The sequence below is a fragment of the Castanea sativa genome, chromosome 9, assembly GCF_040712315.1.
Source record: "Castanea sativa cultivar Marrone di Chiusa Pesio chromosome 9, ASM4071231v1".
Classification (NCBI taxonomy): domain Eukaryota; kingdom Viridiplantae; phylum Streptophyta; class Magnoliopsida; order Fagales; family Fagaceae; genus Castanea; species Castanea sativa.
In genome coordinates this window covers 13571909-13643997 of record NC_134021.1, presented here as the reverse complement: position 1 = coordinate 13643997, position 72089 = coordinate 13571909, and the positions used below count along the sequence as shown (strand labels likewise).

The 72089-nt window shown below is 34.2% G+C and overlaps 4 protein-coding genes across 5 annotated transcripts; 2 read left to right on the top strand and 2 right to left on the bottom strand.

The window, feature by feature from the left end:
* The first annotated feature begins 14399 nt into the window (after nucleotides 1–14399).
* On the top strand, nucleotides 14400–21202 carry LOC142611060 (putative anion transporter 3, chloroplastic). Its single transcript, XM_075783084.1, has 8 exons — nucleotides 14400–15165; nucleotides 18149–18375; nucleotides 18765–19110; nucleotides 19209–19253; nucleotides 19397–19543; nucleotides 20050–20187; nucleotides 20322–20355; nucleotides 20645–21202. The coding sequence occupies exons 1-8, from the start codon at nucleotides 14695–14697 to the stop codon at nucleotides 20812–20814; spliced, it is 1578 nt and encodes a 525-aa protein (XP_075639199.1). The 5' UTR covers nucleotides 14400–14694; the 3' UTR covers nucleotides 20815–21202.
* A 10553-nt stretch (nucleotides 21203–31755) lies between these two features.
* Nucleotides 31756–33483, top strand: LOC142609778 (uncharacterized). Its single transcript, XM_075781496.1, has 2 exons — nucleotides 31756–32241; nucleotides 33149–33483. Exon 1 carries the CDS (start codon nucleotides 31901–31903, stop codon nucleotides 32237–32239), a length of 339 nt encoding a protein of 112 aa, XP_075637611.1. The 5' UTR covers nucleotides 31756–31900; the 3' UTR covers nucleotides 32240–32241; nucleotides 33149–33483.
* A 3029-nt stretch (nucleotides 33484–36512) lies between these two features.
* Nucleotides 36513–47514, bottom strand: LOC142610365 (protein DEFECTIVE IN EXINE FORMATION 1). Its single transcript, XM_075782167.1, has 13 exons — nucleotides 47187–47514; nucleotides 46959–47069; nucleotides 44903–44985; nucleotides 44530–44647; nucleotides 44289–44443; nucleotides 43436–44118; nucleotides 43253–43323; nucleotides 40765–41021; nucleotides 40169–40350; nucleotides 37705–37988; nucleotides 37497–37614; nucleotides 37222–37404; nucleotides 36513–37110 (listed from the first exon to the last, which is right to left on the bottom strand). The coding sequence occupies exons 1-13, from the start codon at nucleotides 47333–47335 to the stop codon at nucleotides 36793–36795; spliced, it is 2712 nt and encodes a 903-aa protein (XP_075638282.1). The 5' UTR covers nucleotides 47336–47514; the 3' UTR covers nucleotides 36513–36792.
* Nucleotides 47515–52455: 4941 nt separating this feature from the next.
* On the bottom strand, nucleotides 52456–69375 carry LOC142610201 (uncharacterized). Of its 2 annotated transcripts, XM_075781952.1 has the most exons (19): nucleotides 69171–69375; nucleotides 68997–69049; nucleotides 68381–68559; nucleotides 65686–65824; nucleotides 63640–63794; nucleotides 63190–63273; nucleotides 62984–63046; nucleotides 62195–62326; nucleotides 61883–62089; nucleotides 60930–61049; nucleotides 60442–60491; nucleotides 57771–57933; nucleotides 57506–57643; nucleotides 56177–56299; nucleotides 55963–56061; nucleotides 55050–55139; nucleotides 54862–54943; nucleotides 53052–53182; nucleotides 52456–52958 (listed from the first exon to the last, which is right to left on the bottom strand). In XM_075781952.1, exons 3-19 carry the CDS (start codon nucleotides 68507–68509, stop codon nucleotides 52815–52817), a joined length of 2049 nt encoding a protein of 682 aa, XP_075638067.1. In that variant the 5' UTR covers nucleotides 68510–68559; nucleotides 68997–69049; nucleotides 69171–69375; the 3' UTR covers nucleotides 52456–52814. The 2 variants fall into 2 exon arrangements, with proteins under 2 accessions (XP_075638067.1, XP_075638066.1); XM_075781951.1 differs by having other exon boundaries at nucleotides 68997–69375.
* Nucleotides 69376–72089: the final 2714 nt, after the last annotated feature.

Genomic DNA, 72089 nt, shown 5'->3' with positions numbered 1-72089 from the left:
TTCCTATTAAACATAATTTTCAGAATCTCTAGTTCATAGGATGTTGAGCATCCTCATACGTGACTCATGATTTACTGGTATTAAACATTTTTAAGTTTTAATTATAATTATAAACTTTATATTTTCCAATATTTCAAAAAAAATATAAAAAGGTCTAGTTTTGGTGGTGTTAACAATCGCTAAAAATATATATAATTTTTGTACTACCAATTTTTTTTTTTTCTTTCATTGAATCACTTTGGTGGGTTTCACAAGAATCCTTTATATGTCAAATTTACAATAAATTATCCACTATCTCAAAACAACACATATAGCCAATAAAAAATATATCACTCTTGCCCTTTAGTAAGTACTTTAGTACAAAATTTATTCCCATTAAATCCTATCCACTAGTTCAAAATATTAGTTGAATAAATTCTTTGCCAAACTTTTAATTATTTTCCACAATTGATTAATATCTACATAGGGTAGCTTCTAACTACTAAGAACCTTTTTTTAGGAACTATAAGTTTCATATCTTCACAATAAATGACTCAATATTTTATAAAATTTGGTATCATTATAACCGCAATTGTATAATATAAATATCTACTCATTCTTATTTTATTCTAGGCACAAAGCACAAATACAAGTGTCTATTTTATGTAAGAACATCATTGTACGTATCTTTTAGGAATGCCAACTTGATATAGAATCATTGTTCTCACTTAACAATAGGATTGCCCTTTTTATCATAAATTAAGTTACATTTTTCTCACACTTAGGCCAAAAAAATAAATATTTATCTCAATTCTCATGAGAATTCACATAATTAAAATTTGTCATCATCTTTTTTTTCATGAGTCCTAAAAATTATTTCTCAAATCACACACACGCTTGTGCGCCACACACACACATATTCAATTTCATTTCTTAATTTTCAATATCTCCACCAACGGAGAAAAATTTTACATGAAAATGTGCCAAATTATCAATTTCCAACCTAAAAAATTTAAAGGCACTTGGGATTTTTTCGAAATAGTAAATTTCATAAAATAGAAGCACTTTTATTTTTTTGGTGGGTTTATACTTTATATAAAAAACAAATTCCATAAGAATTTTTTAAAAATATATTCACATAAACCATCAAATATAATTTTGTATAAGGCACAAGAATATTTCTCAAACTCATGTGTACGAGGCAGAAGAAAATTTCTCAATCTCTAAGTACCTCTCAATTATTTTATTTAATAGTTCAATCTCAAATCTCATATTTGAGTTTCCTTTTCCGGTTTAGATCATGCTTTTGTCAAATGCTACAATTAATTGAACTCTTAGCGTAATATAGTTTTTTTTATTTTTGGTTGCTAAACAGTGTAATATAGTTTATGGACATTGAAGTCTTAAAGGGTTACATCATCTATGTCGGTAGCTCGGAGCCTAATCATAATCATATTCCACACCTACCACTTCCAACTATCCTTGCAGTGACATCGATTTTGAATCTTTACCAATCGATAAATCTTTTTCAACATGGAAGACGGCTCTGTTTATGAATTAATTTCTACGGAGTTCGGTCTTATCCAACTTTTTTGAATGGCTGAACTTTCATATGATTCTGCTAAAGATGTGGTCAACCTGAGGCCTAAAGAGTCTAGTTAGTTAATTAATTACTATGTAAAATCATTGTCAACCATATATTTATTACTGCTTCAGTTCCATTTTGTTTGTCCTATTTGAAAAGTCAAACTTTTTAAGGGAACATCATTTATTGTCTTGTCTACCTTTTAAGAATGTATAAGTTTCCAAAACTATCATTAAATAAATTTATCAAAAATAGGGGTAAAATAGTTTTTTTTTTCAAATAATTTTGAAAATAAAATAGGGGTATAATAGGAACATTAGTAAATTAATGACTTTTACTTTTAGAAATAAGACAATATTTTGGGACATTCCAAAATAGAATAGAGGACAAACAAAGTAGGATGGAAGGTGTAGTTTTTATTTATTTATAAAATTCAATTAAACACAAATATTCAAAGTTGCATGCACACGAATTAAGTAAGCTTTCAAGTTCAAATGAAACAGAGAAATAAATGAATTTTGATCGAGTACTCATTTGAGAAAATGTTCCAATTAATTTGATAACATTTTAATAGAAAAATATGTATATATTTTTTTGGTAAAAAGAGGAGTATATTACTAGAACTAAATAGCCAGAACAGGCTCAATACAAAGTCTATTTAAGTACAAGCCATCAAAATCAGCTTTCAGCAGGTCTATAATGTCCATAGGCGGACTGCTAAAAACACAAAAATCCTCTATTTGATTGGAACCCAGTCTTGCTAAGGCATCAACACATCGATTCGCTTCTCGGAAGCAGTGTTTAATTCGAGTCTGAGGGAATTGAGTGATAAGGTACCTGAAGTCATCCACCAATGCCGAAATAACATTATTAGCATTCTTGGAGTTATTTAGCAAGTCAACTATAGCTTTGGCGTCAATCTCGATCTCAACAGTAGGTAAATGAAAATTAAAATTTAAAACATTGTAGTAAACCATCTCTAAGGCCCCATAGTTTTGCTGCAAAGCTTGTTGTGACTTCAATCTTCCTAGCATACCCGTAGACCCAATCTCCGTCTCCATTTTTGATGAGGCCATCACTACCAACTAGGCCTGGGTTGCCCGTTGAGGACCCATCCAAATTGAGTCTGAACCACCCCGCCTCTAGTTTTTCCCACCTGATTCTCTTCACCACTTGGTTAGTAGTTGCTCTAGGAACCTTTACACAGTGCTTGTACTCCATGGCTTCTCTAAATATTTCATGGCCCAAGTTTTGTTGTTTAGGCTTCTTGTGAAAAACAACTTGGTTCCTATGCTTCCATATGCGCCATATTGCAAAAAGGAGTGAAGTTCTCCATGGGGGGTGGTCTTTTTGTTTCTTCCATTCAGCCCTTCCATTAGTAGTGACCCAGTGATGCAAATTCCCACTAAAAAAGGAGGTGTTGACCTCCTCTACTTTCAGCTGAGCCCAAATTTTTTTAACTATTCTACATTCCCTTAGCGCATGGATTATGGATTCCAATTGAGAAAGGCAAAGAGGGCATGTTGGATCCACCTGAACCCCTCTCCTTGTGAGGCACTCCTTTACGCAATACTATTATGCAAGCACATCCACACAAAAGTTTGAATACGGGGGAGGATATTGGTTTTCCAAACCCATTGGCCAGTAAAAGAAGACTCCCCTTCCCCACCTCCAATGGCAAGTTTATATGCACTTTTGAGCTCAAAACCTCCATGAGTGGACATACCCCTTGTTAATCTGTCTTGACCTCGGGCTACAAGGGAAACTGGGGTGGATTTTAGCTTAGTGCTGACACTATCTGGCATAGAAATGCAGATTTTAGACCAATCCCATCCATTTACTATAACCACCTCCTTGACTTTAAGCTTCTCTTCTTCTAAAGGCAAAAGTCCTTGAACCATACTTCTAAGAGGCCCATCACTGCACCAATTGTCAAACCAGAAGCTCAACTCATTATTCCTGCACACAATCCATCTTGTCCCTTTCCGAAAGATATCTTCACCTTTTTGAATTGCTGTCCATACTCTGGAACAAGGCAACTTTGCAGGATTTCTGGCATTCAGTCTTTGTCTATTACAACATTTGCTTCTTAAGACCTTACTCCATAGCAAATCCTTCTCAGTATGAAATCGCCAATTGAGCTTAGCAAGAAGAGAAAGGTTTCTGCCCTTTGCAGTGTGTAGGCCAAGCCCACCTTCACTTTTAGGCGTGTGACCTTTTGCCAACCCACCCAATGCATCTTCTTCACCGACTCAGATGAACCCCACAAAAAATTCCTATATACTCTATCAATGTTATCGAGGAGTTTACCCGGGAGAGCATTGCATTGCATAATATACGCTGGTATGGTCGAAGAAGATGCCTAGACAAGAATTGTTCTACCAACAAAGGATAGTAGATTGGCCTTCCAACCTGCTAGTTTTTGCTTGACTCTTTCAAGGACAAAGTTGAAGTCCTGGTTGCTTGATCCTTGATGCCTAATAGGAAAACCCAGATATTTATCAAGGTTAAGAGTTGAAGAAAACCCCAATATGTCACAAAGAGCCTCTCGAGTGTCGCTATCCACATTAGGAGAGAAAAATACTCTAGATTTGGCTTCGCTAACTGATTGGCCCGACCTGATATAAAACTCATCCAAAGCCTCCCTAATAGCTAAACAGTTGTTGTCATCTGCCCTTGCGAATAGTACAAGGTCATCTGCAAAATATAGGTGTGAAAAAGCAATTCCGCTTCTAGAGGCTTTGATAGGGATCCATTCCTTATCTCTACACTTCTCCTTTATTAAATGGCCCAAAACTTCCATGCACAGAATAAAGAGATAGGAAGACAATGGGTCCCCTTACCGAATTCCTCGAGATGGCCATAACAGATCAAGGTTGCTCCCATTAAATAACACAGAAGTGGTGGTGGAAGACACACAATTCATAATGAGATCAATCAAGTCCCTATGGATGTTTGCTTTCAATAGAGTTTCTTGGATAAAGCTCCATTCAAGCTTATCGTAGGCCTTTTCGAGATCAACTTTAATTGCCATGTAGCCCACTCTTCCTTTCTTTTTGCTAATAGTGTGGATGATCTCTTGCACTATGATTGCATTGTCAATCCCTTTTCTTTCAGGCACAAAAGTTGACTGAACAGGAGAAACAAGCTTGTCTATCATTGGTCTAAGTTTGTCCACTATAATTTTTGTGATCATTTTATACATTGTATTACAGAGATTGATAGGGCGATAATTCCCAATGGTTTCAAGGCCATGAATTTTTGGGATAAGTGCCACATTTGTTTTGTTGAGGAATTCAGGATTTTTTTTTTTTTTTTTTGTCTCAAAGCATTTTTTTATCTCCTCCACAATTGAGCCTCCAACTATCATTCAAAAACGCTGAAAAAATCCGGCATAGAGATCGTCCGGCCCCGGGGCCTTAAAAGCCTTAATAGACCAGAGGGCCGATTTGATTTCTCCCACGAATACCGAATCATACAAACTATCTTTCTCCATATCAGAAAGGGCTGCTTGCCAAGGGGAGATGGGACCCGGTTGAAGTTTTGCTTCAAGGTGGCTAGTGGTGTACAACTTGGCAAACCCCTCTCAAATGAAGCTCATTATCTGAGCCTTCTCATGAATCCATTCACCAACACTATTCTTCAAACAATGGATCTGATTCCTCCTTCTTCTGACAATGGTGGACACATGAAAGAAAGACGTGTTTCTATCACCAAGAACCATCCAATTCACTCTAGATTTCAGGGCCCATAGTTCCTGTTCTTGATTCAAAACCTCATTTAACTCTCTTTGGAGACCTTTTTCTAATTCCACGAGTGAGTCTGAAGGCTTTTCAGCTAAAGCTTTCTGGAGACCGTCTGATCTGGCCATGACACGTCTCTTCTTCGCAAAAATATTGCCAAAATGTTCTCGGTTCCAAGCAGTAGCATCTTTGGTAAATTTTTCCACTGTTGCATCAAGTCGGTTTGACTGACCCTAAGCATCCCTTACTCTATTAGGAAAGGACAGGTCATTGAGCCAGAAGCTTTGGAATTTAAAAGACCTGTTCAGCCTAATGCTAGCCCTGGCTCGAAATCCAGTAAGATTGGGCAGTGATCCAAATGAACGCATGTTAGATGAGACACCCTTGCATTAGCTAGGATACAAGGTGCACCACCCAGGGTTCACAAAAAATTTGTCCAATCTTTCTTGGGAAAGGTTCTGAAATCCCCGACGATTAGACTAGGTGAATCTTGGTCCTGAGAAACCCCAAGTCCACCATATTACACGCATCCAAGCAATCCTTAAAAAGAATGGACCGATTAGCATTCACTACCCTGCCCCCATATTTCTCATCATCTGCCAAAATTTCGTTAAAATCTCCTGCAATAATTCATGGACTACTTTGCAAACTAGCCACATTATAATTCTCTGTAGCATTTGGTAGGTTGATTTTCGTGGGGTGATGAGTTGGTTGCATTTTTTTTTTTTTGTTGAAAATTTGTATTGTGTCAGGTTCGAGTTCACACTTGACAATGTGTTCAACCAAAGAAACTTGACCCAATAAATATTATTAATATTTTTAAAGATGTATACAACTATACATTTTTTAGATTTATTGGTTTGATTTATTTTACTTTTTATGAGTTAGTTTAAATTTGAGGTGAATAGATAAAAAAAACCACTAATTTTATACAACACGACATAAGTAATTTAGGATGGGACACAAACCTTTGAATAGTAAGATTTGGATATAAAGATTTAGATTTGACTGATTAAAATCCAATTACCTTATTAATTTAGATAGTTTTAAAAAATCAAAGATTTGGATTTGACTAAATCTACCAAGAAAATGATACCTAAAATTAAGGCATTTCAAATCTATTCGATTTAAAATCTAATCCAAATCGAAATTCAAGTTTCCAAATGCAACTTAAAAAAAAAAAACAAAAAATGAGAAAGTCTCGGATAATTTTTGGGACCAGTGTTTTGGGATGTGCATTCGGTGAAACTTGGCTGATTCACGCATGCAACGACATGTTATTAGGCAGTGAAGTGCAATGTATTAATATTTCCATACAAATTTGAATTTTTCTTCTATTAGTACGTTTTTATTAGCAAGCATGAGGACGGTGTACAAGAAATCTAATTAATGCATACTCAGATAAGCACTAGCAAATGAGTGAATGATGACCTTTGGTTTGGCTTTATTAATACGAGTATCCGACACACTTGTTCAAAATTGCATCACTTGGTCACGGCTCCTCAAACTTACTATCTTTTTTTCTTTTTCTTCTTTCTGTGTCCTCAGACTTATCTATCATTCAGTCTGTTTTCCCATCCACATCTATCTATTTATATCCAAGTCCATAAATATATACACTTGCAAGTGAGAGTTGAGAGCAAACTTTTCTTTTCCTACACAATTTATATATTATTAGTTGTGGGCTCCTGACTTACACGGTTTTACCTTCTTTTTTTTTCTTTTTTTTAAGTATTATTATTGTGCGAAGAGGCTAGTTATTTACGTATTATTATTAATGAAGTAAGTTAAGTTTTATCAATTAAATTTAAAATATATAGTTCTACTATACCTAATTTTAACCCTTATTATTATGGTTATTATTGTGATGCGAAGAAACTCATATGTTATCTAAAAATATAAAGTGGAAGCAACAAATTGTAAACAATTAAATCAAAATTTCAATAACAAGTAGAGGATAATTTTTTTTAAAGAAAAATGAAGCATCTAATTGATATTTCCATGTAAATTCGGGAGATGGGCTAAAAAATAATACAATCAAAAAGTGACCAACAAAAAGTAGTCCAGAAAAGCTAAAAATGTAAATAATTTGCAACATGGCATGTCATTCCCATCTTATTTAGTGCGCACCGTAATGCTTGTGAACTAGTAGATGTACGTACGTGTTCTAAAATATAGCCTAGAGTCCATGTAAAGGCACTTGAAATGGACTTATGGACCACTTACTTTGATATCCCATCACTTCCCATGCGTATAACAAGTAATATTGTTATATGATTTTATATATTATGCACACATCAATATTCTTTCTTTTAATTTCTTTATAATTTATGTTTTTAAGCAATCTCTTTCGATTAGGTCTAGACCTGACCATCATATTTTATAGGATTAGAGAGATAGCGAGAGCCAATTGAAAGTTTCGAAGACTAAAAACATTAAAGTTTACATTAAAAGTTTTGAAGACCAAAAACATTAACGTAGGGACACGATTTTTAGACCAAGTCCAAAATATAAGGGATCTTGGCCCAGTGAACCCAGTACAATAAATTTGTAGAGAGTGAGTCAAAGAGCTAGGCTTTAGTGCATGGATAACAGTTAATATGGTTTTGGATGATGAGCCAACAAGAATTAAACCCGGTTTGTGCAAGAAAGTTTGTCCTCGGCACAGTCTGAGGAGCTCTGTTCTAATATATATTGGATGACAATGGTTACAGGAGTTGTTGAGATTGCTACAGTGCTTTCTCTTCTCCTTTTTTCATCCCCTTTTCATGAAGGGCCTCTTCCATTATATAGTTCCTTTTGAATGATCTTAATCCTACACTTGTTGATCCTTTGAGCCACCACTTGAGTGCTTGTCCCATCAGACACCCTTTCTGACCTTCTGTGAGTTGTGGTTGCCGAGGTAGCACTGTTCAGGGGTCTTTTCCACATAAATGCGGTCAGAAAGTTAGCTGCAGGGCATTCAATGCGATGTAGCAGCTTTTCCTTAGATATTTTTGAGTCCTTATCCCTCTTGTATGTTCATGATGCTCGTCCCTATCATTAGAACTTCTTGGAAGGTCACTTTGACCATTAGGATCTATATCTGATCTGCGTTTGGCTTATCTGAGGAGATATTCCTCCTCGGACTCAGACTACTCACGATCTCGGCCAAAGCCCCATGCTCTCAGCCGAAACCCAAGACCCCACAATAGCCCCTTAAAACTCCGGTTTTTTCTTCTCATCCGAGGAAAAAAGTTAGGTTTTGAAGTCTTAAGAGTTAATTATGCTTTGATCCTTTGATTTACACCTAGGGGAGTGTTGTTTCACGCGCCCCATATTTGTACTGTAAATTGCTCCTTTCAGAGCTACCAATCTAAGGTTTGGTTATAATCTTGGGAATGTCTTGACACTTAGTGAGAAACAAATAGATATCATGGAATTATAATTCCCCAAAGTATGTGGTCCGAGGAGCCATGCATAGCTAAGGTTCCGTTTGAACACTTTGAAAGTTGTCATGGAGTGTTAACTTTTCCACATTATCTGGTCCGAGGACCAAGACATAATTGAGTTATAGTTTAAACACTTGAAGAGAGATGTGATGGAGTGTTAACTTTCCCATATCATCTGGTCCGAGGACCGAGGCATGATTGAGTTATAGTTTAAACACTTGAAGAGAGATGTCATGGAGTGTTAACTTTCCCACATCATCTCGTCCGAGGATTGATGCATGATTGAGTTATAGTTTAAACACTTGAAGAGAGATGTCATGGAGTGTTAACTTTTCCACATCATCTGGTACGAGGACCGAGGCATGATTGAGTTATAGTTTAAACACTTGAAGAGAGATGTCATTGAGTGTTAACTTTCCCACATCATCTCGTCAAAGGACCGATGCATGATTGAGTTATAGTTTAAACACTTGAAGAGAGATGTCATGGAGTGTTAACTTTCCCACATCATCTGGTCCGAGAACCGAGGTATGATTGAGCTATAGTTTAAACACTTGAAGAGAGATGTCATGGAGTGTTAACTTTCCCACATCATCTGGTCCGAGACCGAGGCATGATTGAGTTATAGTTTAAATACTTGAAGAGAGATGTCATGGAGTGTTAACTTTCCCACATCATCTCGTCCGAAGACCGATGCATGATTGAGTTATAGTTTAAACACTTGAAGAGAGATGTCATGGAGTGTTAACTTTCCCACATCATCTCGTCCGAGGACCGAGGCATGATTAAGTTATAGTTTAAACACTTGAAGAGAGATGTCATGGAGTGTTAACTTTCCCACATCATCTAGTCCGAGGACCGAGGCATGATACTTTGAGAGTTGTTATGGAGTGTTAACTTCCCCAAAGCAGGAGGTCCGAGGACCCGCATAGTTAAGGTTCTGTTTAACCACTTCTAAAAATGACAGTGTGTGTTAATTTTCCCAAAGCAGGAGGTCTGAGGACCCGACATAGTTAAGGTTTTGTTTAACCACTTCCAAAGATATGTCAATTTCCCCAAAGCAGTAGGTCTGAGGACCCGGCATAGCTAAGGTTCTATTTAACCACTTCTAAAGATGCCAGTATATGTTAATTTCCCCAAAGCAAGAGGTCTGAGGACCCGACATAGCTAAGGTTCTATTTAACCACTTCTACAAATGCTAGTGTGTGTTAATTTCTCCAAAGCAGGAGGTCCGAGGACCCGGCATAGCTAAGGTTCTGTTTAACCACTTCTAAAGATGTTAGTGTGTGTTAATTTCCCCAAAGCAGGAGGTCTGAGGACCCGACATAGCTAAGGTTTTATTTAACCACTTTCAAAGATGTGTTAATTTCCCCAAAGCAGGAGGTTTGAGGACCCGACATAGTTAAGGTTCTGTTTAACCACTTCTAAAGATGCAGTGTGCGTTAATTTCTCCAAAGCAGGAGGTCTGAGGACCCGGCATAGCTAAGGTTTTGTTTAACCACTTCTAAAGATGCCAGTGTGTGTTAATTTCCTCAAAGCAGGAGGTTCGAGGACCCGGCATAGCTAAGGTTTTGTTTAACCACTTCCAGAGATGTGTTAATTTTCCCAAAGCAGGAGGTTTGAGGACCCGACATAGCTAAGGTTCTGTTTAATCACTTCAATAGATTAGAAGATATCAATATATACCTTCAAGAACTAGCCCCGCCGCAGAGCCCCTTTGAATTGCTCATGTGTTGCTGCCACTTCCTCTAATGGAGGTTCAGCGAACTCGGCCACCGGATTCGCGAGGACCTGCCCCTTGACAGAGGTACGAGGCATGTACTTGATGTCATAAGCCCCTAGAACTGTGCCCCATTCAACAATCCTCCCCGTATAATTAGCATTTCGTAGTATAGACCTGAGCGAAAGCTAAGTTAGGACAACAACTGTGTGTGCCTCATGTAGTGACTTGCTCACATAGTAAACTGGCCACCATAATGGCTTTCCCCAGGGACTCTTGCTGATGGGGGCTTTATCCTACCATATTTAACCGTTGCACTCACTATCACACAAGCTCTTCCCACAGACGGCGCCAATTGTAAGGACATGATTTTCAGACCAAGCTCAAAATATAAAGGATCTTGGCCCAGTGAACCCAGTACAATAAATTTGTAGAGAGTGAGTCAAAGAGCTAGATTTTAGTACATGGATAACAGTTAATATGGTTTTGGATGATGAGCCAACAAGAATTAAACTTGGTTTGTGCAAGAAAGTTTGTCCTCAGCACAATTCGAGGAGCTCTGTTCTAATATATATTGGATGACAATGGTTACAGGAGTTGTTGAGATTGCTACAGTGTTTTCTCTTCCCCTTTTTTCATCCCATTTTCATGAAGGGCCTCTTCCATTATATAGTTCATTTTGGATGATCTTAATCCTACACTTGTTGATCCTTTGAGCCACCACTTGAGTGCTTGTCCCATCAGACACCCTTTCTGACCTTCTGTGAGTTGTGGTTGCCGAGGTAGCACTGTTCAGGGGTCTTTTCCACATAAATGCGGTCAGAAAGTTAGCTGCAGGATATTCAATGCGGTGTAGCAGCTTTTCCTTAGATATTTTTGAGTCCTTATCCCTCTTGTATGTTCATGATGCTCGTCCCTATTATTAGAACTTCCTGGAAGGTCACTTTGATCATTAGGATCTATATCTGATCTGCATTTAGCTTATCCGAGGAGATATTCCTCCTCGGATTCGGACTACTCACGATCTCGGCCAAAGCCCCATGCTCTCGGCCGAAGCCCAAGACCCCACAATTAAAGTTTACAAATTATCTACAAAGAGATAAATATATGTTCAACATATACCATAGATAACATTATGCCTTCAAGAGCTTGGCTTTGAAGAAAAACCTCATAAAGTTCTTTGGTTCACCACCCATGTTATAGTTTGCATAATAAACCTATCTACCATTGTATAAAAATTATTAAAATGCAAATAAAATAAAAATAATGCAAAAAATACTGTGAAGATAAAGATTTCAGCTCTACAAAAAACAAATCCTATTAACATACGAAGCACATATCTTATATTTATAACCATAATGATCAGTTCACCACTTAGGTCGTGCTCTCATGTAGAAGGTTTCAAGTTTCATGGCATAGTGATTAGCTACTAATATAAATAGGTTTAAAGGATAATGATTAGTTTGTGAAAAATGTAACTGAAAGTATCTCCAAGTATATATGGGACAGGGCGGGCTCAACAATTTTGAGGGACTAAAGTGAAAATTTTAAGTGGGGTTTTTATTTATATTTAAATATTAACTAAATAATATTTATTAAATTTTTTATTTTTTATTCAAAAAATATTTTTCTTGCATTTTGAGATGTAAAATTACTAATTAAGGTTTTGTTTTTAAGTTCTTCTACCATTTCTTTTTTAATTAATAATATGGTTAATTTACTTAATTTAAGTATACCTTAAATAAGATCTTATTAACTGATATGATAAAGTAAAAGAGATCATTTATGGGAGAAAATAGGAAATTAGCAATAATTTTCAAACAATATAATTACTAGTTACTGTTTACAAACTATATTTTTTACTAGCATCTCGAGTCTAAAAGACTCGATTTTTGGCCTAAAAATCGAGTCTTAGATGGTCGATTTTCACATCTGATGTGGCATTTTTTTTTCCACATGGAGCCTACTTGGAAATCGAGTCTCTAAGACTCGATTTACCGGCCAAAAAATTTTAAGCCTAAGTCTCTTAACATCCATTCCCAGAAATACACAACAACCACCAAAACTCACATCCTACGTCAAAATCCATCAACCACCATAGGAAGATCGTGACTGAGCAAAACCCACCACACAAAAAAAAAAAAAAAAAAAACCCAACGCGAGCAAGCCCAGATCCATGGCTGCCTGGGTCGCACGTGACCTGGGAGCGGCGGCCTGGGTTAGCTGGGTCGACGGCGATGGGTCTGTGGTGGTTGGGCTTGTATAGATTAGCCTGGAGGAGGAAGAAAGGAGCAGATGAAGAGGTAGTAAGGAAGAAAGAAGCAGATGGAGAGGTAATGAGGAGAGAGATGTGAAACGCAGAAAAAATAAGGAGGAGGAAAATGAGAGAGATGTGAAACGCAAAAAAAATAAGGAGGAGAAAAATGAGAAAGGTTTAGGATATAAATCGAGTCTTAGAGACTCGATTTCCAAGTAGTCGCCACGTGGAAAAAATGCCATATCAGACAGAATCAGACCATAAAAATTGACCATCAAAGACTCGATTTAGAGGCCCAAAATCGAGTCTTTTAGACTCGAGATGCTAGTAAAAAATATATTTTGTAAACCGTAACTACTAATTATATTGTTTGAAAATTATTGCTAATTTCCTATTTTCTCCCCATTTATGCTATAGTGGGTGGGTTAGTGTCTTAGGGAAGTTAGTTTTAGTGTGTGGGGTTATGGATCATGTGGCTATATGTACTAGTATGCTATGAGCAGTGTGTTGCTACTATCGGCTATATATGCGTGTGGTGTTTTGCATTGTATTGTGGGGCCTTTTGTTTTTGTTTTTTTTTCCCTTTTTAATTTTTTGTATTTTAGGATGCAATAGGGCATTTTTATTGCATTCAATTGACTAATAAAATGACTTAAATTTTTTAATTAAAAAAAAATATATATATATATATACACACTTTTAATACAAGTGCGGGGCCTTCTTTTATTTGGGGGCATTACGCAATTGCATCACTTGCTTCTATGCTTCAGCCGATCTTGGTAAGGCAAAAGACATGCCACTTATTCTTTTTCCTCAAAAAAAAATAAGCCACTTATTTTTATAGTTATTGTATTTAATATTATGCAATATTGTATAGTCATCGGGTAACTAATTGGTAACAATCCAAGGGTCTACTCTCAAGTGTATGGGACTATGAGTAATTCATTATTATGTAGAAACAATATATATATATATATATATATTATTAACTAATAATTGCTTTTTTTTTGGGGGGAGAAGGGAGAAAAAAACATTTTCCATTCTTATCTTTAAAACCAACCAATTCCATTTTATATATTTAGAAATGATCAAATTCCCCTAATAAGTCACTTTCTCAATTAAATCCAATGGGACGAGAAATTAAAATGCCAAAAAATAAATTATTCTACCCTATGAGATGAGTCTTTCTCTTCTTACATGAGTGTGGACCCCCTAAATGTAAATCTACTCTAAGAAGAGGGAGGTTTCCTTAAGAATGAATATTCTTGAACATAAAGATCAATTTGAGAAAAATAGTAAGTACGAGGATTAAATTACCAAAAATAAAAATAAAAATTTGAAGGATAAAAACGACAATTCAACCAAAGTTAAATTAGTTTAGATTTTGACTAGATAATTCTATCTCGGTAGGTTGGATTAATTGGCAATTTACTAAATTAGAAACATTAAACATGGAAAAAAAAAGTTTGAAAATGGCAATGTGACTGGCAGTTCGGGTAACCGGTATGCCGGGTTTGATGGGAAGCACGTGATGTTGGATTGTACAAGACAACATGTCGACTGTCGAGGTTGGTGAACACAAAGGCATAAAGCTACGACTACACGTGTTGCCACGTAGGTGTATTCTACTCCCATGAGCACAACTAACCCTAAGCCGCACCATGCAAATTTCACTCAGTGACCAAAATACCCTTTTGTCATAACACAAGTTTTGAATTAAAAAGACCAAATTGCACTAAAACCCTTCCTTTTCTCACCTACCCCAAAACCAACTTTTTTATTTCATTTCCCCTTAAACTTTTCTTTAATTCCACTTCTATAACCCAAACCCCTAGTAGAACTCACCTATAAGAATTGTCCAATTTTATAATGCATCATTTAAAGAAATCCTTTTGACAGTTTCTCCATCAATGTCTATTTGTTTGATAGGTCTTTAACAACATTCTCTTTCTCTCTCTTTGTTCCAAAAAGCCTCTCTAATGGCTGCCCAAACTTCAGCCAAAAGCCTGCTACATTTGTCATCATCTTCTTCATCATCATCGTGTCCTTGTTTTGGGACTTCAAAACAATCAAATTTGATAAAGTTGAGGAAAACCCAGGTGGGGTTTGAACCAAGAGGACTCACCCAACACACAAAGCCAATAAAGGTCGAGAGTTTATCATTGAGTCACAAGAGTGGAATAAGAGTGGTGGTGGTGGAAGAGAGAAAGAAGAGATGGGAGGTGAAGTGTACGGCGGAGGGAATAGAGAGAGGGGTGTTGATGGGGAGGAGAGGAAGAGATGAAGCGGTGGCTGCTGCCAAAGTATTGGTGCCAGAGAGGTTTAAGGTGGTGGCTTTGATGGCTTGTGTTATGTGCCTTTGTAATGCTGACCGAGTCGTCATGTCTGTCGCTGTCGTCCCGCTAGCTACAAAATTTGGGTGGACCAATTCTTTCTTGGGTATTGTGCAGGTACCATGCTAATCTTAAAACTCTCATCAGCATGTGTGTATGTTGTTTTGTTTGGACTCTGTAACCCAACAAATTTCACAAACACAATAATTGAGTTTAGATTATATTATTGGAGTCCTTCTAATTGCCGCATAAAATATACCAACTATCACTCCTCCACTAACCACAATTTTTCACCTTTTCACTGATCATAACTTGTCACATGTACAAATTATAGCATCTATTGTGCCACATGACACAAGACTTATTCATATTATTGTCCCTTGTTTAGGTCTATTTATGACATAATTTTTGTAAGTATCACTGACAACAATCTAAAATCTAACACATTGTAAAAAAATTTATCTATAGACTTCGTCTCTCTTGTAAGGTTATGTTTGGTTAGGAAATGGGGAAGAAAAGAAAAGAAGGGAAAAAAAAAGGAAAGGAAAGGAAATAAAATCCTTTGTTCGGTTGGAATGAATTAGGGTGAAGGAAAGAAAATGGTCCACCGAATTTTTCCTCCCAAATTGGAAGAAAGAAAGGAGTGAGGAGAGAGTTTTGATGGGAAGAGCCACTAATAAACTATATTTGTACATATCACTGACAACAATATGACACATCATTACTTGTAAAAAAATTTATCTATAAACTTTCTCTCTCTTGTAAGGTTATGTTTGGTTAGGTAATAGGGAAGAAAAGAAAAGAAGGGAAGAGAAGGGAAAGGAAATAAAATCCTTTGTTTGGTTAGAATGGATTAGGTTGAAGGAAAGAAAATGGTTCGCCAAATTTTTCCTCCCAAATTGGAAGAAAGAAAAACGAGAGAAGAGAGTTTTGATTGTAGGACCACTAATAAACTATATTTACCTCCATTTCTCTCTTACCAACCAAACAAGTTAATGATAATTTTTTTCTCCCTTTCTCTTCCCTTTCCTCTTCTCGTCTCTTCATCACTTTACTTTCTTTCTTTTGTGGGCTTTAGCGTTTTTATTTTCTCAAACTTATTTTTCTACCCAATAGGGCCAATACTACTACTTCTTTATTTTATTTTATTTATCTACCATCATTTTTATCTGAACCTTCTATTGATATCATTGATTATCAGTGGTTGGTATCCTGAATCATAATGTGATATGACTTTATTATGTACTAACTATCGCATGTCTTGTTAATGGTGAAAAAATTGTTTAAAATGTTAATAATTTGAAAAATAAATAAATTGGACGACCCACAAAAGTTGAGACAATAGAAGTAGGTGAAGAACTCTCTCTACTTTTACAAGTGAGATTTTTATTTTCGTTTCTTGACTCTTACAGTCGTGCTTTTTGACATGGAAAATCAAAAGGAGAAAAAAACAAAAATCTTGGTAGTTGAGATGTGGCGTTTGTTGGTTCGCCGCCACCTTACCAAAAATTGAACAATGATTGTAGCAAGGAACTTAGTGTAAGTTTGGATACCAACGGTTTTTTTTGTCTCGTGGATTATTTATGAGACTCGCAAGTAAGAAATTTAGCAAAATTTTAAAATTGAGTCACGTGATACTATTTACATATTTAAAAAATATTTTGTTACAATATTTTTAATTTTCAACAATAAACGGTATCTAAACAAACATTTAGATACTTTAGCGATAATTGAAAACGAAGTTTCCTGGTCCTTTCAGCTCAAACAAACAAACAAGAATATTTTTCAATAATTTTTTTTTATTAATAAAATATTCACCATAAACAATGTTCACACTATCAACCAATTGTTTAGGTAATATATTAGAGAAATATGATGTCTACAACAAATTATAAGTAACAAATTGTTACAAACTATTATTGATAGGTAAAAAAATGATTTCAGTAAATTAATGGTAGGTTTAAATTAAAACTAATAACAATTTATAACCTATAATTTATTATGAAAGTATTGTAGAAGTAGTACTACTTCTACTATTTTTATTATGCTATTTTTATTATGTGTTAGTTACGACAAATTGCCTTAATAATTATGAGAAGGATTGCAATAACTTTTTCATATCACTAAACTCTTCTGTATTATTTAATAAATGGTTACCAACCATTCTTCTTTGGAAGAAATTAGAGGGCCCGTTGGCTTTTTGTAGGAGGGGACAGTTTATTTTCCTTTGGTAGTGAATAGTGAGCTGAAAGATGATAATAAACCCATACACACAAGGGAAAGGTTACATGCTTACATATTAGAACTTTGTGACATTATCTGTGAAAGGACTATTCACCTATAATCTGTGAAAGGACTATTCACCTATAATACGTAGCCCAAACCAAAACTGTTTTGGGTTCAAGCCGTTCTATAGAAATTTTGATTGGGGTACAATTTGAAATAACAAAGAAAATGATTTTTTTTTTCCATGTGATGTTCACGCCACCTCTTATTATAGAGTGAAATCTACTATAGAACTCACCTTGCAAGAGAGGGTGTTTCGTAGAAGCAACCATTCATAATATATAAATTTGGCAACACAATAAGAAAATTTTTATGTAATTGTGTACTGTTTCTAAGAATCATATATGTGTATTATCTATGAGGTGCTTATTTGGATGCTTGTAAATCCAAGGTATCTTGAATACTTTACAAATAAATTTAAATAGTTTAGGCACTAAACGAGGTAGTACTTATAGTACTTGTGTGCAATGCAAAATTTAAAACAGTGTAGAAAAGGTACCTAGACCTGAGCTGTAGTTGTTGATGTCTGAGAGTCTAAAATCTGGATTTGAAACGATTAGAAAAGTAGAATAAACCAATGTTTTTTTGTTTTTTTATTTTTTGTGATTGGGGAGACATCGGTTTGTAAGATTTATGTATAGTAAAATTTGTAATATCCCTAACATCACTCTAAATTGCAAACTTATTTTCTAGTGCTTGTTTTCTACATCCTGTTTCCTTCTCTCTTTTTTGGTTTCTGTTTGTGTTTTTCTTTCCTGACCATGTTGTTAGATTGACATCCTGACTAATTTGATGTGAATGTTACATTTTGAAGTCATCCTTTTTATGGGGATATATATTTTCATCTGTGGTTGGAGGAGCCTTAATAGACAAGTATGGGGGAAAGAGAGTGTTGGCAACTGGTGTGGCCTTGTGGTCATTGGCCACCCTGCTCACCCCGTGGGCTGCCAACCACTCCACAACCAGCCTCTTGGCCATTCGTGCCTTCTTTGGATTGGCTGAAGGCGTAGCTCTACCTGCCATGGGCATCATTTTGTCAAGGTAATGCCTTTCGAATCCGGACAAGTAATGGTAGAGATCTTAAAAATGAACTGAGCTAATCACAAATTTGTCAGGCTTAATCTATGTTCAGCTTGAGTATATTGTAGAGATAAGTGAGTTGAATTAATTGACAAGCTTGAAAGTTACGTACAGTGGTCATCAAAATAATTTTCTAATTGATGTTGAACAATGTGTTCAAGTTACTATTATTATTGTTTCTCCTATTGATGGGTTTATTAACTTAAACATGCATATCTATAAACTTCTTTGCATAGCCAGTTGATAGGCTAGGTTCAAGAATTGGTTTAGCCATCTTAATTAAAAGTTGATTCAACTTATTCTTTCTTATAAAAACTATAATTGAACTCCAGCTATTCCAATGTGTCTAGGTGGTTTCCAAACCATGAACGAGCAAGTGCAGTGGGTATCTCCATGGCTGGATTTCATCTTGGCAATGTAGCAGGCTTACTACTAACTCCAATTATGTTGTCATCAATTGGACTTACTGGTCCTTTCATTCTCTTTGCATCACTTGGTCTGCTCTGGTTGTCAATGTGGACACAAGTCACAAATGATCCACAAGAAAGCCAATTTATTAGTAAATCAGAGCTGCGACTAATCCAGGATGGAAAAACTGACTCTTCAGTAAGCGATGGCAAGTTCCCCCCTATTCGGCTCTTATTATCAAAATTACCAACATGGGCTATCATATTGGCTAATATAACCAACAATTGGGTGAGTCTTCTTCTTTTTAAATTAACTGAAAATACTTATTCACTTGGTTAAATTCTTATGAATTTGCATGAAGAATCTAAAAGCGCTTGTCATTACAGGGATACTTTGTTCTTCTCTCATGGATGCCTGTTTATTTCAAGACTGTAAGTACTCATTTCTTCAATTTCTACAACTTGTCTTGCTATTGAATACATGAAAGATGTCAAATTGTTTTCCTGTGTTGATAATGCATTATAAATTATTGTTGGTGCTTAATAATATTCTTTGTTTTCCCTCATGAATTTAGGTATTTAATGTGAACCTGAAGCAAGCAGCATGGTTTAGTGCCATTCCATGGGGAACAATGGCTCTTTCTGGCTATGTTGCAGGTGCAACATCAGATTATTTAATCAAGGCAGGCATCAATTTGACATTAGTACGCAAGATAATGCAGGTACCTCATCTGTTTCTGTCTTGTAGTAGCACATTGTAATTCTAATACTTGGGAATCTTCTGTAAAATGATATTTTGATTTTAATCTGCTAATAGAATTAAGGGTTTATCATTATGGATGAGGCAAAGAACATAAAGTAGAAGAAAAGATCATGAGAAAGTGGAAAATCTCCAATTAAAAAGTAAATTTTGAACTTTAGCATTTGATTATATTGTACATTTGAGGCTTTGGAAACATCCCCAATGATCTAGATTTGTTATAAAAGGAGATGCAGAAAGCACAAATATATTGCATCTCAAATGGGTTATAAGAAGTGCCATTCTTTGTTTATTCCATTGTTCAGTTTTTATCTCAGCTTTTTTTTTTTTTTTTTGATAATCAGTTTTTAACTCAGCTTACTTGAACTTTTATGTGATCAAGATATGTTTACAAGTCCTTCTAAATATAGAAGTCTACATGATATTCTCTGATCTATCACTATGCTGATGTATGATTTTGAACAACAGTCTATTGGTTTCATTGGACCTGGGGTGTCATTGCTTTGCTTGAATTTTGTTAATACACCCGTACATGCGTCGGTCTTCATCACAATAGCCTTGAGCTTGAGCTCTTTTAGCCAAGCTGGCTTTCTCCTCAACATACAAGTAAGTTTCATTTTATCAGTCATAATAAACGGTAAAACTTAAATGTTGATAATTCTCCGGATAATCCAGTATAGCAATTGAATATCAGTAATTTTACCTCAAATTTAATAAACTTCCGTGGTTTCCTTGAACAGGATATAGCTCCTCAATATGCTGGACTACTTCATGGTATGTTCTTGCCTATGTTTCTTATTCAGTTAGTAGAAAAGAGTGAGGTTAGAGATACTACAAATTTTACTATATAAGTCTTACAAACTGATGTGTAGTGAGTCACAAAAGATTGTTGAAGTGACACCAATTGTATTCACTGTCATGTTAGTTTGTAAGTATTTTGCGGTAAAAATTGGTAATAATTTTAGCATTTTTATTAGAAAATGATATTTGTAATTTTGTGTTACTTTTTTTCCCCAAAAAATTAAAATTTGTTTCTAAAGGCAATAATTTTCTCCATTAACAGGGATTTCAAATTCTTTTGGGACATTAGCAGCAATAGTCAGCACAATTGGAACTGGTTTTTTTGTACAGTGGTTGGGATCATTCCAGGCATTCTTGACTGTCACAGCTGGACTCTATTTCATGTCAACTATATTCTGGAACCTGTTTGCTACTGGAGAGCGAGTATTCTAGCTCTAGAATGAAATTTCACACAATTTAGCATCCTACCATTTTCTACTAATACTGGGAAGTTCTATTGGGAAATTTAGGATGAAAATTTGTGCATGAATGGTTTGAAAATGATGAGTATTTTTTAATTTTTTTTGGGTTTGGCACATATTAAGTGGGGAGGGAGAATTTGAATCGTGAATATCTTTGTTAGACGCATCAGGAAATGTCATCTAACCTAAAGGTCATTGGCTAGAAGTGATGAGTAATTTGATGGTCTCTCTGCAAGAAAACATCAAGTTACATGCCATTTTTTTTTTTTTTTGGCTTTCGCTCCATTTGTAGATGTTGGATTCAGTTGCAGTACAGAAAGAAAATTGAAACAATGTGAGAAAATAGTATATTATGTACCCGTTTGGATCCCACGTCCAGCCTCCACGTTCTACGTTTTTGTCTTTTTTTTTTTACCAGCGCCTCTTACACTGTTCATGGGACATGTACATTAAGGCAAAATTACAGTGTTTTCAGCCGTGAACAGTAATCCAGAAGTGAACAGTAATTCAAAAATTATTTTTTTATTATTTTCAGCAATAAATTTTTAGCAAAATAAACGGTATTCAAACGGACACTATAGTTATCAACATTGACGCTCAATTGTTTATTTATTTATTTTGTGTAGTTCAAAAAAGAATTGACATGGTTTCGATGTTAATTAAGCAACAAATGACCTGCCATATGATATCTGTACTACGCATCTTACATTGAGCTCAGCTATCAAACTTATGCGTCGGTCACAAATTATAAAAAAATTATAAAGAGATAATTTATATATTCATTTATGACATACATGAAACTCACTAATTTCATTTATTATCATACTCGTTTGTAATATTGATGTAGTAAAATTTGTAGTACTTTAGCATTTCGTTTGTAAAAACACATTATTATTATTATTATTATTATTATTATTATTAAGAGTAGTGTTATGGCTAATACAAAAATTTGACTACTTTGAGTTTACAAATTGACTTGTCATAAATCATAAATAAACAATTCAAATATTCATTTATGAGGTGTTAAAGCCCATCAATTACATTTATTATCACATCAGTTTGTAAATTTAATGAAGTAAAATTTGTATTATCTTTAGCATTTTTCAACCATTAATTAGGCAACTTGTTAAGTATAAACAGAAAAACCACTGGTCAAAAAGACTTAAAACATAAAGAAAAATGTAAGAGCTACAGTAAAAAGGTTTGTGGCTATAGTGACTAGAATTTCTCTACATAGAAATTAGGTCTATAAACTAGCTGAGTTTTGTCGAGTAGTTTATATTCAAGTTTAGCTCATTAGGAAAAGTAAAAAACTCAAGTTTGGCTCAAGCTCATGACAAACTTAAGAATAATATTTGAAATTGAGCTTGTGGGAAAATCAAAATGCTTGAGTTTGGATTGGCTTGACTTGATTAATTAGTCAAACCAAGCTCAAACTCGAGCTCAGAAGAAACTTTTGAGCTTGAGATCTAAAAAAATTACATTATCAAATGTTTAAATCTCTAAAATTAAGGAAAAAGAATTGTGTACTCATTTTATCGTGCATTTAGTCCAACTTATAATTAGAAATTATTCAAATTAAATTTTTACATAATTAAATTCATTCATTCATCATTCCTGTCTAAAGTTTTAACAATTATTCAAAATACAAATTTTACATTCACATTATATGGTGAAGAACCAGAAAAATATTTGTTTGTAACTACTATGAATAAGAAAATACAAATATGTTTCGTAACTTTACTTTAGATAATTGATAGGGAAGGATCATATGTGGCCAACTTAATTAATTAATTTATTTTTAAATGTAACAATAGTCTAAAGTATTTCTTGATTAGTTTAGAGAGAAGAAAAAAATTAAGATAATTGGCAGTGGCCCCATGTTGGCCATGTCATCATTAAGATATGTGTAATGAGTATATTTAACTAACACATATAAACTTATAAATGAGTTTATACTTGAATTGTTTTGTATCAAACCTAATAGCTCATGAGCTTTCGTGAACAAATTTTCTTACTTGGGCTCGGCTTGTTTATCAAACAAGCCTAAAACTAAGGCTCAAGTTGACTTATTTATAAACAAACAAATATGAACAAAATTTTTATCAAACCAAACCTGAGTTGCTTATGATCGATTTGGTTCATTTATAGTCTTAACAGAAACACATGTGGTTGAGGACTTAAGGGATACAATAAATGTACCTAATAAATGATTTTCAGTATTGCACCTACTTACACGCACATATATATTATAATTTAATTCTCACAACAAGTGGGGATAGAGAAATTTTAATCTTAATTCTTTTCATGAAAAAAGAAAAAAGAGGGAATATCTTTTAAGACTCTTTAACAAGTAAGCCATAGCTGTTAATGCAACTTCAGTCATTTTATTAGTCTATGGTAATGAGGTGGCAACTAGGACATTACCAGAAAGATTTAGGCGATTTATTTTTTGGGTTTAAATGTACTCTTGTGATTTAGGAGATGACAAACAGCCGAATGTGATTAGTTGCTTCATTGATTCTTTACTAGTTAAGGCAGCACGTGCAAGGCATGTGTTTACTGTGAAAAAAAAATACTGTAATAATTAAGGTCAATTCTAGATTTTATTTGTATTATAAAACAAAGATATGAATCATTTGATTTTTAAAGTATATAAAGATTTACATTAATCAGAAGAGATTAATTTTAAGAATTTTGATAATTATGTCGTAAAAAATTGATCTCATTCATTTAAAATTTTTGATCAACTACAAAGTTAGGATAGCTATTTAACATATAAATATTTATTTAACTATAATAGATTTTTAGTACCTACTTGCTAAAGACAATATATCTATTCTCTACAAACTTCTAAAAATGATAACGAATATCATCATCTTCCAACAATAAACAACTGACTTTTGCTAAGAAATTTAAAATTAAAAATTAAAATAAAAAAGATAACAAAGGCTTGTGTCATTAAATATCATCATTCTAACTTTCCAAGAATTTTTATCATTTAAAACTCAAAATACGTAAATAAAATTTTTAGGATGTTTAAATTTAGCAAGAGTAATTTAGACATTACACAATAAAATATTTTAAGAATCATAAGTTTTCATTAGGGTTTAACTGAGAGAATAACAATATGACATATTTGCTCTTTTCCAAAATATTAAGGGAAAAATTACTTGATTTTAAAGTTTAAGAAAGAATTGTAAACTACCCCAAACATAAAGGATGAAAAATGTTTTTCCCTAAGTTTTTGTTTTTGTTTTTGTGTGCAAAACTATGTATTTTTACTTAAATAGTGTGTAAAGAAAAAAATATACAAAAAGTCAACCCAAGAAAATTGTATATGGAATAGTGAATTTTGGCTCAATAAAGTTGATTAAACCAACAATAAATTTCTAAAAACACAACAAAATGACACAACATTTTCATAATACCTTTATAATTTTGTTATATTTTATTTTAATTTGTAAAGAATTAATAGCTCAATAGTTATGAAAATATTGTGACAACATTAAGATGTCTTAACATTTTTCACACAAAAAAATGTTATGTTCATGACATTTTCACAACAAATTATAAGTAGTAGGTTACTACGAGTTGTTATTGGTGGGTAAAAAAGTAGTTTCATTGGTAAGTTTAAATTAGAACCAATAACAATTTATCATATTTGATTTGTTATGAAAGTGTTGTGAAAATTATTGTGGACAAACCAAATATAATATGGCAAATATACTACAACTTTATGCATTCACAAAATTAAAAAATAAAATAAAAAAGGCCAGCAAAACAATGAAAGTTAATCAAACCAAAACTACTGTAGTAAAATTACTGTAACTTTTCTCATTCACTATTTATTTATATATATATATATATATATATATATATATATAGAAATATACATTGCACTTACAATGCAAATTTATATTGTAAACACATAAAAATTGGAAAATATTGTAAACATTTGCAAAATTTGTACAATTTTTTTTTTGCAAATGTATATAATAGTTGCTACTTTTTGTGTGTATACAATGTAAGCTTACATTACAAGTAGAAAGTAAACATATAAAGATCCTTGTGTGGGCCTTTTTTGCAAGTGTAGGGCTGGGCCACCTGCCGTTACACTAGGCCCAAAGTTTTCTAGATCGAGGAGTTGGGACCGGTCCGAGAGCAAACCTTCTTGGTCCGGCTTGTGCACAAACAATGCCCTTGTTAGTCAGGTCTTGATCATGCGCTTACGGTAGGCAAAACTATCATGTTAACTACAACAGACAGACATAGTAAATATAATAATAGAAATTTAGACAAAATAGTCAGTGGGCCTTAATGAAGGGTGCCTATTTTTTACACGATGGTAATAAAGGGATGAGTTTTAGATGGAGAATAAGGAGCGTATTAAAGAAATAAATGTCATCCTGCCGCGTTAAGCCGTTCTGCGTCAGGAAAGGGAACCACTCCTTCAACGCTACTAATTTCTCTAAGAAGGGAAATTAGCTGCTTTGAAGGAACGGGCCTAAGTAACTTGGGTCAAGTGAAGTTTCTTTCTTTCGTCGTCAGAGAGCATGGGTTAGAGGGGAAGAGGGAGATTAACCCATTCGATGCATGTCAATCACTCTATTCTCTCTGTTTCTCTCTTACTTCTTTTTTTCTTTAATCCTTTTCTTTTGTTTTTCTTTCTTGTTTTTACTCTCTTTTTATTCTTTCTCTCTTTTTCTTCTTGTTTCTCTTGCTCCCCTGTTTTGTGATTCTAGCAACTATCTCACAAAGGTTTTTGTTCTCCTTTAGCCGTGCACAATAGGGCTCCTTATATAGGGCTAACCGTGCTTGAGTTTTTACCATTTTAGCCCTTAACCTTTTTTATCTAGCATAGGTTCCTTTGCCGACCATCACTAACTAGTCAATCACCCAGCCAGCGCCCCTCCGCCTCAGACAGAGAAGGCTTTTTTTGTTTTGCTTGTTCCTTGTGGCACTCTTACCTGGCACGGTGTGAATACTCTTCTTCTCTCTACCCCTCTCGGCATGCACCTAGTGGTTCTCACCCAGCTTTACCTCTTTTGAGTAGTATGTCATCCCAGCAGGACAGTATTTCCAAAAAGGCTTGAGCAGGAAACATGAAAATGAGTTTTTCCCCCTCCCCACCGCCAGACCATACCCCCTTACCTTTGACCCATGACCTCACCATTTCTTGTATTGGTTGGGTACAGGCTGATGGTGCCTGAGCCTTGCGCGTGCCTTGCCTTCATACTTATTCAAAATTCTATCTGCTACTCATCTGTTTGTCGCAGTCTGAACGTCAAATTACCCAGTCTGCTACTTGTTTTTGGCTTCTTTCGGCATGGGCTATATCGCCTGACTCTTCATTTATGGCCTGCATCTTCTAAGGGCTGGGCCTTGCCTGGTTGTGGGTCGTTCCATGTCTTTATTCCCAGCTCCTGTTACTTGCTTCCTGCTACACAATTCTGTTGTGCCTGCCATGAGGTCTACTTGACTCAAGCTTGCTGGGCCACTTTAGTCCTTTTCCGTTTATTCTTTCTCCGGATGCCCAATGATCTTACTGGGCTTCTTGCTACTCGCGGGCTCCCTTGTCCCACCTACTTTCATTTGGGTGTCCTAAGCCCACTTACTCTCTTGGGCGTCCTGGGCCTTTTCTTTCAATTCTATATTTCCCATGAGCTTTTACTAACTTCTTGGGCTTCCTCGGCCCAAGTACTTCTTACATTTTCTTTGGGGTCATGGGTTTTCCATAGCCCCTTACTTTCTTTACTTGCACTACTTTGGGCCTGCTGTAGCAGTCGTGGCCCATTCTCACTTTTCCACATCCATACAGCTCATGGGTTTGTTGTTACTTTCTTCCGGGCCTTTTTAGGCCCACTTACTTCCTCAGGATCCATTTATTTGCTTTTTAGACCCACTATCCATTATTCCTGCCACTTAGTTTAATGGCATTCCATATACCTTCTTTTGCCCATGACTTGGGGCCTGCTTCCCTGTTGGGCTCGCAAAAAATGAGCGTCTACAATCCTTTAAAAGAATAGAAAAAGAAAAAGAAAAAGAAAAAGAAAAAGAAAAAAAAAGCTCAAACCAAGTTAGTGAACTTGAAGGAAAAAAAATGGGGAAAAAGGCAAGCCACTAAACCAAAAATACTGTTCATAACACTATTCATGAGTCTATTCACCTTTTTATATATAGAAAAAAAGAGCACAAATCGATGACTGAAAAAAAAAAAAAAAGTGATGAACAGTTCATATTGAACAAATCAAAAGTACTGTAGCTTTTACACATTCTCCCAACAAGTATCACAATATTTTCACAAAATATTTATTTTCAGTTGTGGTTAGTCATAGTTTCATATTTTATTTTGACTTATAAGAAATTGACACCTCAATAATTGTGAAAATATTGTGAAATTTGTTGTGTCAGTATAACAATATATATGTGGGTTCTTATAAATATTTAAAAGAAAAAAAGTACAAATGGAAGACTAGAAAAAAAAATTGTTGTAGCTATCGTAGCTACAGTGCCACATGAACAAACCAAAGTGACACTATAGCAACTGTTCAAAACTTGGGGAAAAAAAAAAAGCTCACTACACCAACAGGAGCACTGTAGAGGCATTGCCTCTTTTTTTTTTATAGTTAGTAGAAAAAAGAGCACAAACAGATGATTGAAAAAAAAAAAAAAAAAAAAAAAATACATATTGAACAAACCAAAAGTCCCTAAAAAAAAAAACCAAAAGTACGATAGCTTTTACACATTCACCTAACAAGTGTCACAACATTTTCACAAAACACTTTATTTTCAGTTGTGGTTGGTCATAGTTTCATATTCTATTATTTTATTTTGACTTATAAGAAATTGACACCTCAATAATTGTGAAAATATTGTAAAATTTGTTGTATCAGTATAACAATATATATAAAAGGAAAAAAAGTACAAATAGAAGACTCGAAAAAAAAAAAAGGACAAAGTGGCTAACTAAACCAAAATGGCACTGTAGAGGCATTGCCTCTTTTTATATAATTAATAAACATATGAAAGGACATTAATTTATCTAATAGAATAGCACCGTTACATGCTTTAGACAAAAAATAATAATAATAATAATAATAAACTAAGAAATAAGTTAATTAATACTCTAAAGACATTGGTTTACGAAATATATTTTAAAAAATTTTATAAGAAAAGAAAAAAAAATAGTTGACTTTTTTTTAAATAATTTTTTATATTTTTCATGAAAATGGTATTAAAATTTTATTTAAAAAAATTATAAATAAATGCTTTAAGGCATTTGTTGACAAGATCCAATTGATTGCACAACTCACATGAACAATCAATTCTTACAACAACAACAACAACAAAAAAGAGGAGAATTCAAAAGTTTTTTTTTTTTTTTTTGAGAGAGGAGAATTCAAAAGTTAAAAAAAGTAAGAAGTTTTTTTCTTATAACTAAGTGGAAAGTTTTTTTTTTTCTTAATAACAAGTGGAAGATTGGATATATATTTTTTAATCTAGATTTTCTTTCAAAAGAGAATGAGACGAATGGGGTATGACTATTGAGCAACAAGACTATGAGAAATGTTAAGCGATTATAACATTTTAAAAATATTTTCATAACAAATCTTAAATAATAAGTTATTCTTGATAGATAAAAAAGTAATTTCAATAAAAAAAGTAGTCTAAAAATGTTGCAAACATAACACTTTTCAGAAATTAGTGATAAAAAAAATGTTTATATATATATATATATATAAATATATAAATGTAATTAAAGATATTTATACCTCACTGAAGAATGAGATTCAGAGTCTAGATTCTTTAATTAGATAAATAATACTACAAATTAGTCTTTCAAAACATTGATGAGTCAAATTGCTATTGGTTATGAGCCACAGATTCCTTTTTATCAGTCGGCAGAACAAATCAAATGGGATATTTTTCTTTCTTTCTCTCTTTTTCTAATAGTAATATTATCACAAAATGATTTCATTATATTCCTTACATGTTACTCTCAAACAAGATTACTTACATTCCATTCATTTTCATTCCTTTATTTTAAAATATCCAATCAAGGTTGCTTAATTCCATTCTTTTCCGTTCATTTCTCTTACTTAAATACATTCTGTGGGGGCAGAAGAGTCAAAGTGTGTTTGTGGGCCTTGAGCTTGATCTGAGAATATTGGCTCGTCCGAGGAGGCTTCAGTGATAATGACTATGCTGGATATAAAGGCCCACAAAAAAATTGTTACGAGAGAAATTGGTGGAAATGGTCCGAGGAGAGAGATCTCCTTGGCTCTATGAAATAAAGGGCATACCATACATCCTAGTGTATGTAAGGGATTTCTAAAAGGTTTGATGAGGGAGAATTTGTTCCACATGAGCACAGGAAGAAGGAGTGAAGAAGAAATATCTTAGAGAAAGCTGCTACCACCGCATTAAAGACTCTGCACCTACTTCTCTGGCCGCATTAATGGAGAAATGATCTCTGAACAGTGGTGGACAGTGTTACAATTATTGTTTAAGGGCTTCAAGAAGACGGTGGATGGGAACAAGTATCTAGATTGGTGATCTAGTTCATACGTGGAGGATGGTAGGAAGAAGGAAGATAATATAAAGGGAAAAGAATGGCATTCAAGAAGGGGGATCGGAAGAGAAGAGAGAGAAAAATACTGTACACACCACCTTCAAATACAATATATTGTGGAAAGAATAGGAAAATATAATTCATCATCGGCTAACGTCCGATGAGAGTTTTTGTCATAAAACCATTTCATTGTGCATGTATTGGTGATCGAGCCCACCATACTTGTTATCCAATATCCATAAAACCTAAGTTTCAAGCTCACGCTTTACAAATTTCATTGTATAAGGCTATTTGGGCTTGCACCCTTCACACGGTTGGGCCCAAGTACAAATTGTGCCCTTACACATTCCATTCAATTCCATTATATTATTTTCCATTCCTTTATGATCATTACATTCTATTCTATTTCATTCCCTTATGAACTCCCAAACGGAGCCTTAGACAAAGAATAATAATAATTATTATATGTTCCCTTTAGTAATAATATTTAAACTAAGGAATAAGTTAATTAATGCTCTAAAGACATTGGTTTACGATATATATTTTAAAAATTTTTATAAGAAAAGAAGAAAAAATGACTTTTAAAAAAAATAATTTTTTATATTTTTCATGAAAATAGTATTAAAACTTTATTAAAAAAACTCATAAATAAACGCTCTAAGGGCATTTGTTAACAAGATCCAATTGATTGCACAGCTCCATGAACAATGAATTCTTACCCAAAAAAAAAAAAAAAAAGGAGAATTCAAAAGTTTTTTTTTTTTAATGAGCGAGGAGAATTCAAAAGTTAAAAAAAGTAAGAAATTTATTTCTTATAACTAAGTGGAAAGTTTTTTTTTTTTTTTTTCCTTAATAACAAGTGGAAGATTGGATATATTTTTTTAATCTAGATTTTCTTTCAAGAGAGAATGGGCCGAATGGGGTATGGCTATTGAGCAACAAGACTATGACAAATGTTAAGGGATTATAATATTTTAAAAACATTCTCTTAACAAATTTTAAGGGACAAGTTATTATTGAGAGATAAAAAAAGAAATTTTAATAGAAAGTGGTCTAAAAATGTTACAAACATGACACTTTTACGAAATTAGTGATAAAAAAAATTGTTATATATATATATATAAATGTAATTAAAGATATTTATTACTCGGCAGAGCAAATCAAATGGGATATTTTTCTTTCTTTCTTTCTTTTTTCTGCCTAGACCAACCAAATGGGATAAATGCAATAGACAAGGCAAACTCATTGGTATTAGGCTATTAGCCAATCACATAATTTTCAGACAATCTCTGAAAATAAAAATAAAAATATTATTGCATGACTAGTTAAAGAATCTCCTATTCACAAACAAGAATGTCCTTTTTTATATTCTTTCTTTTTTTCTTGTAGGTACACGTCACCAAATGGCAAGTTGATATCTACTAAGGGTCCGTTTGGATAGAACTTATTGCTGAAAATTGAAAACTGAAAATTGAAAACACTGTAGCAAAATAATTTTAAAATGTGTGAATAGCACCGTTGGACCCATTTTTAATGAAAAAGTTGCTGAAAAGTGAAATTTGTGGGTCCGTAAACAGTGCATGAATGCACTGTTCATAGAAGATTGGGTCAACACTTGCGGCTGGAGGAAAAAAAAAAAAAATGAAAACGCAGACGCAGGAATAAGTGCAATCCAAACGCCCTCTAAGTCTCAAAAAATTCTAAGAAGATATAAATTCGCTCAACTTATACTGCACGGTTCACGTGGCAGACTAGGAACGGACGAGAAAAAATATAAGTTCATACGAAAAGGAAAGGACCAATCGATCATAATTTAACACGTAAAATAATTGTGATAAAAATTATAGCAGTTTATTTTATGCTAGTATCATTAAAAAAAACCATCTACGTATTATTAAGAGTCTCATAAAAAAAAAAATTATAAGTTATTAATTATTATTGGTTGAAATTTTTTTCAAATCCTAAAATTACTTTTTTATACAACCGCGGCTTAGAATCTGTTGTAAAAAAGAAAGAATCACAATAAAATAAAATATTCCCACTGATTGGTTCGAACAAGACACAAAACCTACTTTGAATTTTTCAGAAACTGTTGAGAGAGCTATAGTTCAACCTTCAAACCCAACACAACGTACTCTCTTTCCTAAATACCTCGTTGAGATTCTTAGGCACATGTTCGAACTAACATCTCTACCTCACATAGTGAATAGGTGAAAATATCAAGGAGTCTTACTTTGAATATTTTTTTTTTGAGTCATACCCAGTATCACCTACCTAGGTTCAATCCTGTGTAATTTCTATGAAAGTTAAGCCAAACCTAGCTTCTGTTTTTGGGTTAATCACTGATTTCAAGAGGACCCAAAAGTCAAGATTTTGATTTGGGTTTGGGTTTAGTCTTGATAAGGAATTGCAAGAAGGGTTTTTGAAGAAAAATCAATAGGATTTCTGAATTTGGGTTTCATTTTGCTTTTCTTTGGAAGATATGAATTTCAGGAGCTTAGAAGAGTTCTGGGCCTTTTATGTGAATCAGCACTCAAAGCCATCCACAAGGCGCTGGCATTTCATGGGCACACTTATATCTATCTTCTTCATGCTTTGTTCAGTGGTTTTTAGCTGGTGGTTTCTGCTCTTTGTGCCAGTCTCTGGGTATGGATTTGCCTGGTACAGCCATTTCTTTGTGGAAGGGAATGTTCCGGCCACGTTTGGGCATCCATTTTGGTCTCTTTTCTGTGATTACAAGATGTTTGGGTTGATGCTTACTGGGAAAATGGATAAGGAGATCAAGAGGCTTGGAAAGAGGCCTGTATTGCAGGCCTTTTAACTGTAAGTTTTTCTATGCTGTAGAGAAATATACTGGTTTTGCTTTCAATCAGTATTTGTTCTCGGGTATGTTATTGACTGATTGTTTATTTAAAAATGACATTTCAATTGAGTAAAGAACAAATAGCATGACTTTGGATGGAATGGCAGAAAAGAATACTTGTGGCCAAACCTGACTAGGCGATCCATATCGGACCCCAAATTTTTGTGACCAAGGATTGGTTGTTGTATGTTTGTTTCTTGGATACAACAAATTGATAAGGGGTCCATAACCTTTGGTTGAGGCTTTTTGATGTAAATATGGCTGGATTGTTTGGTTAAAACATGAGTTTACGAGTACATGGATGTGTTTTGTTAAAAATTATTACAACTATAAATACATGGATATTCTGATATGATGATAATGTCAATTTGCACATTATGTGGTTTTGGTATGAAAATTTTGGAACTGAGGACCACTTTACTCTCTATTTTCTTTTGCTCTAAAGTTTCTTAGCATGTTATGCACTTTATCTTGAATTGTACCTAGCTGTCCATTTTCTCAAATGTCAACACTGAAATTTCATTAAGCTAAACTGTGGATGGTTGATCTAACTACTAATATGGTCAATAATCAAATACAGGCACATGAGATGAAGATAACATGATTTACCAGTGAATTATTATAAAAAAAATACATGATTAACCATTATTCCTGCTTTAATGAATAAAGAAAAATAAAAATAAACTTGAACATCCTTAAAAAGATTTATACCAATGATATAATCAAGCATACCTTCAGTTTATCTCAACTTAAACAAGCATTATTCAAATTATGGGTTAGACACTCAAATCCCAATTATGTAAATCATGCCTTCAGCAAAGGTTAGGCATTGAGGGTTTATGTTCATGAGGCTTTTACTGGTTTCAGGTTTTGTTGGTGACCCTTTTGCTAAGCTTGGAATTCCCAGAGTAAATGTGAGGCTTGAATGCATCAATAATAGAGGGCAGGATGCATTGCAGTTTCCTCCTCCGGATGAGTTGGATTTGATCCAGAGCAGGATGTCATCTGATGGTGAAGTACTGCCACCACGCTCTGTTGGTCTTAGATGTATAGGATAAAATTGGTTATGTGAAAGAGTTACTGGCTAAAGTCTAAACACAAGACATCTGTGAGCTCCCACCATATTGCACATGTATTTAAATTGACCATAAATTGCATTTGGTTGCACCTTCTAGCTGAATAAATTTCACAAAAGTTTCTTGGGTGATTGTTTCTTAAAGTATGGAATCCTGGTATTAAAGTTCTTTAGCAATTGTTTCACTTGTAATCAAAAGCTTGAATCACTCATTGCAGCCAAAGTTCTGAGGTACGTCTTGATATTGAAATTTCTTTGCAAGAGTTACCAGTTGAATTGTGTGAGTGCATGAGTGCACGCATGTGGTAAATCAAGTAGTTGGTATTTTGCTTCAATAATATTTCTGTTCAAATAAAAATTCATATTGAAAGCCATTCACCTGTTAGTCTGTTACAATCGGTAAGTGTTTACTGGACTGAGATTAATAGCTTTTAGATCAAGTTGTGTTCTTAGTTTAATTTGTAAAGAGTGGATGACTTACAGGAAACATATTCCACACTCTGCTGTAGTGTGATATTGAATTTGTAAATAATAAACATCATGGTGGCTAAAAACCTTGTAGCTCAATTGGTTGGCACCTCTTGGTGTCTCCAACGGAGGTATCTAAGGTTCAAATCCCCCCATCAAAACTATTGAATTATGAAAAACAAACCTCATAGTGAAGGGAACTTTTGCAGTCAGTCTGAATTTTGAAAATATTCAAGGTATAACTTTGAATTTGTGAATCATAAGGCTATAATGGTGGGAAATTTGTGAGTTTCAAGGTTTATAACTTTATAATAATAGAGAATTTCATAGTTTATCAGTGAAATTATTTGAAAATATTCAGTGTATGTCAATACCACTTGTGAGAAGGACTGAAGGGATGTAAAATTATCACCAAGACAAAAGAGATAAATCAAAACTAATTAGATGTTCAAGTTTCTAGAGTAGTTTCTGTTGGAATACATTGGATCATTACCTTCCTCGATAAGGGAAAGTTTCTTTTTGGGCTCTTTATGTTGTGTGCAACCCTTTTACCATCGTTCTGCTAAAAACAATAGAGAGATAAAAAAAACAAGGTATGGCTCGTTTGAATAGAGAAATTTAAATAGAATTTCAATTATAATTTTTAGTTTGAAATACTTGAATAGAGTATGAAATATATAAAAATTAGTAATTTCTATTGATGTAATATATAGATTTTTTTTTTATATATATAATTTATAACTCAGCCATTACAATAGGGTGAGAGGATTGGAACCTCGAATGTCTCTGTCAAAAATACTATGAACTATCGAGTTTTATAAATACATAAGATTCTTTAATTCTTTTTCCGTCATATGTTTTTCTTCTGGTCTTTGTTAACATGGTTTGTGTTTTATCTTTTCAATGTGGTCTTAAGGAATCTGTGTCTACATCTCTTTATAGCCGTTGGTGTCAGTTCATGTTTCTTCTCTAGATAATTTTACACTCATATATCTTTTTGGATTGGGCTCAATTCACCCAAGTCCCTCACAATTTTTTTTTTTTTTTTTATAACTTTTTTATCTTTACTTTTTTACTTTTCCTCATTTTTTATATTTAATGATTGAGATTTAAAGTTGCAAAAACCATACCAATTGCATCCGTGCAATGCCCTAAGTATTGCACTTGATTTCAATCCTATACTTTTCATGTTATCTTTATGTATGATTTTATGTCAGATGAAATTTAGCTTTTATTTCTTCCCATACTTTCTTTCTTGAGATCGTACACCATCTTCCTTAATAAATAATTTGTGTTCGTGAGAATTATTGGTATTTTTTTGGAGAAAGAAATTATTGGTAATTGAATGACTTAATCTATATTAATTAAGGACTTTGTTAACTAGTGTTCAATTATTAATAAACCATTTTAGGAAAATGTTTATACCACTTTTATGAAAAATTGAAAAAGCTATTAAAATATATATATATTTTTTTTTTCTTCATAAAAACTTTCCAAAAATTATTTACTAATAAATGTCTTTAGGGAATTCGTTAACATTTCCTATTAATTAATATCTAAAAATTGAAGTTTAATATTTATAGTTGCTATGTTCTAGTTGAGTCACATTAGTGTAGTATTTGGTCCATTCGGTTGATTTCAGTCCAAGTCTATAAACATTTTTGACAATTAATTATTTATTAATAAAAATACAAAGTTTTTCTTTATCGTTATGGATTTTTATATTGTTCTCTAGTGGATTTCAAATCTATTATCTTATGGATTTAAGAAACTCTTTGTGGATTTGAGATTATCTTACAAAAGCAAATGTGTTTTATTTCTTATAGGCTTGAAATAGACCTGTTCTATTTCTCATAGGTATTCCCCTACATAAAAAATGCATTATATTTCATTTATAAAAAATACAAAATTTGAAACACTTTTAAATGACATATATAAATAGCTTAATTTAGAAAATATAATATATTGTATTGACTATACTTTTTTAGAAAATAATCACATCATTTTAAGAAGAATTTTGGACTAACACTAATTAGTCTCATCTACCATTCTCATTTTATAACAAATTGTCAAAATTTTCCGCATATAACTGGTTCTTATAATTTGGAGCCACTGAGACTATCAACTTCTCTCAATAGATTAGTATTTTAAGTTCCGACTTCGAGTGCGATAATGTTGAGTTTATCCGAGTCTTGTAATATTCCACTGCCAAACGACTCCATACAGACACTTGGGAAGAGATTCAGCTGCTTCTAACAAGCAAATCATTCTTGGGAATTTAATTTTGTGCTTGTGCATAAAAATGGGCTTAGAATGGTTAAGCTGATAACCTCGCAGGTTTGGCTGTAATGTTAATGTTTTGGTTAAGAGGCCCTACCCTATTGTTTTGTCGCTGTTAGTAGATATGCTGAACATTCTTTAAGTTTATGAATAAAATTTTCAACATCTTCTGACCAACCCCCCCAACCCCGACCCCAAAAACAGAAAATTTCAAACGTGAATGTTATCATTTGGAGTATAAGTACATGCAAGAGACCTTTCGGCGCACACGCACACAAGGCAGATAAATTATTCTGTGAATAGAAGTCTGTTTTCTCATAAAATGCCCCACAAATAGTTAAAAGTGAGCTCCCCTTGGAGCCATTGACTTGTCCAAAAAAAAAAAAAAAAAGAAGAAAGAAGAAGAAGAAGAGTGAAGTGGGTAGTGGGAGCTAAGATATCATTTGGGATTAAATTCAATCGTCCATTACCCAAAATCTGACTATTTTACAATTCCGGCTTTCTATAATTCAAAACTCAAATTAAATTGAATTCAGGCCCACTGCATTTTTAGCCAGATCTAAGCTCAACATCAAAACTTGTTGCCTGTGTGTCTAAATTTTTAATCACCTAAGTTTCTGGCCTTTGTTCAGGTAAAACTATCGCACATTATCTTTATGCAGGGATGGGGTTTCATACAAGGGAATCATCACAGGTCAGTGTTCCGTGAAAACGATGGCAAGGGCATGGCCTCCTGTGGACGAAGGATGAGGAGCACACCAAACATCCCAAGCATTGGGAGGACAAGCAGCCACTTCAACAGTTTATAGTAATACATATGGAATGTGAGGGAGAAATCATCTGAGAAATATAGTCCGTTCTTGTCAACCATCTCCACCAAAACAGTCCCTGTAGTCCTTACCCCAACTGTTGGAAGCTTTATTCGATGCTTCCCAGGACGATCAAAGATCTGGTTTTGCTTTATCCTTCTCTCACCTTGATAATTACCAGGAACCAACAAGGTTGTCTGCATAGTTTTGACAAATTCAACGATTTGAGTACAAACAGAGAGTCAATGAGAGAGAAATTTGAGTTGCAGCCTTTAAATAGTGTAAATGGGTTGGTGGGAAGCACTTACTGTGACATTGTAAGGTGCTTGAGACCCAGATGGGAATCTGTATTTATCAACAATCTCAATATCCACCCAGAAACTCCTGCCTTCCTCATCACGGAAAGCTCTTGATGGATGAGGAACATAGATACCTTCGCGGTTATGCCGATTAGCCACATTGTTTCTTCCTTGATTAGTTGATCTCCATGCCTGAAAAAGAATATCAGTAGAGGAATATCAATACGACCACAGAGAGAACAAAGAAGAAATCAATTGCAAATCAGCTTTAGATATTATCCTACCTTGAGAGGATGATGTGGAGAAGGAGTAGAGAAGCAAAAGACATTGCCATTCATGGTTGTCACAATAAGATCAAGATCATCTCCACCATCAACATTTTCTGCCAAGACCATGCTATATCTGTCATGAAGAAATGCACATTTAGATAAGTTGAGGAAAAGGAAATCAAAAAGCCAAAAACAATGGAACAAAAGATTACGCATATCTTACGAGGTTTCACCAATGTCAACAACATCAGCACATGAAGTAGGCCCATCTATAAGGTACAAATAACCATCAAATGATGTTGTAACAAGAGTCAGCCCCTTCTTTTTCTCACCACGTTTATTTAGATCAACAAGAAGAACTTGATTCATCACTCTGCCATGAGTTCTATATGGATAAGGACGAACGTTTGACCCATCCTTGCCACTCAGAACATATACGTTCCCTGACAGTGTTGGAATCACAACATCAGTATGGCCATCACCATCAACATCGCCAACAGTGGGCCCCTGAGGAATATGACAATGTGTATAAGACCACTATGCTATGAGACTTTCATATTACTTGGAAACATAGATCAAGTCACTCTACTGACAATTAGAAACGGATGTTAGCTCAACAGTAACCTTCAAACCATTATTATATCAAATTCTAGAGTAAAACAGAGCAACACAGTTCTCAGGTATATGACAGCCCAAAATTTAGGAGTATAACAATTGATGAACTACTCAATATAGAGGTAAGTTGATTTTTAAATAAATGAAAGAAAATATTTTTTCCTGTTCCATATCTTTAAAGAGAACCCAGAAATCCTGAATACACATAAAATTCAATATCAAATACCAGACCATTGTGAAGTTGCCAAATTTCATGTGAGCACAATTCCCAAGTGGCATTAATTTGATCATTACAAATATGGTCAGTACATGAGGGAACATTAAACACAACTGTTCAGGAAACAAATGGAAAGAATCCTTCCGTTTCACCTCCTCATTGTCTTTTCCATTTCTGTAAGCAGTGAATCCCATGGGCAGACTTGTTGGTATTGGCACAATTTACATAATTTAACCAGTTTTAGCTCAAACTTACCTGATTCAAAAGTTTACCAAGCCAAAAAGTCCACTTCCTTCATCAAAATTTATCATTTAAGTTTACAGGAAATGGGGGAAAAACTAACATACATTTTGATCAGTAAAAAAAAAAACTTGACATCCATTTTGATTAATAAAATATAATTCACTATAAAGCACATAGCAACCCATGTACCCAGGATGTATAAAAGAGATAAAAACAGCAACTAATAATGAAAAAGAACAAAGATGAAGCATCTCAATTTAATTGAAGAAGCAAAATTTCCCTGAAGCCATCCACTCATATAAAGATTTGAGGAATGAAATTTTCAGGTCTAACACTGAACATTCACACCCTTCAAAAGCACCTAGCATTTCTCTCTCTCCAAATGCTCCACATGAGACAATGACACATCACCTTCCAAATGTTTATATGATGATTTCAACCGACTGACCTTGCCAACATGCTAACAGTTCAATCATCCCACCAGGCATAACGCAATGAACCCAAAGAGATTAAAAACCATAGAACAAAGCTCTCTCGTTACATCAAAATGAAGAAGCAAATGATCAACAGGTCCCCACTCAAGTTACACATGCAAAACCAATCTACAATAATGATATAGTGTTTTGTTCGGTTATCCACAGTTAGCATTCTCCCCAATGCTGTCATCCAGAGAAAGAATGCCATTCTAGTAGGAACTCTAGGCTTCCATATGCTTTTCCAAGGTTAAGGCAGACCTCCTATAGGATTGAACACTTTGTAGATTTGACTTCAAACACACTACATTTAGACGAATTCCAGCTCATCCCTACTTCCCACTTTAGCAGAGTTAATTAACTCCATAAAGGATACAAGGGACTCCAACTCCCAATCTTGCACTGTTCTAAAAAGTAGCATCACTAGGGATATTACCATCGGAGAATTGATAGTAATCTGCCACTGAAGCTTTCATATTGTGTGCAAGCCGAAGTAGTTCTGGAAAGCCTCCCTTCAATGATTGATCAACACACCACAAATCATGATAAAATTTAACTTGAGTTCCAGCTCCCACCTCATAGCTAACAAAACTAGAGAAATTACCCCAACCTTTCCTTATATTTCCAGATATGACCTCTTCACTAAATTTGAAAACCAGCCTCCACAGACACTACCATATTTAACATCCACCACCCTCCGCCATAACGCTGCAACTACTCCTCCAATAATGCTTGATAAAATAAGATCAAATTCTCAATGCCCAATCCCCCAGGTTTAAGCGGTTCACAAATTTTGTTCCATTTAACTAAAAGAAATTTAAATTTGTCACCTAGTCCTCCCCATAAGAATCCCGCTGTAGTTTCAATATGAAAAGCAACATTCATAGGGATAGGAAATGGTGAAATAGAAACACATGAAGGTTTATACATGCAAGGAAGCTGAATTCAATAAATCTGATTAAAATTATCAACACACATTCAATCAGTAATTTTGACTCAATTCACATAAACAACTGGGATTCAAGGAAAAAAAAAACACAATCTCAGAAGCTAAAATAACATATCTCATTAATGATCAATGAGATTCTAGTGAATTTAAAAACAGCTTAATTTTAAAAAGAAAACAACATGAATCTTACCTGGGGAACCAGACTCTTAAGGTGTACTTCCCAAATTTCCTCTCCTTTAGTAGTCCAAGCAGCAACGTTTCCATGTGTATCAGCAGTCACTAGTTCAATTTTGCCATCATCATTGATATCAGCGGCAACAACAGCTCCTTGAATCTCAGCCATTTCAAGAGGAAACTTTTCTCTCACTTTGCCTAAATAAAGGAAACAATTGAGTATCAAGAGAAAACCATAAAAATGAAAAATCAAACCACATTTAACAAAATGATTAATTGGACAAGTGAGAACTCTAAAATAAAACTGAAAGAAGAACACTTAGCACAGCTCAGTTCATGTACTCAACATTTTTTATTATGAAAGGGACTTGACTCCAAATTAACTATCTAAATAGATGCATGCATTAAAGGAAAATATGGTCAGAACATAGAGAGAAACAATAGCCAAAGATCTAAAAATGACGCCACATCTTTTACTGCCGCTCTATAGCTAACAGCAAGTCATAACATCTGAGTTAAAAATCAAGAGCAAACTACAAATTTAAATAGAAAAGCATGTGCTCTAATCCTAAACACATATCACAAGATAGAAAGTCAGTATAGGAATATTACCATGATGATCCATGACATAGAACAAGCCAAAGGAGGTTCCAACAAGAATATCCATATACCCATCACCATCTAAATCAGCAACAGTTGGAGAAGAGTATATATAGGCACGGAAGTCTCCAGTATCTGTACTTAGATCTAGCTCTGTAGTCCACTTAACTTGCTTCGTATCAAGATTGATAGCAACAATATCAGCAGCTACATATTTTCCAATATCAATACCGCCCAATTCCTTCAAATGTTCAGAGTCAGCATAATACCTGCCAACTTACAAGGTGGCTAATTACTTTCACATCAATCAGTTAATAAGCAGTCCAAAAGTCAGTACTAAAAGCACTACAAAGCAAGACATCATTTAAATCAATAAATAAAAAACCCTTAAAACTAGCTACATAGGAAAAGGAAACAGAGAAACGTGAAGTATATCATGCAAATGTGGAGAAAAAGCCTATAGATACTGTTGATCACTTGGTCTACATTTGCAATGATGAGTGAATGATAAGTGGTGTTAGTATAACATATTGAAGATCATATCTTCCCATGCAAAAGGTTGATCTGCAATCAAGGAGAATAAAACCAGCCCAACTATTCAACCTTTTTTTGATTGGTCAGTTATACACACACCCAATGGGTCTTGAACCACTTCACCCTCCACCTAGTACTTATAAGAGGAGGAGATGCCAGTTGAGCTAGAGCTCATTGGCAGCCCAACTCTTCAACTCTTAAAAAATAAATAAATAAATAAATAAATAAAAAAGGTAAGCTCAACTTTCAACCTTACCAACTGAAAAGTTTAGATTGAAGATTCTAGACATCAGTGGAGCTTGGAATTAATATTCCAATCCAGCCATTTTTTGGGGTGGTCATGGTTGAGAAATTGGTCAATCATTGTTTGAACCCAACCCAAGCTTGGTTTAATAACTTACTAGTAATAAAGCTCTATTCATGTGTATGAAATATGAAAACCTCAAGCCTACAAAGGCCACAACTGCAAACATGTAACAGAAAATGACTAACTAAACAGGAACCCTAACTAATTGGAGTCAGCTTCACAATCTTTGTTCAAATAATTGGTAGTGGATACATAATATTTTCAAGACAAGTTGGACACTTGGTTTAATACATGCTCTTTAGCAATTATTCCAATAATAAAAATGCTTAGTAGAGTTTTGATGTGGTATAGAGGGGTTGCAAGAGTGTGATGCAAGACAACCTAGTCTTCCCACCTAGATTAGTCCCACAGTAAGCCTTAGGTTTCACCACCTAAGGGTTTCTTGGATTCACCACCAAATACAATGCAAATTTTGCATGAATAATCTCAGAATAATATTAATAATCATCTAATACTAAGGGGCTGTTTGGTTTTTTTTTTTTTTTCATCACTCATCATTCCTCACTCAATTTTTGTCACTCATCACTCATCTCTTAAAATACCCCAATTTCCTATACCCACCGTTTGGCACATGTTTTCAGCTTATTATCACTCAATTTTTTCTACTTTTTGTGGGACCCATACCTAAGCACTATGTTTGGCATTCCTGTTAGCCTACCCGCCTCACATTATTTCATCATTTCATATCACTCACTTTTCATTTCCTTTTCCCTTCAGCCCCCAATACTCTCCCAAAACCAGAGACTTCAACCCCGCGGCTGATATTAGAAGCTCGGACCTGCAACGATCTCCCAAAACCAAGCATTCCCTTTTTTTTTTCTTTCTTCTTTTTTCCTTCAACCCCCAATACCCACAACAACCACTTCGGTTCAGAGCTTGAAGCACAAACCCAAAAAATTCATTAGCATCCTTGAAGCACCCAGAAAATTCCCAAACCCACAAAAACCAATTCGTTGCCCCAATCGTTGATATTTTTTTTATGGGTCTGAGATGAGAAAGGCGAAAAGGAAGAAAAAAGAAGAAGAAAGAACGAACTGAAAATGAGAAAGGCAAAGCGGAAGGAAAAAAAAAAAGAAAAAGAACTAACTGAGATGAGAAAGGCGAAAAGGGGAAAAAGAAAGAAAAAAGAAGAGAGACAAAAAGAAAGAAAAGTGGGAAAAAAAATGAAAAAAAGAAAAAAAGAGAGAGAGAGTGACCGGTGGGAGAGAAAAGGTATATCTGACTTGACAAGACTAGTGGGTCCCTCAGTGTGTGTTTAATTACGAAAATGCCATCATAACTCTGTTTCCATAACTTGAAAACATCTAAAATGTGTTTTTTGTTTCCATAACTATTACTCAAAAATCAGAGAATTAAAATTACATAGTCTGGACCAAATCAATCAGCATTAATCTGATGTCCACACCAAGTTTAGACATAATAAATGTTACACAACAAGCAGACAGGCCCTTTAATGATTGAGACAGAAATGTTAGTGGTAATGGCAAACTGCAAACTACAAACTACAAACTGGTGGCAATTGATTATATTGCTCAATTTCATCTAAATTGGTGGTAGACAATAGTTTCAATAAAAAAGAGAAGATGAAAGAGAACTCACTCTTGATCAAAGAAATAAGAAACAGCAACTATCATTTCTGATACCCCATCATTATCAATGTCTGCTATGACCTGACAGGAATAAAAAGAAGAAATTTTTTTGATAAGTTTACCTAAACCTACCAACAAGGCTCATCAGTAAAATTTAAAATAATAATAATCAAATTTTCAATTTTAGACTCACTGGAGTGCACAAGATGTGTGAGTCAATGTGCACATAATCCTCCACTGTCTCATGTACCCTTTCAGTCCATTCCTCCTCTCCCCACATAGAATCATCAACATAATCATCATAATCATAACTGTACTCATCACCTAGCTCATCACTCTCACGGAATAATTCGAAGGATGAATCAGCATCTGCTTCCAAACCTTCATCATTTTTCACAGTTGCAACATGAGGATCCTCATTACTATTATCTGATGATTTAGAGTCACTGTCATGTGATCCTTTTGAATTATCTTCCAGAAGCCGTCTCCTAGTGTTTGTCCCATTCTGTGCAGTTTCTCCTGACCCAGTATTCGTCCCATTCTGTGCAGTTTCTCCTGACCCAGTGTTCATCCCATTCTGTGCAGTTTCTCCTGACCCAGTGTTTGTAGAAGAATTATCTACACTCGTAGGCAGCTTGATGTTAGATTCTATTTTACTTTCATTCAATTTCTGCTCATTCTCTACATTCGACACATTCACCATGCCAACATGACTTTCTGTCAACGTTGTATCTGAAGTGTTCAATGGAGGTGTACTGCTCTGATTTCCATTCATTTTTCTTTCATTCTCTGGATTGGATGTGTTCACCATGCCAGGATGACTTTCTGTCGATTTAGTTACTGGAACTTTCAACTCAAGTTTACTCCCATTTGTTTCTACACATTTACCATGTACAAATATAGTCAGTTCTTGTTAGAAGAAAGAAACGAATACAGCATTTTATTAAGTCAGGCATTATCCCCCTCCCCAACCCCCCTAAAAAAAATAATAAATAAAGAAGAAGTAATTGAGCAGATATAAAATTATGAATGTAAGAATAAATTACTGGACATCTTAGCAGCTGCCTCCATAACAAGCAGTTCATCTGTAACATCTGGATGTGATCTGTCCACCGTGTCAGAATTCAAACCCACATGCCAATTTTTACGAACTCTTCTACGAGGTATCTCTATTTTATCTGCCATCATGTACCCTGACACTCTAAATATAATATACATAAATTGATGTCAGAGTAGGTAATTAGGCATACGACCACAAAAGATACAATCATAACTGTGAACAATTACCTGAAAAAGAGCACTTCACCATTGTAGGTTGCCAAAGCTATCTCTCTTACACCATCCTTGTCAATATCATACAGGAGAGGACTGGCATGCACAGTAGACTGATGGAAAGCAGGCCAACCTGACAAATCATTTCGGAACTATGTTACATATTAACTAAACCAAACCCAATCCAGAATTAGTAAAGATTGTTATTTTTTACATATTTTTCATGCACTCCTGAGATTCATACAAATACTATCCTCCAATTACCTCCTCTAAACATTTCCCAGGAAGGTAAAAGAACCATTTATCATATACACCGACTTTAAAGTAATAGAACGGCTAGCAGAAATTCTACAATCATCTCTCCAGCTAAAAAGAGAACATTTAGTACCTGGCATTTTGTCTCCATCAGAACCTTCTAGAACTTCAAGGTAATGAACAAAAGATGGAACCACTATATCAAGCTTTCCATCACTGCAGAGCAAAACACAGACATTGCAGTCAACAAAACAAACAGATAGAAACCGAGACACTTCAGATCTACTGGTGTTTCACCGAGGACCTCCCAGCTCTTTTTTTTTTTAATAAAATATATATTTTTGAACCCATAAAGATATTTAAATAGTTTTAATTGACCAAGAGAGAATGTATGATAGGGTACGTAGAAAGGTTATATAGTGTGTTTTAGAAATAATGGGGTTCAAGTTTATTAAGTTGTTTAAAATATGTATGATATAGCTGTAACTAGTATGGGAACAAGTAGAGGCATCACAAGTCAGTTTCCTATCATAGTAGGTTGCATCAAAGATTAGCATAAGTCTCTTTGTACTGGCTATGGATAAGCTTACTAGATTGATTCAAGACATAATATCCCGTTGTATGTTTTTTGCAGATAGCACACTTTTAGTGGATTAAGCTAAACATAAAGTTAACATGAAATTGGAAAAATGCTTTAAAATATAAAAGCTTTAGGTTAAGATGTACTAAAATAAAGTACATGGAGCGTAATTGTGTAAGTATAGTAAAAGTAGAGACAAAGATGTACATCAATAAAAATAAATTCACAAAAAAAAAAAAAAAAGAACTTGATGGTCAAGAGATACCAAAACATGAGTGTTTCCTTATATTGGATTTCATTTTTTTTTTAATAAATAATTCACAAGGATGAAGAGATCCAAGAGGATGTGAGTTATAGAATAAGAAAAGGGTTGATAAAGCGGAGAAGTGCATTAGGAATATTGTGTGATTGCACAATTACTATTAAGTTAAATAGAAGTTTTTACAAGACTACAATAAGATCGGCTACACTCCAGTGCTTAATTGTTTTGATAATTCAATAGTTTGGGGTTGGGAGATGTGAATCCTGGATGACTTTGTTGGAAACACCAAGAGGTGCCAAACAACTGAGCTACAAGGCTCCGATGATGAATGTAGGCTATTAACTAAGTAACATGTTTATAAAATTAGCGTAATTAAAATGAGAATGTTAAGATAAATAACTAGAAATACAAGGAAACATTAGATAAGTAATGAAGAAATTTGTTCAAAGATAGAGAAAAAAGGCAGAGGTGGCTCCTATTGTTGAAAATATGAAGGAGAATTATTCGGATAGTTTGGTCTTGTGCAGAAAAGAGAGAATAATACACCAATTTAGAGGAAAATTTAGGGTACCATTGATTAAGTAGTAATAAAAAGCATGCGCTGGTTAAGGAGGTGACGGGGCATATACATAGATATATATATAGTAATAATGCTTCATTTAAAAAAAAAAAAGGAAAAGTACAAGAACCCCAAGTACACAGGCAGTGTACTAATGATAAAAGTCATAAAACAAAACAAAAGTCAATCAAAATTACATAGATTTAGAAAGAGAAATGATATGTTCACAACATTTTCACAACATTTTTACAATAAATCCTAAGTGGTAGGTTGTTATTGGTTGTTATTGTTGGGGCAAAATAGTAATCTTAGTGTTAGGTTCAAATTTGAACCAATAACAACTAACCAACTGTGATTTGTTGTAAAAATGTTGTGGATGTAGCATCTCTCATTTAGAAATTCCTCTAAGTAAGAAAAGGAATGGCCACTAAGGGCGGCCACCCAATCCAACATTGTGTGTAAGATACACAATTTTAGCTCCACAGCCGAACCCTCAACTATGGGGAGTATAATTTTGGACAGTATTATATAATGGCAGGGAAAAAAAACATGTACCCAACATTGATAAATGATAAGTCTATTGAGGATCTATAGCAGACACCAAAATTTTAAGACCAAGGCTTTATTATTGTTGTTGTTGAACCTATAATCCCCGAGTACACCATTTGCGCTACAGCCCACTAATTCAAATCAATTACAAGTTCTTAAAACATGGAAAAGTTGAAAAGAAATTATGTACCAAAACACGAATTGAGCAGATAACATACAAATAGAGAAACATCTATTACCTGTTGATATCGGCGATCAAAGGGGTCGCGTATATACTAGAACTAACTTCAGTTTGCCACCTTAGTTCCAAATTCCTAGGGCACTGTGTATTCAACAAAGCATCCTCATCTCTAACAATCACAATTTCAATTTCATACAAATCTCAGTGACTAAATCAGAAATCGAAATCGAAATTGAAATCAGAAGTGTAAATTGAGGAAATGAAAAAAGAAATGAAAGAGACTTACATATCGGGGTAAGCAAGTGCATCGTCGGTGGCCTCTCGTTCACGAAACTTGTTCTTCTTCGCTGCTTCCTCCGCGCCATGAATGGAGCTCAAAGACGAGCAGAGAATTAAGTAAATCAAGAAATACGACTTCGTCGCCAAGGATCTCATATATATACAATTTTCAGGTACTCAAAACTGAGAAATTTTCAAAACCCTAGCCAAAAAAAATTGTGTGATAAACCCTAGCTAGGGTTCTAAGCGATCTCTCTCTGCGATGTGAGACTCTGAGAGAGAGAGAGAGAGAGAGTTGTGAGCTGAAGAGAAAAAACGAAAAGGTTTCGAAACGTGTTTTTTTTTTTAATGCGTATAAACGGTTAGCTAATGCGAAATCGGAAATGGACCTTGGTGTTGGTGAAATTACGAATTTGGGTTTGGTGATCGGTCAGAGAAACTCGCTCCGGTGACGGGTACAGTGAAGCAAGAGAAATGCAACGCAAGTCCAACTATACAATAGAATTTATTAGATTATTATATATACTCTCTTTTTTTGTAACTCTTTGAGACTGCAAAGAGCAACTGTTGCTTTCTTTTTCTTTTTTTTTGGGGTAAAATTTAAAAAATAAATTTGGAGATGTGCTAATGACTCTATGGTAGTTGTGTAAAGCTTTGAAAAAAAATATTAGTTTTGATTTAGACTTTATAAATTCAAACTTTTTAAAGCACGATTTACTCTAATTTGAACTACCAAGTGCTTTAATTTTGATTGAAACTATTAGATTAATTAGTGTTGATGCCCATTTTTGCAAATTCATGAGAAGGAAAGCCCAATGAAAAGTAAGGCCCAAATAGCCCACCAAGAAGACCAAAGAGCAAGAGAGGTCCAAAGAAAGAAATGCATTGGAAAGTAAGCTGCAACAATACAAATCTGCCGCAGAATACGAATCTGCTGCAGAATACAGCTCTGCCGCAGAATACAGTTTTCTGGCAGAATGGTTTCGGCAGATGAAGATAAATTGGGCCCAAGACCCTTTGATCCAATCAACATTATTTGGCCCATAAAGGCCCAAATCCTTTTGGATAAAGAAGATAGGCGTGAAAGCTAATATGAAGAAGCACGATAAGGAACGGCAGGAAGTGTCAGCAGCAGGAATCACATGAAGAAAAGAAAAGTTAAACAAAAAAAAATGACAAATGCAGCAGGAACGCATGAAAAAATAAGACAAAAAACACACAGCAGGACGAAACATAATTAATCTGCTACGGCAGGAATGACGTGGGAACGAAAGAAGACAAAGGAGCAAGCACAAAAAGGTCGGGACACCACCAACCTGTACCCAACCAATACAAGGGAGGTGGGCCCACGGTCAAGGAGATTCAGAGGGCGTGGTTTGGTGGTGGGGGGAAAATGGGGTTTATATTTGGTTTCCTGCCATAACTTCTTTTGGGAGTATACTTTGCTGGGATGGTATTTTACACAAAAGAAGTAATAAATGGTTGGGACTATCTAATGCATGCCATAGAGCTAGGTAGTGAGATAGCCCAAGAAGTAGAGGTATACAACAAGAACAAACAAAAATGAGTTTTGTCGTGAAATGAGTAATGGTGTGGCAAACAAACTGAGCAATGGCAGTGGTCTGGGCAACCAATGGGTCAATGGGTAGTCTTGAATGGATGCCCACAACGAACCAAAAACAATTGGTGAAGCCCTAAGGGTAAAAGGGAGAAATCTCATTGAATTTGATCACTATAAAAGGAGGTAGCCATGGATGAAAAAGAAGGGGGGAACCTAGAGGGAGGCAGTAAGTACAGGAGACCCAATGAGAAGGGGACCCAAGAGAGGAAACGCCTAAAGGAAAAGACCCAAAGGAGAAAAACAATTTACGTCAAGAGAGTAGTAAAGAAACTAAGAGTTAAAAAAAAAAAATAGAACGGAGAGAAAGAAAGAAAGTGGTAAAAAGAAGAGAGAAAACGCGACAGGAATAGGAGCATGCATCAATAGACCATATTTTCCCTCCCTCTTAGCAAACCCACTCTTTGAAGTCTCCAAAAAAATGATAGCTAGTAGCCATTTAGGCCTATTCTCCAAAATGCACAACTTTTATGGCAGAAGCCTACGGCAAGGTGGTTCAAGTTGGGGTTTGGGTTCCTTCTTGGTTTACTTATTCTATGGGAAGATTCAGTATTTGATTTCGATTGCAAATATATTTGTTTTCTCTCATTATAACTTATATCTGCTGAGCATGTTTTTTTATGACATTTGCCGCATCGGTTGTCCTGCTGTGGCATCTTTACTTGTTGTACTTGTTATTCTGCTGTAGTAACTTTTTATTATATTTACCGTGTTAACTATTATGCTATCTAATTCTTTGCTGCCGAAACTTTCTTCCATATTTGTTGTTACGTGCTTTACTTTGAACCCATTATCCTGCCACAAGTACATATATACATATATTTTGTTTCTCACATTCTGTGCACCTATATAAGTATATTTATGAATATGTTTATGTATATATTTGAGAATATGCTAGCCCATGTAACCTAACGTTTGCTCGATTGGTATTTTCCTTGGGTTTTAAATTTGTTTATGTGTAGAAAGTAGAAAAGTTTTTCTGCAGCAAAAATGAAGAGTAGTCACTCATACTTCATAAGGCTTTACTACACGACAGAAGGCTTAAATGCACAGTAGATAGTTTTACTACACGACGGGCAGCTTTATTGCACAACAAGAGGCTTTACAGCAGAAAGCTCTATTAATACAGCAGAAAGTTTAACTGCACGACAAACAGCTTTATTAGCACAGCAGAAAGCTTAACTTCACAACAGACAGCTTTATTGCATAGCAGAAGGCCTTACAGCAGGCAACTTTAATGCACAACAGACGGCTTCTGCAGCAAACAATTTTATTGCACGGCAGACAGTTTTACTGCATAGCAGAGAAGTTAGACCTGCGGCAGAAACAAGGAATAATCCCACTTTGCAGCATCTTCCCTAGGACTTGGACTCATCGTTTGTGCACAAACCGGATGAAGGAGGGTTGTTATTGGATCGGTCCTAACTCCCTGATCCAGAAAACTTTTGGGCCTAGTGTAGCGGCGGGCGGCCCAGCCCAACACTTGTAAAAAAGGTCCACACAATTAGTGAAAGGAATAAACAGTTTGAAACAAGTAATTATGCTTGATTAATTACAAAATTATTAAAATCATTAAAATTAAACTATTAAAAAGATTGTAAAGATAAAAAGAATATCTAGAAATAATATGGTGAAAGGACATACCGTGACGCCAAAAAGTACCAAGTTTTTATTAACAAAATATGGTAGATAATTTAAATTATCTAACAAAATAATAGGTTTATTTTAAATTTCTTCAAACTATAGAGTAAGCTATCTTTCTTTCTTTTTCTTTTTCTTTTTCTATAACCATCTTGATGAGTCACATGCAACTTGAATATTAAAATTTGGAATAGAATGACCTAAATATTTTATAAAAAAAAAACTATGTCAAAAAACACATAAATTGAGCGATATGTACATTTGTTAAGCTACTTGGTACAAACAAGATTCGTTGAGACAACTTATATTATGATAAAAAAAGATAGATAAATTCAACTAAATAATAAATTTTAGGTAGAATTACAACTCTAATTATTGTTATACACATTAAGTTATATAATGTCGTACATACTTTATTTGAAATTGTGTCTTGAAAACACGATTTTCCAATTATAATTGAAATCGTGTTTAAAAAAAAAAAATTCAATGGTGTATCATACAAACAATGTGTAATTATTACTACTCAAATTACAATTTACATACTTGTGATTTGACCCTAGCACAATTTAGTCGACAAACTTTCCATTGTAACATTCGAACTCATAAATTATAGATTAAAATAAAATCATTAGGGTTCTATCTAACGACTTCTAATCCAAACTTTATGGGTAAAGTTGTAACAATTGAAAAAAAATTGTAGAACTAAATAGCTATTGGGTCAAACCAAGGGGACGGTAATTTATTTGTTCAAAAACTACAAAAATCTATTAATTTTTATGAAGCCTTGACAGGTTCATATTAATTGAAACTTTTAGGAGTCAAACATAGCAATTGATATTTTATTGAATTGTGATTGTATTAAACCACAAGGGGTTAAATTGAAATTTATCCTTACCTATTTAAAAAGTATTAAAACTTTTGAAATATGATATTATAATTGAATTAGTACTTTATTTTTTTATAAATCATAAAATTTATTTTAAAGTTTTCTAACTTTTGGAAACTGAAAATTTTCTTGTAGGATTTTAAAGGGTAAAACCATAAAACGTAGGAACATTCTTTAGGTGCCCTATATTAGGGTCTTTCATTAAATTCAAACATATAACTAATTTAATTTAATTCTCCTTGAATAAAATTGACACCATTTGTACTCATTGATCGATGCAACTATATATCTGTATTTAATTAAGGAGCCTAATATATTAAACCTAGGAAATTGTACCCGATAACCTACTATATAATTCGAGAAACTTCTGAAATCAAAAATTTTAATTTGAGGAATATTTTAAATTTCTTGAATTAAGTAAGAAATTTTTATCTAAAATAAACTATCTTTATTATTGATAAATTATTTGAAACATAGTAATGGATATAGACTGTTGAACACGTTTATTTTTCAATAAAATAATTAAAATAAAAAAAAAACTATCTTAGTAATGTAAATCTTTTGAAGCTTTAGTAATAGAAATAGAATGTTGGATTTGAACCCTGATCGATCTACAAAGCTCTTGGTCTCATGTCATCTTAGTATTACAAAAATATATATACAAAAACCAGCTGCATTCATATAGAAACTACAATACACGATTATAATTAAAACTTCAAACTTAACGGACTAAAAACAAATAGAAATACTTTCTTAATGCATAACAAATGGAAGCCCAATAATCCAAGCTCATTGTTTTTGCCCTTTTTTTTCCCCTAACTCCGTTGCCTAAGACAATTGTAATATATTTTGTGAAAATTGCTCCAACTCTAAACTTGTTATATATGAAAAGGGAAATTTATCTTATGGAGCTACAGTATGCATCAGCTCTGTCACAGCACATGGCCCCAAGCTTCTGTGGAGCCGTCTTGCTATGAAGGAACCACTGCATACAGTGACTGACTCCATTAGATACTACTCGATAAAAAGAGTGAGGAGAAAGGTGGAACTCCTTTACAGTTACCCAAAGAGATATTCACATATAGTGACTTCTTCTTTTTCAAGGAAATGAGGTTCTTAAAAATGGCTACCTTGTGAAAACTTAGCAATCACTACATATAACAAGAATATGATAATAATATACATGGTGAATCTATCCCTAACTCTCCTGATCCGGACAACTGAAAGAAATAATTCCAGGCCTGATGTTGAGGACTATCAAGTGTACCAACTGGATCATACAACTTACCAGCACAGCACACAATAAAAGATAATCGTGAGTGTAGCTAATTATACATATCTCAAGGAGCAATTTGCTGATGCCCAAGTACATACCGAACTCCAATAAAACTTGCAATGACTTGTGCATGTAGGCATTGAAGCCATACTTCAGTATCTGCTTCTCCTACCTTGGAGGCATTGTGGACATCAATTCCCGATAACTCCATCCATCACCTCCGTCGTGCTGGATTTGTTTGATGGTGGGCTTTGCTATCATTCCGTATCCTGTCAGCATACATGGGCAAGCGAAGGATCTCTTGAATCTCATTCAACAAAATTTCCTCTGTGATATTGTCTCTTATGCTCCGAAGCACCTGTTTTTAAAACAAGCAAGCAACTTTAGTAAGTTCAGTTGGCTAAAATTGATATGAATGAGAAATTGTACAAAATTTAGTGACAAGCACAACCTTCCTGTAAGTATTGAGATCATTCGGAGTTGATTTATCTGTTCTGATTCGCATAAAGATCCATTCCTCAGTTTCAGAATCCCACGAACACTCAATAATCTTTCCCGAATATAAAGAAGGATCTGAACCATCTGCAAGTTTTTTAACCTTGGGAATGTAAGAAATTATAACAAAGAGAATATATTACCTATATTTATATCTAAATAAGAATAAGCATAAAGAAATGAAAGAGAAAATTAAAGCATATTCAACAATGTGCCTAATAGCGAAATCATAACCAGGCTTAAAAATTACTTGATAACTCTCGAAATTGGATTAGAAATCCACGAATATTCAGATGCAAATAAGAGATGCAGCACAAAAGCATCCAAAAAATGAGATCGCTCTGGTTAAATCACAGCCCTTTGTTGTTTTTACTTCTTTTTACTTTTTTGGTGCAAAAAATTGCATAACTGTATATTCAAAACAGACAATCAAAACAATAGATCAACAATACTAACTAATCATCCAAGAAATAGGAAAATTAAAAGAAAGAAAAAACAGAAACAGGTAAGAGATGATATCATGCCACATGACTTGGAAGTTTCAATCACTAACACTAAGCAAGAGGTAAATCATGTGAATTTCTAATCTTTTCCAGTTTTCAATATATTAAGCTAGATTACAGTTTTTTGCAACATAACAAGGTACATGGAGAGATCAACTAAGCACAACCAAAACCTACAGGAAAAATAAACAGGCTGTCAAAGATATTAAGAATTTGACAGAAATCTCAACCTACAGGACAATAAAATGCATCAATGCCAATTCTTAGCCCCTTTGAAGGTAAGGTAGTATTATCCAGTCACAGTTACATTTTTATATAATTTATCTAGGTGCTTAAGTAAACAAGAAAAAAAAATCCCATCTGTTCTCAAAAATCTTTTAGGCCAAACTACACTTATCAAAGTTTGGGGTAATGTCATTTTGGAGGGAAGGATAACATTGAACAAAACCCATTAGGCTGCCATATTCTCCTTCACTGCTGCCACTGATCTCCTTCTTCTCCCATATTTTTTTTCCAATCTCTTTAGTATGGGAGAGAGTGATTTGGTATCACAAAGCTGCCGCCTGATGGATTGGGTGGGGCTTTGGTTGTGCTTCTCAGTTGCCAGTCTGATTCGTTCTTGCATTGTAATGTTCAGCCACTTCTCATGCCAAAATTTCTTTCCATTTTGATATGTTTGACCAAAGAGACAAAAAGAGAACACAATTTAAAAGAGGAAAGGGGAGATGTGATGCTAGAGAGCTACAGAGATTTAGTTGGGTCGCTGTTAGCTAGATATGGAGGAAGGTGGGGCCGAGACATGCGTGGATCTTGAGTGTTTGTGTGTATATGCTATTGCGTTTGAAGGAGAGGTGAGGGAGGAGAGGGAAATGAAAAGGCAGAGAAGTTATAAATAAAAAAATGAAAGAAAATTTATTAGCCACTTTTTATTATTAAATGTTGGAAAAATACTAAACTACATCATTTATGGTGTTCAATGGCATCCCAGATTATGGGTTTGGACAGAAGGACCACATTGAACATGTTTCAGAAGTTTGAGGGTGAGACTGAAAAAATTGTAACTTAGAGAGACCCAAATTACATCAACCCCAAATTTAAAGGGTGTAAAGTGCAATTTAGTCAATATTTTATATAAATCTCATAAGTGAAATCTGAGTACTGATTTGTGCCAATATTTTAGGAGCAATCCACATCTGTTTCAGAAATAGATAGTTTTGCAAGATGAGTTAATGAAAAAGAGAGGTGTGTGTGGCATGCATTAACCTTTGAATGCAACCCGACTCCCTTCCATCAGTCTCTTCTTCCCTCGTTCATGCACAAAAAGAAGCTCATGATCATCATCCACCTGTACACAAAAGTGGCTTCATATACTAAGGCCTGGAGTCAACATAGAGAGAAAAGAGAGAGATAACCAAATCAATAGCTAAAACTAATTAATTTGTTAGTACAACCTCGAAGAGAAAGTCAACTGAGTTCATGTGAGCAAATTTCCACTTCAAGAGGCCTTCATGTGTGCGAGGAATATAAGGATCATCCCAACCCTGGAAAAAAATTATCAGTAATAAATTTTGTAAAAACTAAAAAAAAAGGTACAAACACTTGTTTATTGTATAAACCACAGTGCTCTTCCCCCAAATGACGAAGGACAAGCCTTCTACATAGCATTAAGTATGCAGGCACCAGAAAGAGGGCTAGCTAGCTCAGAGGGTTCAGGTCTCTGTAAACCTCTGATGTACTGGTGGTGACCTCAGGGCCTTCTAATACTTAAGTAGAAACATGCTATGTAGTAGGTGAAAGGTCATCCTTATGGCACTGAATACAAGGTAATAGTTGAAAGCTTATCTGATGCGGAAGCACAAACAGAAATTATTTCAATATTTTATTTTGGATTTTCATTGGATTTTTTCATATTTGAAGCTTTATTTATTCAGTTTGAGTTATGATGGGAGTTAAATTTCACGTTCTTAGATGGTGATTAGTAGTTTAGGTTCAGCTAGGATTTAGTAGTTATGTTTATCTCTTTATTTCTTGGAAGCTCTATAAAAGCTACAGATGGTTTATTTGTAGTGAGACTATAATTATCAATCAAAGATTTCATCGTGAAAATACTTTTATGTTTGGTGGTGATTCCAAACAACCCTCAGGTAGCAAAGATTAGGGTTAAGCATGGGACCATTCTAGGTGGTCAAGCCTAGACTATCCTGCATCACTATCTTTATGTCACCGAGCAATACATAATGTTGAACAAATAGATTTTCTCCAAAAAAAAAATTAATTTCTAGGAAAGTTAAACCTCATAAATCAGACAATTATAAATGATGTTTGAATCCCATAATTTTATCACTATTTTCAATCCTCAACAACCTGAAAAATAAGACCATCTGATTCATGAGAAAGCTTTGGAATGAACTCCTTCAACACCTTGGTAACAGTAGAGAGCAACCAAAAGTCTTTCCTCCTCACCTGACAAACATTTAAACAAATCAACAACTAATCCAGCAGTACTTACCCAAAAGAAAACAGCAGAAAAGAGATAAATGAAAATATAATTGAATTTCGACAGTCAAATAATACATACCCTAAAAGGTTCAAGGTCGTATCTATAATAAGGATTCCTACATTGGTAAAGATTGACGCGTTCATAATTCCGAGGTTCAATCACTTCTTTCTCAAGCATTTTCCAACGTTCATAGAAAGGCCGCTGTTTCATTCATAATACCATATAATCAATGCATCAACAGAGAGGGAAAGGGGGAGGAGGGGAAGAACAAATCCAGAAGAAGTATGCACTTAATTTTACTTGTAAAGAAATAAGTAAAGTGGATTAACGACACATGGGATCAAAAACAGCTTAGGCCATTTCACCGTCAGGAATACAATGTTGACTATTCTGTTAGCTGTATTACTAATAAAGCACATTTGTCTGTCCCAAAATCTAAGCCAAATGGGAAACTTCAACAACTTGACAACAAAATATATCATAATGAGAACAGTGGAGGATATAAATCCAGGAGAATAGCTTACATATCTTACACAATTGTTTAAATATAAATAATATCCACTTATCATTTCTTTTTGTGACCCAGAAAGAAATCCTATAATATCCATTCAAATATCAACTTCAGCAGGCATGTTACAAGAATAGCAAATGAGATAGATCTTAAGTCAAGATTAAGGAAAATTAATTTATAAGAGGAAGATTTAAGAATATATGATTTTCCAGAACCAGAAAAAGGAATATATGAATATAAGCAAAAGGAGAAAGGCAAATGCATGATGGCCAATATAATCAATGATTTGAGAAAATGAATATATTCATAATAAGCAAAATTGGCACCAATTGAGGACAAGAAGAGGGATAGGCAAACAGAAAAACAATCTATTAGTATGAGTTATTTAATTCAAGATGAACCAATAAGAAGGATATATTAGAGGCTGTGAGATAAGTCCTGATTCCCAAGCAAATTTTAGTGAATATTGGTCACCATGAAACTAAAGGAAGAATTCATATTACAGACCAGAGTACTGGAGATAATAGCTGCCCCATGTTGGGTGGCTGAATATTGTACATGAACCAAACAAATAGAGGGATCACTGATCCACATGTTGTTGGTGGAAGATAATAAGGCTTTAAAAAAAAATTAAAAAAATCAGTACTACATAAGGAACTGATAATCTTCTTTGCCATGAACTGCATACACAGCAGTGCTTATGGAAAAAGGATTTGAGAACAACAATCATGTCAAAGGGTGAGAAAGCATGGTAACCAAGTAGTAATTCGCATAGGGATTTATGCAAGCAATATATCATATATAGTGAAAACCTAAATACTGAAATAAAGGTTTTCCTGCACAATGAGAATGAGACATTTAGTATGTTTTTTTAATATAAATACTGTAAATCCAACCTCTATTATAGAAACTTGATTGATTGCCATCATATCATAGATAAGATATCTTCTCTCTTTCTTATTTGTATCAGGAATTTTATCAATTATCATCTCCCCATCAAGTAACGTATAGTGATGAGTCTTGTCCGCTAAACCCTTACACACAAAAAAGAAAAAAGCAAAAAATAGGAAAATGTCAGACAGGATCACATCAATAAAAAGAAGACATATTTAACATTGAACACATGGGGCATTGAAACAGCAGAGATATATGCATGCATACATCAGTTGTGTTTCTGCAAGGAAACCTCATCTGGACCCGTCGAAAATTAAAATTCCTATCAATTAAGTAACATCCATCCACGGTTATTAGCATCATATATCGTGTCCCGTCAGCTTTCCATGTGGCATAATAATAACGTTGCCTTAACAGTTGCAGATTGTCCCTGAATGCCATAAAATGGAACTCAGTCAGACGCATGATGAAACCACAATCAAGGGGAGCACCGAATGGAAATGAACTTCTACAATCAACTGCAATAGAAAGTTGCCTTGCTGATCTGTAAAACTACAATGCCATGCAAGAAAACAAGAGCTACTATTTTCTTAACAAAATCTTTCAGATAATCAGTAAAAATCAGTTTCTAGTACCACATTCACTGCAATGCCAACAACCATAGTGACTCTAGTTCACGCACTGCACACTGGTGTTTGACTAGCATTCAGCTTTTCACAAACATTCAGTGACTCTAGTACATGGTTAAAATCAGAAATTACAATTAGCACAGTAGCCATTCACTACTCCTTATTGAAGCAAAGTGATGGCAGCCATGAAAAAAGGGAATGGCTGGTGTGCGAATTGTAATTCTGACTTTAACCATGTTTGAAATTCCAAATCCATAGGGAACACATGATATCTGATAGAGATGAGGTTCACATGGTTTCAAATGTCATGCCACAAGGAGTCTTTGGTAAAACCAGTTAATTAAATAGTACAGTAGTGATGAGCAATTTGAACTTCGTGACAGAAATGTAACTTTTGCAAAATTTGTGCAAATTTCATGTTAGTATTATCACTGTGTTTCCAAAATAAGCTTAAACTCGAAGTTTTCAAGAGTTTTAGGAGTATTCTCTAAATTTTTTTGACAGTCTATTCTATTTTTATTAGGTTATTCTAAAACAGTGAGTCCAGAGTCTCTCAATCCTAGTAATACAAGAAAGGCCCAATACGTTTAGTCATGTTCAAAGGATCAGCTCCAAGTTCCATTCCTTTCTTCATTCTCTATCTTTTCTTCTTATCTCTCTAATTCTCTTTGAACATTGCAATAACTGTCCGTTTTGCTATTTAAATAAAAGCAGCAAATCAAAACAACCACATAAGGATATTAAAAAGATAATAGCAAAGTCACATTCAGGCAATCATTTTTTTTTATAAGTACATTCAGGGAATCATATTAAACTTAATTTCAAGGTTAATTCCCTTCCCCCATACCTTCACCTCTACCCCCAATAAAAAGGGAAAGATGACTGCAGTCCTACACAATAGACAAGAATTAAGGAGAGGAATTTGGATGCAACATTTTTTTAATGATTCAGTTGGCCAAATAAGGATCAATGTCATATATTTTGTTCACCGCCAGTCCTAAGCTCGAAAAGGATGCTTGTGATGGGTTGACAACCGGTGTAAAATTTAGTCACACTATTATATCCTCAGTTCAAAGGAGAGTGACTGATGCACCAGTAACAAGTTGAGGAAACGAAAAAGGGTAGAGAAAGACCAAAAATAACATTAATAGTAATAGTAAAAAAGGACATCAATTAAGTGACTGAGCATATGACTTCAGATAGAATAGAAGATGGAAAAAAATACATGTAGCTGACCCTGACTAATTTATTATGTGACCAAGCATATGGCTAAGGCTTTGTTGTTGTTGTGAATACACCTAAAACAACCACAGCAATATAGACGGCAGGCTTATTTAAAATGTCCAATATATAATTTGGTCCTTGTTCAACCATGCATAGAACATCTGGGCTGATTAATTCACGCACTTGGTCAAAAAAAATCTTGAGAGATTGGTAAATGAAAACCATAGCAAGCGCTCTGTCTTCACTGAGCTCCAAATAACATGGAAAGGCAACTCCACAAGAATGATACCTCTTAAGTTAAATCAGAACGTGACAAGAAATTTAAAATGTATTTATCAATGATTTTTATCTCAAAATTCTACAAATATAAACTGACTGATATATTTATCGAAGAGCTAGTAAAAAATGTGGCCAATTCCTTCTTTTTTTCCTGCTGATAAACAAAGACAAACTTTTTCTTGTATGTACCATACCTAGTTAATCTTAACTGTTAACATAGGATATTGTCTTATTTAATATATATTTTATAATAATAGATGAATGGGTAAGATTAGCAAGGTATTGGCCCTTAAACCACACACTGTTCTTGAGCTACACTAATCAAAAACACTCTTCTTGAGCTACTATTCAAAGCCCCAGAACAGCAACCTGTGAACTTGAATTTTCCCCTTTATTTCACCTTCAAACAAATCCCTTCCTTACCCTAATTCCAACCCCGAGTGCCTAGTATTTTTCCAGCCTTTTCCACCACAAAATTCATACCAAGACACCCTAATTTATCAATTTCTCCTCAAATTCTTTGTCCTACAATGGTTTGGACTCAAAAATTTTGTTCCCTGCATCATTAATTCTAAGTTTTCTCCTACACATATCAATAATCTTGCATACCTAAACTTGAAACTCAAAAAGACAAATAACAACAAACCATTCTTTCCAAGAAAAACTTCTGCCTACTTCATAAATGTGACAGTTGAACACAGAAAGCATACCAATGATTGAGGCACAAGTAGCCGCAAAATGCTAAATTAATACAACAGAAAAGAACAACAGAAATTAACTTTTACTACAGATTCAGGTAACTGAACTTGTTAAGAGAAACTGGGTGTGACCCTGGAAATTGTGTGTTTCCTCTTGCCTGAAATTAAAGGAAAAATCAGTCAGAATGGCTATTAAACATTTAAATACATGAATTGGGAAAAACACAACACAACCAATTAGCAAGTACGTGAGAAACGTCTTAATGGACTGAAAAGAATATTAAAACAACACTATGGAAATATTTGCTTGTAGAAGCTCAAGCAAATATGAACGAAGCAGCAAAGGCAACGACAAAAAGTAGCAAAATATTATATAAGAGATGTCTGAGTGATCTGAAATAATTATTAAAAGACTGGAGTTAGTGTGCTGGAAGAACCTATAGCAACATAAATATCATTTGACTTGCAAATCAAATTATGTACCAAATATTACAATAAAAATTAGAGAAACAATGCAAACTAAGATTTCTCTATCTTAAATACAACGGTGTAATACTGCAGACATGACAAATTAGAGAGGAGTTTAAAGAGCCTACCCCAACACCCAACCGAAGTGTCTGATAGCAGAAATGACGCATTGCATCTTGCTGGTCCCTAGGTATCTCATCTCCTAATACATCATCATTGGTCATCTCTACATCTATCTCATGGGCCTCCTGAAACAAATAAAAGGTTTGTTAAAACCAAAAACCAAGCATATGTAAGGTAAATGAAGAGCATGCAAAAACCGATACAAAAAAAGCAAACTGTTGCTGGTTCCATCAAATTATCAATAAGAGTAGCTACCACATATGCCATCTCAGATAACAATCTAATGGGGGGGTACCTTAACAAAGTTCCACACAAGTGTATCAATAAAGAATAAGACAACTTGCAATAAGAAAATACAGTCATGTACAAACTTAACATTAAATTTCTAGCCATAGTTTGTTTATCAATAAAGCATTTTAACTTCAAACAATTTTCTTGTAGAAATTTTTACAAGATATAACCTAACTTCCCTTTATACTCAGTAGTGAGGTCTGTTTAGTTTCAAGACATAGGACTATTAGAGCAACCCAACAAAATTATACCAGATAGGAGTAACTAAATAAAAATTAGATTTTTATGCTGTGTAGAGGGAGCCTAAGAATAATGTTGAAACTTATCAAAGTGCAAAACTGAACTTTTCTTCAAATCTTAAATCAGATCACTTGACCATATCTGAGGCCTAGTAAAGATGTTAGAGGAGGATATTAACCCCCAGCTGTAAATTATAGCTAGATTATAGACCTGACTTGAGAAAACAATCTAATTTTCAGTGTATCTAGGGCAGTTGATTTTATGTGCACAAACAGGCTTTTTTTTCAAAACAACAGGCAAATGACTCTCAAGGCTAAAATTATCATTTACCACCACAAGCAGCAGCTTTCATTGGGATCACACCAACCATATAGTGAAAATAATTTCAGAAACTATCACCAAACTATACTTTCAAAACAATGCATACATGCAAGGGAGCAGCCGAAACTCCATCATCATCATCATCTGGCACCGCTTCACCATTAAGATCAAGATCAGAAGATCTTTTCCACTCTGGAGTTGGAGGGCAAACAACCATCTCAGGCTTCTTTTCATGATAAAATGTATACAGTGCATCAATATAGTCTGGTTTGTAAATTCCCGGAGGACGTGTGTCAGCAAACATTTTGATTGCCTGCAGAATAGTCAAAGCACCCCCCAAAAAAAAGAACACATTTAGAAAATATTAAAACTCAATTAACATGCTTATCCAAGTTTCAAAGATCAATAAACAACAGACCTGGGTGACAGAAGCTTGAAGTGAGCGCATAATATAATGAACAATCATATATCCAGTGCGATTATGCCCATGTGTACAATGGACAAGAATATACTTCTTTGAGTGTTTCTGGCGAGAGACGAATTGTGAGACCTGAAAAGAAAAGGTACATTACAGATAAAGAATTCATACATATGCACACACACACACCACATATAAGGCTTCAAAAGCAATTGCTTAACATATAAGCCATATGGACACTAATAATTCCAGACAAAAGCATTGGCCAGTCTTCCATGGGTGATTCCAATTGGGAAAATTTGACAATCCAAGAGAAGATGATTTTTATTATAATTAAAGAAATGGGTGCACATGAAAACCAAAACAAGGACTACCCAGGAGGTCACCCATCCAAAGAAAGATGATTAATGCTTGAGATAAAATTTGGTGCACAAATGTGCACATGAAAAACAAACCAAAGGACCACCCCAGAAGGTCACCCATCCAAAAAAAGATGACTAATGCTTGAGATAAACTTTGGTGCACATGTGTGCACATGAAAAACAAAACAAAGGACCACCTTTGTTTCTTATTGCTGCTATATGCGTACATACTACTTGTGTTTCAACTCATTAAATGATACATGAGCAAAATATTTATTAAAAGAATAAACCAATAGAATTATATATAATACATCAAACTACAGAGCAGTCAGATACAGACGGATGTTTAAAAGAAGAAACAATACCTCATACTTTGGTACTTTACCCAAAAAAAAAACAAAAAGGGAGGAAGAAGAAGAAACAATACCTCATAGACAAAGTTATTTACAGAAGCATTGTCAGGTACAGAATCCCGCCCCTTGCATTGAATCTAGACCACAAAACAATTTGAGGGGGAGAAATAAGAACCATTCAATAATAAATCACCCAAAACAAAAGTAAAAAAGAAGAGTTCAAACACTCAATTAGAGGTCGTAAACAGAAAACAGGAACTATATTGCAATCCACTGATACCTTAACATGCTTGATGCCCTCTTTCTTCAAATCTGTTGCTGGATAGTAACGAGTAGTATTTGTCAAATCAATCACCAAACCAAGCTGAAAAATAAGTGAAAAAAACTTAGATACCATGCAAACAAATCCCTCCACCCAAAAAAATTGTTATAAAAAGTTTATTAAAAAAAACAATTCTTTTATGTTATTTTCTAACAGGAACATGCATGTTTCATTTATCTCTTTCTTTTTTGTTAAAAGAAAAACAGCCTGGATGTAATATGCTCAAATGTTTTGACAGAGATATAAAGCGCATCAACAAGAAGTTCCAAGTTCAAGAGCTATTTCTAAGTTAAACACAATATTCTTCCCTTCCTAAATGAAGAGAGTTCCCACCTTTGAAAAATTCATAGAAGATGCGATGAATCATAAAAAAAAAAAAAAAAACCTTCAAAACCTAGGATTACTTACTTTTCTTCCTAAAACTCTTTGTTGATGAATCACTTGCTTAAATGAGTATCTTTTACCAGGAGGAACATTGTCATTGTAAGATTCACCAAGTGGAACCTTAGAAGGAATCATGACACCACATACTTCCTGACCAGCAGCAGGGCATTCCAACCAACCTGCAATATGAAGAAAAAAACAGTTAAAAAAGGCAAGGGAGATGGCAGGCAAAATAAAAACTTCTAATATAAACCAAATAATTTAATAATAAAAAAATTCATTCCTTGCGTCTGTAAAATGTATTTGTAGTATATGGGACCTTTTTCTTTCTCTTTTTTGGATTCTTGGCTAACCTATGATTGTCAGGAGAAATACGAGCGAGATAATAGCCAAATAAGACCAACTCTCAACAATGACAATCACTTAGATCATATGAACGCTACAAAAACTCTCAAGTTCCCAAGAGAAATGGAATCATTTTTTTCCAATATACGTATTTCACATTATGACTAAATGAAAAATTGGCACACATCCCACCAAAACAAGATGCTGCCCATTACAATGCTTTTTCCCTTCCATTACAAGCAATCTAAGTGATCATTGTATAGTTTTCATATTAGTGGCAGAGCCAGGATTTGGCTTTTAGGAAGGCAAAATTTATATACACATATACACGTGTGTGCACACACATGAGTATGTTAAGTGTATTTTAGTGTCAAAAGTCAAAACACATAAAATGATAGCTTATTCATTACATTGTGTTTATATGTTACAAATGATCTTCACGAATAAGCCTTTTTTTAGTTTTTTTCTAAGTCAAAATTACACTTATGCAAAAGTAAAAGGATAGAGATTAAATTACTACTATGCCCTTATTATCAAAAGTAGAATAAAAAATTGGGGGTAATTTTGTACTTTTCTTCTTAATGCCATTTTCTTTCCCTTTTTCTTCCCAATTTGGAAGGAGAAATAGTGGGCCTGGGTGGAAAACTTCCTCCGCCCCAATTTCTATCCTCCCCCATCTCACTCCAACCAAAAAATGGAAAATCACATCTTCCTCTTCCTTCTCCCATTTTCCCATCCTCTCCCCACCGCAACCAATCATAGCATAAAAGACATTGATAGAATAGGTAAATTTTTCTTCCCATTATTATTGAATGAATTTTGACTAATAGAAGAGATAATAACGTACTGATTATAAGTATGGTAATTTTAATATATCAACAAGAAATATATAAAATAAATTCATATGAAAATATGAAAACCAAAAAAAAATCAAATTATAATTGGGGAGAAGGGGGAAATCTAAACAAAACCATTAACTTCAAATATTTTGCAGGAGGGGGAAAGGGGCAATTGCCGCCTGGCTCTGCCCTTGTTTCACATTACAAATTTCATACATACTTCATGATCAATAATGATCATATACGTTCGTCATCAAAAAATATATATAAATATCATATATGTTGGAAATATTAGAATTCCATTCAACTATAGCTGAAGTTTGGTCCACGTACACGTCAATTGCTTCTTTTGCTTCTTTATTTTTTCAATAATTCAATAATCAATAGTTATAATGGGAGAAGAAAGATTTCAATCCTAAACATCTCCACCAAAAATATGAGGAAATGCCAATTGAATTGCAAGGCTCTTGGCACTTTCATTTTTTATTGCACATTAGAAACTTTCAGGTGTAATTGGGTGTTTACGAAATTCATAAACAATTGAATATTCAACAATGTGGAGTCAAATGTCAAGGCGCTTAAAACTAGATTCTTAAGATTGTTGTTTGAGTGGTCCAAAACCATATGAACTGTGTGCATAACAAATCCCCTCTTCTCAAAATTTTATCATCTATAAGAGACAGAGAGAGAGAGAGAGGGAGAGGGAGAGAATACAAATTGCCAAGGAACTCTAATGCCCAAAAGAATGACAAAATTACTCTAGGAAACAACACAATTCCACCAAACTAAACAGTAGAATTGCACTATTGACAATTAACTCTATGCAAATCCCACCCCCCACCCGGGCCTCTGAAAAAAATAAACAAAACAAAACAAAAGAACTTACCAGGGGGAAGCCTGCTTTTATCATAAATTTTAACGTTTTTTGTATGATAAAACTGATCATATGCAACTGGTTGAGATACATGGACTGGTCTGTCATCTGGACGTTCTCTTTTCAATCGCTTGCGTCTTTCATCACGCTCCTAACATGAGAAGCGCGCTAGATCAGCCATCATAAATAAATTCTGGCACACAGATACCTACTTCAATGCTTATCTCTTGGTGCGTGCATGCATGTGTGTGTGTATGAGAGAGAGAGAGAGCACAATACTACTTAAACCAGGAGTTATAGCATCCAATTTCATCAAAAACAAAGTTTGTTAGGTTAAAACTTAAAACAACTAAAATATTAAATTTACACCTGTTATCAATGCATATGAAAAAGAGGGAAACTTTCTTCCACCATGCTATTCTAAGTCCCCATGTACAGGGGGCCAAAACATAACTAGGATCTTCTGCATTCTTATGGTGTGCATAATTTAACTTGTGGTTCAACCACTGGAACTGAGCATATTCATGGGTTTAATTCCATAAATGGTATAGTTCCAATAAAATTTAGCCACTATTTTATGGATGGATCCATTATAGTTGCTTGTTGGGCTCCTACTAACAACGCGCTACATGAGTCCCTTGGATGCAGTGAAAAGTTGGCAAGGGTTAGCTAGGGCATTCCCTGTAAGCAAAATGTTTGTTGGGGCATCCCAACTAGCAAGTCAACAATGTGCTGCATCAAACCCCATATACAGTGAAAAGTAGACAAGGGTTAGCTAGGGTGTTCCCTGTAAGTGGCACAATACAAAGGCATAACTTTGGTGGACTAGTGCGGGTAAAAAAGTAGGTCCAATAAAGTAAGATTTGTTTAGGCACTCGGAATATAGGTTCTTTAACCAGGAAACTAATAGAAGCAATAGATACAATTATTAGGAGGAGAATAAACATATTGTGTCTTCAAGAGACTAAGTGGGTAGGTGAAAAATCTATAGAAATTGAACGTACATGATATAAATTAGGGTATACATTACTAGACAATCTTTTTTTAATAACTCGATATAAGGAGAGAATATTTCTTCAGGTTAGGAGGATTAGTGGTATAATTATGTTAATAAAACTTGCCCTAGGAGAAGAGACAATTAACATAGTTAGTGTGTACAATCCTCAAATAAAATTAAAGGAATCCATTAAGCATAAATTTTGGGAGGACATGGATGAATTGATTCGCGGGTTACCGAATGAGGAAAAAAATTTATTAGAGGAGACCTGAATGTTCATGTTGGAAAAGATAGTGGGGGGTTTTAAACGAGTTTATTTAGCCCTTTAGTTTAAAATAAGGGTCTAATAGTAATATTGTCCTAAAATGCTCTATTCCTTTCCCTCTATGCTACTCCCAAACAACGTTATTTACCTTCCATTCCTTTATTTGAGAACATTCAAACAAGATACTTAATTTCATTTCATTCCATTCCATTCATTTATTCTTCATTCCTTTCTATTACTTAAACACATTTCATTCCTTTATAATTTCCTCATTCCATTCCTCTATGAACTCTCAAACAAAGTACTGGTACCTTTAAGGGTGGGACAACATTAGTCTGATGCAGCCCTAGGCAAATTATCGATCACAAAAATAATACTAGTAATAGGGGCTTTGTTATTGGTCATCTGTTGCTGCATTGTCCTCTTGTTTTTGATTTGTGTGCTTTCTTTCTTATTTTGTCGAGTCGGGTTGGCTTGGGTTATGCCAATTTTTGTCGATGCTATGTTGGAGTCTTCGGGTGGAGTTCAGGGAGTTCGTGGACGAGTACAAGCATGGAGGACAACTCTGACGTGTCTTATGCGGTGTATTTGGATGGAACAAAATCACTGTACATTTGAGGGGGAGGAGCTATCTTTGCCAAAGCTCAAGTTTCTCTTTTTGAAGACTTTATTCAAATGGTAATTGCAGTCATTTACTCTATCCATGTTTTCTATGATTAAGTTCCTAGATCCTTTAAGCCCCTGCTGTTGATGTGACTTTGCTCTTTTCATTCTATGTTCTTTATTTTCACTTTTTTTTTTATAGGTAATAGATATCTTCATTAAAAAAAGTATGTCATGTTCATGATGATGAACAGAATGTACTAGAAACAAATAAAAACAAATCAAATAGAGATAGAATGTAATAGATATCTTTATTTTCACTTGTGTTGTCATTTTTTTATTGTATACTTTCCATATACAGTAAAGCTGCCTACCATGACCTCTCCCACCTTTCCTATACCCCACAAAAGTGGGACTTTGTACACTGAGTACATCCTCTATGAACTGCACTTATTTATCAAAACAAAAAAACAAAAAAAAGGAGGGTGGGACAACAATTTTATCCTTACTTAAAAAGTGGAAAAAATGGATGTTGCAAATATTGTAGGGTGATACCAAAAGATGGCTTAACCACTCAACATAGGGTGGTGATACTAGATATTTGTATTAGAAATAACTTGACTCCACTAGAAAAGAGCTCATATCTAAACTACACAAAACCTTCACAAAAAGACTTCATACATGTGGGATTACCAAACTATCTTCATGGGGAGCTAGATTTAGATCAATAACTAAAATAAGTAAACTGAGAAAATTCATCCAATTATAATGACTGACAGCTAACAAATTCTTCTCTGGAAAAAGGGGGCAGCTAAGTCAAAAGAGAGAAAAAAGAAAAGTACCCGGCGCGCTATATCAACTGCAGACTCTATACGTTCTTCTGGTGCTGTGTATTCTTCTATATGCTGCCCAAAAACGTCTTCATCTTCTTCAGGTACCGGTGAGGCATTCAAATCCATGGAAACAATCATTCAACATCCAAATGCCCGCAATTCTCTCGCGGGAATTACGAGCTCATTATCTGCATCATTTGCATTGTACTTTGCATAAACCCCACGTCCCAAAAATAAAAAATACCAACCAGCAATGAGAAATAAAAATAAAAATCTTAAGGGAATCTTTATAGCAACCATTAAGTTCAGCTGAAGCAGTAAGTATGAAATAGTTGCAATAGTATTTATTTAATTGAACATGGAAATCATAATTAAGTAACACCAATCCTACGCAAATTATAGTTTTCCAAAACTCCAAGCAAACAAAAAAAAGAAAAACCCAAAATATTTCAAAAGTAACTTTTCGTCTTTCATTCCACGCATTTTCTCACTACCCAAACAGCACGAAAGTTCAGAAAGACATGCAGCTAAACCCTAGCTAAAGCGAATTTCAAACCAAAACCAAAAAAAAATGGAAAAAGTTTAAAAGTTTGCTTTGAAACAATCAAAGTAGAGAAGCAAAAACCTGAATGCAATCGACGACGAAATTCTGGCCGGAACGACGATCCAGCTCGGAAGCTGAAATTTGTTGCGCAGAAAATTCAAATTGAGGTTTCCACGATCAGAGAAAAAAAAAAATGAAGGAAGGTTGTTAAATTGTGGGCGTGGAGAGAAGGAAAAACCCTAGAAATTGTAGTACCTTTGGTGTCCTTCGTTGCCAGTGAGAGACGAAACCCTAGCTAGTCAGAGAGAGCGAGAAATTGAGAGAGAGAGAGAGAGGGGTTTGTTGAATTGGAGAAAGAAGTTAATAGGTTCTTTATAACTAATCAATCCCTAGAGAGAGAGAGAGAGAAACAGACAGAGAGAGAGAGAGAGAGAGAGAGAGAGGGGGGGAGAGGAAATACACAATTTTGGAGTTACTAACTTTATATATATACCATGGGATTAAAAAAATTAAAAGACAAAAACAAAAGATTTATCAAAAAAAATTAAAAATAGAAAGAAATGATTTTGTTAGCAACGCAGGTAAGATGCATTTAACATTTTATTATTAAATAATATTTTCATATATTTAAAAAAAAAAACAAAGTCAAAAGTGTATTTTTTAGTTTTTGAGAAGTGTGCATTACAGTTTATAATTTAATATTTATTAATATTTTAACTTACGCACTTAAGGTATTCATTAGCTAGACTTAAAAAGAAAAGTAAAAGTGAAAATGTAAAAAATTGGAGTTGAATCTTTTTTTTATTTTTAATTAACCTCAAGTTATTTGAGTGGGGAAGATTGAATCGGGGGTGGTGACATCATGTGTTAGATATTCAAAAAGAAAAGTAAAAGTGAAAATGTAAAAAATTGGAGTTTAATCTTTTTTTCATTTTTAATTAACCTCAAGTTATTCGAGTGGGGAATATTGAATTGGGGGTGATGACATCATGTGCTTGATATTCAATATAGGGTGAAGATAAACCTAGCCAAATAATTAATCTCTACTCCTCTTCTTCTTCTTTTTCTCAACATTTTCTTAATAAAATAATATATCTCATTTTTAGAATGTGCTGCAAGTAGTTATAATTTTTTTGAGTGAATATAGGAGGGTTTAGTGGCTGTACATGACTAGCTTGGCCAATATCGAAATTGGATGTTGTACCATGTAAAACTTGTTATGTGATTAAGTGATGAATTGTCTTCTCGTTGCCCTCCCTAACAAGTCATGTTTAAAAAAGAAATTGATGAGGGTATGGCTACCTCTTCTCCTTATATGGAAAATTTTAAAATTGAGGGAACGAGAATAAATATCCCTCCCATTTGTTTGATTTTTTTTTTCTTTCTTAAGTGGGTTTGTTTGAATGTTTTATAAATTAAGTTGGGGGAAAGGGGAGTGGCCATGTAATTGACAATTATGACATTCATTTGCTAATTTTAAAGAAATATATATAATGTAAATTGACATTAAAGGTTATATTTGACCATTTAAATTTTTTTTTTAATATAAGTTGAATCTCTCTCTCTATCAAAATTTTCATCCAATTTAGGGGAATATTTTAAAAGACACAAAGAAAAAAAAATAAGGAGTGGTAGATAGTAGATACCCTTCAAAGTTCATTTATGATTAGAACCCTCTATAATTTTAATGTTATATGGAAGTTTGCACTATAACCAACCTCAATGGTCATAAGTCAGAGCCCTCTCTAGTGAGAAGTCTCCAAAGAAGAGTAACAATATTTTTGTTTTAACAAATAATAACACTTCGTGAAAAATAGTAATATTAATAATAACACTATTCTCTATCAAAATAAAAAATAAAACAATAATAACACTATTCTTGTTTTATATATCATTGCTATTTGCCATTCGATCATGACATGCCCAACTTCTTGTCTCTTTCTGTTTTCTTTTTGTCAATGATGATTGACTTCTAAACAGAAGGCAGGTTTCATGGTTCACCATGTTTTTTTAATTCTCAAAAGCTTAATTATATTTATTTTTTAGTTTGCCAATAAGCCTTTCGCCCTCGAATTGGTTCTATTATTAGTCAAATTATAATAAGTCAAAACAACATTTTAACAGCACTAAAGCGAGCATAGAATTAACATCATTAAGAGGCAATTAATATACATACAAGTTAAAAAATAATAAATATTCAATTACAAACATGTGCACTTTTCGATTAAAAAATGTTATGTCTATAATATTTTTTATAATATTTTTACAACAAATCTTAAGTAGTAGGTTGTCATAGGTTGTTATTGATGGGGAAAAAAAAAATAATTGTAAGTTTAAATTATAACCAATAACATCTTATCACCTATGATTTGTTATGAAAATACAGTGCATATAGCTCATATCTAAAAAAATTAATGCTTGTCAATAACTTTTGATGTGTCCAAATTCAATACATTTATGTGCGTGTTTTTTTTTTGGTTAATTTTTTTTTTTAAATTTTAGAATCTTGTTTTTTGTTAAAATAATTGTGCATGTTCGTGCACAAGCCCATTAAACTCTAGGCCCGTTATAACTTATTTGTTTTTTTTTTTGCTAAACCATTATAACTTATTTGTCACTCATATTACTTGTACTACATATATGTCTTTCTATATAATAGTACTGCATTCATATTACTTTATATATAAAACAGTTTCATGTGCAATTTTCATTGTCAAATACAATAGTATGGCTTTTCTAATTCTAACATGGTATCAAAGATTTTAACCGTGCACATTTTGACTTATTTTCTCACAAGAGTTGTGCTAAGAATATTACAAATTTTATTATAAAATACTTATAAATTGATATTTCATTAATTAAAAAACAAAAACAAATATTCATTTATTGAATAACAATTGTTTATCTCACTAAGAGTGTTCATTTTAAACCTCAAGGAATTGACTTAATGATTCCTAAAGACTCATGATATCCGCGAGATCCTTAGTTCAAAACTTCTTGCCAACACCTTGGAACCATCCCCAAGGGATTTCTTTGTGTAATAACTCGATGTGTGTGAGACAGGGAGACTACACATGCCCAAGTAAATAATCAGATACTTGAAGAGGTCTGAATATCCTTATTTATATATTTTTTTTAAAGTCTTCACTTTATCCTCTACTAAATACAACATGT

What these genes read in the sequence shown, in the direction of transcription:
- LOC142611060 (XM_075783084.1), top strand. Translation starts at nt 14,695, where the DNA reads ATGGCTGCCCAAACTTCAGCCAAAAGCCTGCTACATTTGTCATCATCT. An exon ending in CTAATATAACCAACAATTGG is followed by an intron (nt 19,111 to 19,208) that starts GTGAGTCTTCTT and finishes TTGTCATTACAG; the next exon opens with GGATACTTTGTTCTTCTCTC. An exon ending in ATATGCTGGACTACTTCATG is followed by an intron (nt 20,356 to 20,644) that starts GTATGTTCTTGC and finishes CTCCATTAACAG; the next exon opens with GGATTTCAAATTCTTTTGGG.
- LOC142609778 (XM_075781496.1), top strand. Translation starts at nt 31,901, where the DNA reads ATGAATTTCAGGAGCTTAGAAGAGTTCTGGGCCTTTTATGTGAATCAG.
- LOC142610365 (XM_075782167.1), bottom strand. Translation starts at nt 47,335, where the DNA reads ATGAGATCCTTGGCGACGAAGTCGTATTTCTTGATTTACTTAATTCTC. An exon ending in TGATGGAGACAAAATGCCAG is followed by an intron (nt 44,648 to 44,902) that starts GTACTAAATGTT and finishes ATGATTTGTCAG; the next exon opens with GTTGGCCTGCTTTCCATCAG. An exon ending in CTCCACATCATCCTCTCAAG is followed by an intron (nt 37,405 to 37,496) that starts GTAGGATAATAT and finishes ATTCTTTTTCAG; the next exon opens with GCATGGAGATCAACTAATCA.
- LOC142610201 (XM_075781951.1), bottom strand. Translation starts at nt 68,509, where the DNA reads ATGATTGTTTCCATGGATTTGAATGCCTCACCGGTACCTGAAGAAGAT. An exon ending in CTTGCAGAAACACAACTGAT is followed by an intron (nt 57,644 to 57,770) that starts GTATGCATGCAT and finishes TTTGTGTGTAAG; the next exon opens with GGTTTAGCGGACAAGACTCA. An exon ending in CAGATGGTCTTATTTTTCAG is followed by an intron (nt 55,140 to 55,962) that starts GTTGTTGAGGAT and finishes ATTTTTTTCCAG; the next exon opens with GGTTGGGATGATCCTTATAT.